Raw genomic sequence first — 60,914 nt, forward strand, 5'->3', positions numbered from 1 at the left:
TACCCCTCGGTACCCACCCCTCCAACCAGAAATTGTGCTTGTGCAAGACTCTCTTGTTGCTGGGAGGCAGCAGTGCGATCACTGTCAGAAGAAGGGCTTGCATGGCATGGCATCTAAAGGGACTGAAATGCCCTTTCCCTGCCATGGGCAGACCAACCATTCTGAAGAGGCAGGACTGTGCTTGGCACGCTGCCTTGCAGGTGGTGGCCAATGGCTGCCTCCCTAGAGACGACATGACGCCTTGCCCACAGTCTGGCCACGTGAGCACGAGGCAGCTTGCTGGGAGGCGCCAGCAAACTCAGTGGACCAGGAAGAGGGGGGGCGCCCCTGCCCTGAAACTGGAGGTTGCCAGGCTGTGATGTGATTCACGGTCAGAAAATTGAACTGCGGGCTCAGCAACCTCCAGTTTCACATTGTGTGAATTCTTGATATCTAGCCGAAATCTGTTTTTTCCACCCATTGGTTCTAATTCTGCCCTCAAGAACACCAGTCCTCCTCTCCTTCGATGTGACGGCCCTCTATCTGAAGAGCACTATTGACATTGCCCCTTAGTCTTCCCTTCTCCAGGCTAAAGATGCCCAGGATCTTTCACCATTCCTTATAGGGTCTGGTTTCCGGTGGGCCATACTATATTCCAGTTTATCGGCATCCTTCTTAAAATGTGATTTTCAGTAACAACACTTAGCAGTCAAAAAGAGGAGTCAGGTGTTCAAAGCACTCTTTTCTTCTTGTTATTTCCACAGTCTTAAGAGACGTCCCATCATGTTGCCATCCAGGGAGGCTCTTCTCCAGAGCAGCCTAACCTAGGCTAAGGCAGCCCAGCCTGTGTCAGGTTGATCACGTGGAGCACCTAACCCTATTTCTAACCCTGGCCTTTAGCCAGATAATACGTAAGTTAAGAAACTATGATGAATAACTTCAGAGGCACTCAGACCTTGATACCGTTTTCCAAAATAGGGCCTGTTGTGGATATTTTGCAGATTTTGTAAGAACTAGGAGAGCCCTGCTGGATAAGGCACAAGGAAGCCCATCTAGTCCAGCATCCTGTTTCACACAGTGGCCCACCAGATGTTGCTGGAAGCCACAGGCAGGAGTTGAGGGCATGCCCTCTCTTCTGCTGTGACTCCCCTACAACTTGTACTTCTCCTCCATGAAGTTATCCAAACCCTTCTTAAAGCCATCCAGGTTTTTGGCCATCACCACATCTTGCAGCAGAGAATTCCACAAGTTGATTATGTGCTGAGTGAAAAAGTACCTCCGTTTGCTGGTCCTAAAACTAATATATCATATTCAAACAATATATGGTTCCATAGTATTATTATGCCATAGGCCCTTGGGGAATGATGTCAGCCATCATCAGGTCAGGATTCAGAATCACCAAACCTTTGTCCACACTGGCATTCCTGGGATGCAGGAGTCCAACTCCTGGATGGCCTTCCCATTGGGGGTGTTCTCAGGGGCGTAGCAAGGGTGGAGTGGGCCCAGAGACAAGATTTTAAAATGCCCCTCCCTCACTGAATCTCAGCTCATGAAGTAAAGAAATCTTAAATGAGGCTGAATAGTGGTAACAAAAAGCATAGTTATATAACACACCTATGTGCCACAATATAACATCATCCTAAATTATTTTTAAAAGGTTTTGTAAATTGTGGATGACGCAAGTCATTTAATGATACTAGAGAAAGAAATGCTGTTCTGGTAGCTCCAGGTCTTCACACTCACATCAGTTCTGGAGGATGAATACAACTGAAGGAAGCCCAGGTGGGTGCGCAGCTGGGGGAGTCAGTCATGTGACTTGCCTCTGGGGGCCACCCCCAAGGCAGTTGGGCCCCAGACAAGTGTCTCCCCTTGCCCTATTATAGTTACACCCCTGGGTGTTCTGCTTCCTGACTCTCCTTGGAAACCTCACTATCCTGTTCATCATCAAGACATACAAAAGCCTCCACGATGTATTTCTTCCGTTCCATCCTTACATGTTCAGATCGAGGCCTTTCCCTTTCTACTGTTAATCCAGTAGGAGTAAACCAGGACATTTGTGGGAAATGCCGTATGTTTTATATGATCTACAATATCACATCTCACACCATCTTTATGGTTCCTTTGTATCGTCATACCAGAAGTCCTTGGTGGATGATGTCAGCTATCAGCAGGTTCAATGACAGCATTGTGAAGACCCACCACTCCTTTATCCTAACCGGCATTCCTGGGATGGAGGAGCACAACTCTTGGATGGCCTTTCCGCTGGGGCTGCTCTATGTCCTGACTCTCCTAGGAAACGTCACAATCCTCCTTGTCATCAAGACTGAGCAAAGCCTCCATGAGCCCATGTACATCTTCCTCTTCATGCTGGCCTGCTCAGATCTAGGGCTTGCTATGACCACCATGCCAACCATGTTGAGTGTTTATTGGTTTGACTCCAGAGAAATCACATTCAATGCCTGCATCATCCAGATGTTCTTCATCCATATATTTCAGTGGATAGAATCAGGGATACTTGTGGCAATGGCTCTTGATCGCTTCATTGCCATAAGTTATCCCCTGAGATATACCACACTTCTCCCTAATTCTGCTATTGGAAAAATAGGAATAACTGTCTTCTTCAGAGGTTTCTGTGTGTGCTTCCCAGGGCCATTCCTTATTAAACGGCTACCCTTCTGCAAATCCAATGTGCTCTCTCATTCCTACTGTCTCCATCAGGATGCAATGAATTTGGCCTGTGCAGACTTCAAAGTCAATATGCTGTTTGGTTTGATTGTGGTCATTTGCACCTTGGGCTTGGATGTTGTGATCATTCTTGTGTCATACGTCCTGATCCTGAAGACTGTGCTGAGCATCGCCTCTCATGAGGAGCGTCTCAAGACTTTGAACACTTGTGTCTCCCACGTCTGCGCCATTTTGATCTTCTATGTTCCAATGATTGGTGTCACTGTGGTACATCGATTTGGAAGAAGCCTTTCTCCTATTGTTCATATGCTGATGGCCAACATCTATATTATTGTCCCACCTCTTCTTAATCCCATTGTGTACAGTGTGAAAACCCAGCAGATTTGGCAAAGGATAAGAAAATTCTTCCATCAAAAAATCCCTAGGAGTTGATTCCCCCCGCAAAGGAGAAAAATCCATTAAAGGGATAGCAGGCAACAAGTTTTAAAAACCAAAAGATTTAGGATCTCTCCCTGCTAGAACAATGGGCCCTATCCATCCCCAGCACAGCATCCCTCCAGCAGCCATTGCTGGTGTCTATCTTATATTTCATTTTTAGATTGTGAGCCCCTTGGGGACAGGAATTCATTTTTATATATTCATTTTCATTTCTCTATGTAAAATACAAGGTGCTGGTTATAAAGCCTTAAACAGCTTAGGCCCTGGGTATTGAAGAGAATGTCTTCTTCCTCATGAGCCCCACCGCCTGTTAAGATCATCTAGAGAGGTTCATCTGCAGTTGCCGCCAACTCATTTGGGGTCTACTTGGGAACGTGCCTTCTCCGTTGCTGTCCCTGGACTTTGGAATGAGCTCCCTGTTGAAATAAGAGCCTCCCCATCTCTGGCAACTTTTTAAAAGGCACTGAAGACACATTTATTCACCTAGGTTTTTAATTAGATTTATGATTTTAATATTTATAATATTGAGTTTTAAATGTTTTCAATGTTTTAAATGATCTTACTTGTTAATTGATTTGATTTTTAAATTATTTTAATTGTAAACTGCCCAGAGACACAAGTTTTGGATGGTATAGAAATATTTCAAATAAATAAATAAACCGCTTTGGGAACTTTTGTTGAAACATGGTCTATAAATATCCCTAGTAGTCATCATAGTAGTAGGATTTTTTGGAAGGGAATTAAAACATAATACTTATTCTGCTTAATGTTTAGATTACTAAAGACAAGATTCTGCATACACATACAATATGTCACACACACACACACACACACACACACACACACACACACACACAGAGTGTATCATAGTACTATGCCTTAATTGCATTATTTGGGTTATGTTGTTATAAGAACATAAGAACAACCCTGCTGGATCAGGCCCAAGGAGGCCCATCTAGTCCAGCATCCTGTTTCGCACAGTGGCCCACCAGTTGCCACTGGAAGCCACAGGCAGGAGTTGAGGGCATGCCCTCTCTCCTGCTGTTACTCTTTATTGTAACTTGTTTTCTGTGACTGTACAAAAATCAGTACAAAAATGTCTAACTAAACAATACAAACAGTGGAAACAGAGAAACCCCCATGTTAGCTGCTTTTGCTGGAAGCAGATGCCACCAATATGGACAGCACTTCCCAGATGGCTGCTCCATTGCCACGCACAGAAGCGGCAGCCTTTTGGGGTTCAAGGACAGGAAAAAAGAGCAATCTTCCTGATGCCAGCGGTAAGACTCTTCCACCAAAACAATTCAACAGCTTTCATGACCATACCAAGGATCTTGGCCATGGGAAAAGGCATTGCCAGTTAATATAAAACTAGATTAAATACTGTGTGGAGCCTTCATTTTGATCCTACTTCCTACTAACTGTCTCAGCAGTGCAAAAGGACTGTCTTCTGAAAACAACCTAACATTGATTGATTGATTGATTGATTGATTGATTGATTGCCATCAAGTCGGTGTTGACTCTTTGCCACCACATAGATAGATTCTCTCCAGGATGATCTGTCTTCAACTTGGCCTTTAAGGTCTCTCAGTGGTGCTTTCATGGCTGTCATGATCGAGTCCATCCATCTTGCTGCTGGTCATCCTCTTCTTTCCTTTCCTTCAACTTTCCCCAGCATTATGAACTTCTTGAGGGAGCTGGATCTTCGCATAATGTGTCTGAAGTATGATAATTTGAGTCTGGTCATTTGTGCCTTGAGTGAAAATTCTGGATTGATTTGTTCTAGGATCCATTTGTTTGTTTTCCTGGGTGTCCATGGTATCCTCAAAAGTCTTCTTCAACACCAAAGTTCAAGAGCATCAATGCTTTTTCTATCTTGCGTCTTCAAAGTCCAGCTTTTGCATCCATAGAGTGTCACGGGGAAAACCATTGTCCGAATGATTCTAATCTTTGTAGGTGTAGACATGTCACGGCATCTAAATATTCTTTTCAAGGCCTTCATTGCTACCCTACCAAATGCTAGTCTGCGGCGTATTTCTTGACTGCTAGATCCTTTACTGTTGATGGTTGATCCTAAAAGGCAGACACTATCCACCACTTCAATGTCTTCATTATTAATTACAATGTCTTCATTGTCAATTACAACCTAACATAGGAAGCTGATTATGAGCCCTTTGGGGACAGGGAGCCATCTTATTTATTTGTTATTTCTCTGTGTAAACTGCTCTGAGCCATTTTTGGAAGGGTGGTATAAAAATCAAATAAATGAATGAAATAAATGAAAATGAATTATACCATGTCAGAACGTTGGACTATCCAGCTCAGAATTGTTTACACAGATTGGCAACAGCTTTTTCCAAGGTTACAGGCAGGAATCTTTCCTAGCCCTGTCTGGAGATGCCAGGGGGGAAATTGGAACCTTCTGCATGCAAGCATTCAGATGCCTTTCCCAGAGCAGCCCCATCCCATAAGAACAGCCCTTCTGGATCAGGCCCAAGGCCTATCAGGTCAAGCAACCTACTTCACCAGAGGCCCACCAGATGCCTCTGGAAAGCCCACAAGTAAATGGGCACGATCTCTCTGCTGCTGCTCTCTCCCCTGCAACTGGTATTTAGAGACATCTTGCCTCTTAGGTGGGAGGCAGCCTATAGTCCCCAGACTAGTAGCCATTGATAGACCTGTCCTCCATGAATTTGTCTAAGTCCCTTTTAAAGCCATCCAAGCTAGTGGCCATCACAACATTCCATGGCAGAGAATTCCATAGATTAATTATGTGCTGCATGAAAAAGTACATTCTTTTGTTGGTCCTAAATTTCCCATCCTTCAGTTTCATGGGATGGCCCCTGATTCTAGGGTTGTGAGCGAGGGAGAAAAATTTCTCTCTGTCCACTCTCTCTACATCATGCATAATTTTATAGACCTTGATCATATCTCCTTGTAGTCACCTCTTTTCCAAACTAAAAACCCCCAGATGCTGTAGCCTTGCCTCATAATGAAGGTGCTCCAGACCCCTGATCAGCCTGGTTGCCCTCTTCTGCACCTTTTCCAGTGCTTCAATATCCTCCTTAGGATACAGTGACCAAAACTGTACATGATGCTCCAAACCTGGCTGCACCATAGATGTGTATGAGGGCATAATAATATTAGCATTCTTATTTTCTATTATTATTATTACATTTTATATCCCACTCTTCCTCCAAGGAGCCCAGAGCGGTGTACTACATACTTAAGTTTCTCTTCATAAAAACCCTGTGAATTAGGTTAGGCTGAGAGAGAAGTGACTGGCCCAGAGTCACCCAGCAAGTCTCATGGCTGAATGGGAATTTGAACTCGGGTCCCCCCGGTCCTAGTCCAGCACTCTAACCACTACACCACACTGGCTCTCCTCCCTAATCCCCTTCCTAATGACCCCTAGAATGGAATTGGTCTTTTTTCATTGCTGCCATGTACTGAGTTGACACTTTCAACAAGCTGTCCACCATGACCCCTAGGTCTCTCTTCCGGTCAGTCACCAATAGCTCAGATCCCATCAGTGTATATGTGAAAAAGAATATGGGTTGGGTTTTTTGCCTCAATATGCATCACTTTATACTTGCTTACACTGAATCACATTTGCCATTTTTTCATTTACTCCCCCAGTTTGGAGAGATCCTTTTGGAGCTACTCACAATCTGTTTTGGATTTCACTACCTGAAAGAGATTAGTGTCTTCTGCAAATTTGGCCACCTCACTGCTTACCCCAACTTCTAGATCATTTATGAACGAGTTAAAGAGCACTGATCCCAGTACCGACTTCTGGGGACCCCACTTCGGATTTCCCTCCCTGAGGGAATCTCTTACAGTGCCCACACATGTGGAGCCGAGTCTCACGATCAGTGAGACCCGGTTTGTGAAGCTAAGCTGGGAGAGCGGGCTAAGCCCACTCTCCCCGCAGACGATCAGGGCAGGAGCCCTGGGCAGCCAGATAGGCCACCCACATGATTGCCGGCTCTGTGACGGAGCCGGCGGGGGCTGGGGAGTTTGGGGGCCACGCGACCCCCGGAAGCTCCAGTATGCCCTGCACAAGTGCGCAGGGCATACTGGAGAGACCCCCGGAGCCGGGAGCCGGCTTTTCACCTCCCCTCCGGGGGTCTACACGTGAGTAGCCACAGCATAGAGCTGCGCCGCGGCTACTCATGATCAGAAAGCCCAGGTTAGCGGAGCACTCGCTCGGCTAACCCGGGCTTAGGGGAGGGCTACAAAAGCGGGTGACCCGCTTTGACTCGACCGGGATTGGCCGCGAGCCCGGTGAGTCTCACGATCGGTGGAAAGCGGGCTAAGCACCCTTTGCCCGCTTTCCACTGATCGTCAGAATAGCTCCGTAGTCTCCCATTCAAATTCAGAGCAGGGCAGACCCATCTTAGCAAAGGGGGAAATTCATGCTTGCTACCCTAAGGCCAGCTCTCCTTCACTAAGAGCAGCAAAAGCTACAGAAGGCTGCAGCCAGGCTGGCATCACGATCCTGCCCCTGCCTGTGTGTGCGGCTGGCCTGATCTCCTGGCTATTGCCCAGCCAGCAGCCCCCACGTCTAGTCTCACCCTTTTGGATGATGGATGGTTTCTTGGAAGATGTCTATGATATCCTGAAAAGAAAGCTTTTCCCCAATTCCCATTCAGAAGTCCCTTTCTGTTCTCCTTTCCGGATTCCAATTTGCTGTACTAATCTGCCCATTTGTAACATATTCTGACCTTTATTGGACCTAGTCCTCCTCTTTAGTGCATTTCCACTTGTATGCCATGACCCCAAGGGCAGCTTTTAAGGGATTTTAGAACATTTTTTAAAATATAAACTTCCATTGAGATGTCCTCACAGCATTGTTTGGGGAGGAAATGCAGCTCACATTAAGTAGCTTTTTAAAAATAGACATTTACTGTTGTTTACAATCTCCCAAAGCCTTAACCCTTTGGGACGGGATCATAAAAGGTGCATATGTGGGGTATTCTCCCAGAGGAGTCCACCCCCCCCCCCATCCCTTATGTGTCATGGGTCTGGGATTGGAGTTAGTATTAGAAAGTTAGCACCTGGCATTTCCGTGACCTTCTTCACACACCATGAACTGTGTATGATCTGTCAATCCCTATGAGCTTCCAATTTTCTCCCACTACTTCCAGTTCTAGTACTTTTTCAGAGTGGAATTCAAAACAGGACTTTGGCATTACTACAAGGAATTCCTACATACAGGTGAAACTCGGAAAATTAGAATATCGTGCAAAAGTCCATTAATTTCAGTAATGCAAATTAAAAGGTGAAACTGATATATGAGACAGACGCATTACATGCAAAGCGAGATAAGTCAAGCCTTAATTTGTTATAATTGTGATGATCATGGCGTACAGCACATGAAAACCCCAAATCCACAATCCCAGAAAATCAGAATATTACATGGAACCAAGAAGACAAGGATTGTAGAATAGAACAATATCGGACCTCTGAAAAGTATAGTGTACTGTGCTTGATTGGCCAGCAAACTCGCCTGACCTGACCCCATAGAGAATCTATGGGGCATTGCCAAGAGAAGGATGAGAGACATGAGACCAAACAATGCAGAAGAGCTGAAGGCCGCTAATGAAGCATCCTGGTCTTCCATAACACCTTATCAGTGCCACAGGCTGATAGCATCCATGCCACGCCGCATTGAGGCAGTAATTGCTGCAAAAGGGGCCCAAACCAAGTACTGAATACATATGCATGCTTATACTTTTCAGAGGTCCGATATTGTTCTATTCTACAATCCTTGTCTTCTTGGTTCCATGTAATATTCTAATTTTCTGGGATTGTGGATTTGGGATTTTCATGAGCTGTACGCCATGATCATCACAATTATAACAAATTAAGGCTTGACTTATCTCACTTTGCATGTAATGCGTCTGTCTCATATATCAGTTTCACCTTTTAATTTGCATTACTGAAATTAATGGACTTTTGCACGATATTCTAATTTTCCAAGTTTCACCTGTATTTCCTCGGTGCCAGTCACAGAGGAAACACAGGGGACGAGAGTTCACAGTGGATCTCTGCCGGCAGGCAAAAGGAGCCTTCACAGAATGCTGCAACAACTTGGCAAGAAAACATGGCACTCTTTGTGTGTGTGTGTGTGTGTGCACGCACACGCGCACCCTTGATTTCCCTGAACTCATAGCTTATCACCTGACATCCAAAACAGACTCCTGAAGCATGCCCCCACCCCCACCAAGAGGGAGATAAGGGCAGCAAAAAGAGAGTTTGGGGGAAATTTAGCTAAAAGCGTCAAGGGGAATAACAAACAGTTCTTTAAATACATCAGAAGCAGGAAACCAGCCAGGGAGGCAGTTGGACCATTAGATGATGAGGGAGTGAAAGGGATTATTAAGGAGGATATGGGGACTGCAGAGAAGCTACGTGAGTTCTTTGCATCTGTCTTCATGGCAGAGGATTCTGAGCATATACCTGTTCCTGAACCAGGCTTCTCACAGACAGAGGCTAAAGAACTGAATCAGATAGAGGTGACAAGAGATGGAAAGAGTCAGAGAGAGGTGATAACTGTCTGGAAAAAGTGGAAATTAACAAATCGCCAGTGCCAGATGGCATCCATCCAAGAGTCCTTAAAGAACTCAAATGTGAAATTGCTGACATCCTAGCAAAAATATATACTGTAACTTATCCCTACAATCAGGCTCTGTACCGGAGGATTGGAAAGTAGCCACTGTAACACAGATTTTCAAAAAGGGGCAATTCCGGAAATTACAGGTGGGTTAGCTTAATGTCTGTTTCAAGCAAATTGATGGAAAGCATTCTCAAGGATAAATTGCTAACTATGTAGAACAGACCCTGCTCAAGGAGAACCAGCATGGCTTCTACAAAGGTAAAGCTTGCCTCACAACCTTTTGGTGTTATTTGAGAGTATCAACAGACATGTGGATAAAGGTGATCCAGTTGACATAGTATACCTGGGCTTTCAAAAAGCTTTCGACAAATATCCTCATCAAAGGATGCTGAGAAAAACTAGCAGTCATGGGATATAAGGGGACAGGTTCATGTGTGGATTGGTAACTGGTTGAAGGCCAGAAAATGGAGGGTAAGTATAAATATATAGTTGTCTAAATGTAGGGAAATAAGAAGTGAGGTCCCTCAAGGATCTGTATTGAGACAAGTGCTTGCTTGCTTGCTTGCTTATTTATTTATTTATCAAATTTATACCCTGCCCAAACTTATGTCTCTGGGCGGCCAACAACAATTAAAACACATATAAAAGTCAAAACAGTTCAACACATAAAATGAATGATCTAGAAGTTGGGGTAAGCAGCAAAGTGGCCAAATCTGTAGATGAGACTGCTGGAGCTAGGACCCTGGCAGCATCAGTTCTCAGCATGACTGAGAACTGTCATGCTGAGAACTGTCTCATAGTGACCACGGGGGTGGGGGTTATGGATAAAAGTGCTGGACTCTTCCCCTCTTTCGTTCTTCCAACGTTAGTCTCCATTTTGTCTCTCTAGAGATGGCTGTTTGTTTAGTCTCTCTCCCCTTTCAGCCTTCAGCTCAGCTTTCCTATCCTATTGTAACTTCTAAATAAATCCATGTTGTTCTTCAAACTTGAAGAACTATCTCCAGAGTCCAGACCTCTTTCTTGGCTGAATTCTCCCCCAACTGGCTTTGCTCTGCTAATGGGAACTGAACTGCCATTCTTCTCCTACAGACACTAAACTATTCAGGGTAGTGAAATCCAAAACATTGTGAGGCGCTCCAAAAAGATCTCTCCAAACTGGATGAGTGGGTAGCAAAATGGCAAATGTGGTTCAGTATAAGCAAGTGTAAACTGATGCATATTGGGGCAAAAAATGCCAACTTCACATATACACTGTGAAGCTGTTAGTGATCTTGGTGTCATGGTCAGTGTTTGCTCTAATGTGTGTGCATGTGTGTGCACTCACAATTTTTTTTATTTCTGCTCAGTTAATTTTAGATCCCACTCAGGTTGAAATCAGGAAGGCCCCATTTTGAATGCACATGCTCAAACATTGCCTTCATATTGCTGCCCAGAACACAATTCATTCTGCACGCAGATGAAAAAACTTAGAGAAAACACACTGGTTGTAGTGGACAGCTCATTGAAAGTGTCAAAAGCATGAAAAAGGCCAATTCCATGCATGGGATCATTAGGAAGGGGACTGAAAATAAACCTGCAAATATCAAAATGCCCTTATACAAATCTATGGTGCAGCTACATTTGGACAAACTGCATACAGTTCTGGTCACCATATCTGAAGAAGGATATAATAGAACTGGAAAAGATACAGAAGAGGGCAACCCAGATGATCAGGGGCCTAGAACACCTTATTTATGAGGTAAGGCTACAACACCTGGGGCTTTTTGGTTTAGAAAAAAGACTGTGGGGGAGACATGATAGTGGTCTATAAAATCATGCATGGTGTGGAGCTAGTGGAGAGAGAGTGATTTTTCTCCCTCTTTCATAACACTAGAATCAGCAGTTATTCCATGAAACTGATTGCCAAGAAATTTAGGACCAACAAAAGGAAGTTCTTTTTCACACAATGCATAATTATTATTATTTATTATTTATTATTATTAAAACTTTTATACCGCCCTTCCAAAAGGCTCAGGGTTTACATTAAAACACCATTAAAATCAGTTAATAATTAAAACAAAAATTATAAAGCATAAAAACAATGACTGACAATTAAAAACATCATAAAACAACAATTAAATAATCAGAACAATTTAAATTTAAAAACAAGTTTTAAAGAGCTGAGAAATTAACCTATGGAATTCTCTGCCACAAGGTTTGGTGATGTCCACTAACTTGGATGGCTTTAAAAGGGGCTTGGACAGATTCATGGAGAGGAAGTCTATCAATGGCTATTAGTTTGGCCACCTCCAGCCTCAGAGGCAGGATGCCTCTAAATACCAGTTGCCAGGAAGCAACAGCAGGAGAGAGGGCATGTCCTCAGCTCCTGCCTGTGGCTTCCAGCAGCATCTGGTGGGCCACTGTGGGAAACAGGATGCTGAACGGGAGGGGCTTCCTTCGGTCTGAACCAGCTGGGCTGTTCTTAACACTGATTCTGCAATGCACTGAGAGCATGCAGATAGAGGCCTAGATGCAGAGGCGTATCTATCTAGGGAAAATAGCACCTAGGGCAAGCACTGAAATTGCACCCCCTGTCCAAACATCTGACACCCATCTTTCAGATAACTTTACCATAATATCAGCTGAAAAGTACAAGTCAAGCTCCTTAATCTTTTAATATTTCAAAAACTATTTAGCAGTGGACGTAGCCAGACCAAAAAATGCTGGAAAATTACAAATTTCAATATGCTGGGGCACATGAAATACCCAAATACTATGTGAAGGTGTACTTGGAAAACTAAACAGAAGTGCCTGTCTAATTCTCTACTGTGCATTGTAGCATCACTATTACATAAGTTTTAAAAATAAATGGAGAAGTTGACTTTTCCCAGATACTCTGAAAATAATTAAAGGATATGCAGAGTAAACTGTGTCACTGCTTGGAATATATTCTAGTATTTCAGAAAGACAGTTAAAATGAGAGAAAGAGAGCAAAAAAACTCCCAGTGAGCCTTAATACTAAGGATTTCACACTGATTCAAAGACAAACTCGCCATTAATAGCCACATTATTAAGACATCACATTTAACTCACTTACGGTATCACAAGAAGCAAAATAAGAGCAAATGAATACAATCCTAGCTCATAAGCTTCAGCTCAGTATTCACAAGCCCTGATTCTCTGTACATAGTGCCAATCTGAATATGTGTACAGTGACTTATATTATATTAAAAAAAATTATTTTTTTTAACCTGTAGCCCCTTGGGGGGGCTTCCTAAAGGCTGGGGGGGGGTCTGCAAAGGTTCCCTCCCACTCGTCTCTGGGGCCTCACAGGGACCATTTGAGCATGTGCGGTGGCCATTTTAAAATAATATATATTTTTTTAAAGAAATGGCTGCTGAAAACAAAATGGCCACCGCGCATGCTCAAATGGCCTCTGCGAGGGCTAGCATAGCCTAGGGCCTCACAGAGGCCATTTGAGCATGCACGGTGGCCATTTTGTTTTCGGTGGCCATTTTTTAATTTTTTTTAAAAAAAAATAAGAAATGGCGCCCCCTTCAAGTGGCACCCGGAGCACATGCCCTGCCTGCCCTACCCTCGATATGCCCCTGCCTAGATGGCCTAAGCCATCCTGGGTATCTCCAAGGGCCTCCCAGCTCCCATCCAGGAAGGTTCTGTGTTTATTTGACCTCCTTCTTGCTTTGATTTGAAGACAGCAGTCCACCAACACCTACCATCCAATGTGACCGAACTTGAACAGTTCTGTATGGAGGAGTGGGCAAATATTGCTCCGTCTAGATGTGCAAGGTTGATAGAGAAGTATCCCAACAGACTCAAGGCTGTTATTAAAGCAAAAGGTGGTTCAACAAAATATTGACATGGGGTGGGGGGTGATCCTTTTTCAATCTCAGTAATTCTTGTTTTTTATTTCTGACACTTTTTCTGGACTGTAATTGTGATTTTTTTAGTTGGATGTTATAGGTTGCATTGGATAAGTACAGCTGGTGAAGGGAATTTTCTTTGTGTCTTCATTTCAGGATGTAAGGGAGCCAGAATTTAAGGTCTATCAAAGGGGGTGATTCTTTCCTATACCCACTGTAGATACAAACTGCAAAGGAATCAAAGAATGAAACTGGTGGGTGGGGGCAGAGGATGAAATGTGTCTCAACCCCATCACCCTGTGGGATTGCCATGGCATATAGCAGTGGGCCATCTCAACAGTACTGCGGGTTCAGAGTGCATTTAGAGTAGAGAGGTGTGTTATTAGTGTATTAGTCTGACTGTGAGTCTAAGTAACAAGTGCTAAAGCCCCTTAGTCTGTGGCACAGAATTAGGCAGAAGCATCTGCTCAAGCAAGCAGAAGTCGACTAACTGAGCCTGCCTAGCAATCAATGTAGGCAGAGTCGTTTGGAAATGCCTTGCTCCTACAGGCAGCCAATCACATGTAAGCATCCTGGGCTTTGGGTTGGTGTGATTCCTGGCACGTTTTTTGGTGGGCGACATGTTGGCTTCTCGAGCAAAGCCTTTGCTTGAGTTCAGCCACAGCTTTCTCACTTGGCAAATTATCCTCGAGTCTCCACAATCTCCAGAGGGATGAATCTCCAGTCATTTGGACTTCAAATGCATATATAAACTCACCCTGAAGCTGTGCCTCTGAACACGGAAGTTTCTACACTGCTTGGAAGAAATACAACTAGTTAAAAATCTTGCTGGGGTGATCTTCTGAGCTGGCACTGCCTGTCTGAGACCGACCTGCTCAGAATATCCTGTGCTCCAAGTTGGTTGTCATTGCACACAACTCGTAGTGCCAGAAGCAGGGCGGGGGCAGCAGCATTTTCCCCAGGCACCCTGGGCTCTCTGCCCCGCTGTGCAGGATCTGTTCATCTCTTGAGGCGCCTTCCTGTTGGAAACTAGAGCGACGCTCCTCGCACGTTAGAACTGAGGAGCCTGAAAGCGTGGCAGAAGGGCCCAAGCTCAGCCTGACTCCGACCCTGGCATCTCCCAGGGGAAAGGCTCTGGGGTCTCAGGGCTGACCTCCCTCGGGCACTGCCTGGCTGGAGAAATCATCCTGAGATAGATAGACAGCCTGGGGGTCCGCGGAGCCAGCGCAAGGCAGTGTGGCCTGGCATATTTTGTGTGGGCAGTGCCCTCTCTAGTCTTCTAGCAAGTAATGGTTGGCCGACACGACAGCACAGAGAGAGAGAGAGACCCGTCTCCTAGTATGGGGCGCCAGCAGGATGCCCACACAGAGGTTGTGGGGCTTTATCCTGTGGAGCGACTGCTGCATATCAGAAAAGCTGTTGCCCTCTCACAGTCAGTAGTGCTAGGCCCATCAAATCCCCGAGGCCACGAGGGGTTCCGTTTCCAGGCTGCATCCAAGTGCTGCTGGCTAACTCCAAAGCCGGCCGCCACCTCCTCCTGCCAAGCCTGCTGAGGACAGCTTGAGCCAAGTCTGAGGTGCCGGCGAGCTTCTTTGCCTCCTCCTCCTCAAGGCGGGCCATAAGGTCGATGAGGAAGACGCCTCTCATTGGTTACAATGTGTGAGGCCAAAGACGTGTGTCTCGGCAGGGGTCTTTTCACCCAAGGGAGATTCAACTTGAGTGTGGGGAGATGACTGTAAAACAATACATGCAGGCAATACCATTGGGATGAACAGGAAAACCATTGAGTTCTGGGAGGTGAAGCTGGGAGGTCCAACTGGTGGTTCGAGTTGGGACTAAGGATGTTGCTCATCCCCCAGCTGAATGGACACAGAGCCTGGTGCGGCTTAGAACAGCTATGGGGAGGCTCGGGGCTGTGTGGGAGTGGGAGCAGCTGCCTAGCACTGGATTCAGATCCTTCCCTGCTGCTTCCAGTTCTGACCCCCATGGGGCCACAAGGTCTTAAGTAGAAAGCTAGTTCCCTCTGGGCTTCTCTGTGGTCTGAATGCCAGAGATGAAGAGACGGGAGATGGGTGCTGGTTGGGGCTGGCGTCAGGCGTCAGTACTGCAGGGTGGCTGCCGATGGCCCAGGACCCTCAGGAGGTGGGTCCCACCCCTGACTGTCCCTGAGTGTTCTGCACCACCCACTACTACCGGACACAAGCTGGACACTAGGGACACCCCTGAGTGTCTCTATGTTCTGCACAACCCGCTACTGTTTATACTTTATCCTCCTCTTCCTTCAAGATGTTTCTGTGCCCTTCCCTCTTTTAAGCCATCAGCTGGAGTGGTCAGTACCATGGTGGGGAGAGTGTCCGTGGCGATTCTTGGCGAGGTCAGCACCACTGGAGCTGGAGGGTGGGTCATAGCGGTGCAAGACTTCCAGATTTCTGTGTGTTCTCAGGCTTTGATTGTCCTGACTGCTGGGAGTTCTCTCTGATAAGAGACACCCTTCTATTACAGCAGAGTGCATAGAGGCAAAACACAGCAGAGTCTTCCCAGGCATGCATGTATGCTGAGAGCAAAAGAAACTTGGAGCCAGTTCATAGTTTCCAATCAATATGAGGAGTTTTTATTGGAGAACTCCATTCTAGACAGGAAAGTGGAGAAACAGAATCTCTAATCTAGCTAGCTAGCTGAATGCAGAGAGATGTTGTCTGCATCTCTGTGCACACATAGTGCAGAGAGAGAGGCGAGCGTGTGTGTGAGAAAAAGGGAGGCAGTAAGTAAGTAAGTCCCTGAGAGTAGCAATCTACATATCAAAGGGATAGTGTCAGAGCAGCAGAGTGGAGGAATGAGCTATGTCTTGACCCCTCTAGCCCTCTGACTCACTAGTCTCTCTCCTTCTGTCATTGAGGCATGAGCCTGCACAGAGTCCTTCACTTCCAACACTGACCATCGGGCCTGCAGACCTTGGAGAAGCTGCTGCCAGTCTGTGTAGACAATACTGAGCTAGATGGACCAATGATCTGACTCAGTATATGGCCACTTCCTATATTTCAAATTTGCAATGGTGTTTTAAAAGCTTTCCCTAGATTTAAAAAACATAAGCACTGCTAGAAAACCTGATGAAGAGAACACTCCTGGCCCCGGAGCTTTCATGCGATTCATGGCAGAGCGATTCTCAGAGTAGGAGGAGACCCACGGAGGAGGGTAGTTTGCTGAGAGCCTCTTCCTGCCTGGAGCTGGTCCTAAGCTTCCAAGCCCCGAAGGAACAGACCTGAGGAGGAGGGCAGCTTTGTGTAGGGTGAGCTGGTCTATTTCTGTCCCTGAAAATGAGTGGAACCAGAGAAAGCACTCCAAGTGAATGAACCAAACAGCCTTTATTATACATACCACATGGCCATGCAACAGCACACGAAAAGGCTGCATTCTTCCAAACATGCTGGGAACCTTTTATCATTTCCACTTAGAAAAAAGTAAAACAGTGACCGTGAGAAGGCATGACAGAGGTTTATAAAATGGAGCAGAGAACATGGACAGAAGTATGTCCCACCCCGCCCCCATAACCCTGATGAAACCAGGAGAGGCCAGAGAAAGTGCTTCATCCCACAAGGCATGCTTTGTGTTATGGAATCCCCTCCCATGGGATCTGTGGTGAGGGCCTCTAGTGCAGATGGCTCAAAAGGCAGGGCGGGGGTGGTGGTGGGACTAATTCATGGAGGATGAGAAGCATTCCCTGCCAGCTCCACAGCTTCTCTGCACAGGGTGACGGCTTAAACTGGTGGAACACCAGAACATTTACTGTGGTGTGGCCCAAAAACCACACCAGTTTTCAGATATGCCACACACTTACACCGTTGAACCTGGACTGGAGGGAAGCATTTACTGGTTCACTTTCTGCTCTGTTTCAAAGAGCATCTGTCTTTCTGAGCAATATCCTCAGGATAGCTTTCCGAATCTGCTTAGATTTGATACTGTAGATGATAGGGTTCAAAACAGGGGGCACTATCAGGTAGACAAAGGCAACCACGGTGTGGATAATTGGAGGGACGTTGTTGCCAAATCGGTGAATCATGGACAGTCCGATCATAGGGATGAAAAATATGAGAACAGCACAGATGTGAGAGACACACGTATTCAAAGCCTTCCAGCAATTCCCCCGGGAACCCAGCTTGAAGACAGTCCTGATGATCAGGAAATAAGAGAAGACAATTAAGACGGAATCTACACCAGCGGTCGAGAGAACGACTACTAAACCATAATGAATGTTGACGCGGATGTCCCCACAGGCCAGCTTCATGATGTCAGGGTGGAAGCAAAAGGAGTGGGAGAGAGTGCTGTTGTTACTGCAGTACGTCAGCCGCTTCAGCAGAAACGGAATGGGCAAAAGAGAGACGGCTGATCTGACCAGCATGACCAGGCCTATCTTGATGATGGTCGGCTTGGTCAGGATGGCTTTATACCTCAGAGGGTATGAAATGGCCAAAAAGCGATCCACGGCCATAACCAGAAGCACCGAGGACTCCAGCACAGAGACAATGTGGATGAAATACATCTGGGCGAGGCAGACATCAAATCCAATGGTCATGACGTCGAACCAAAAAATGCCCAGTGTGGTGGGGAGAGTGCACACCACCAGGCCCAGATCCGTAACCGCCAGCATGGAAAAGAAGAAGTACATTGGCTCGTGAAGACCTGGAGTTCTCTTAATGATGAACAGGATGGTGCAGTTCCCCAAGAGGGCCACAAGGTAGAAGGCGCAGAAGAGGATGGAGACCAGCCTGTGCTGACTCCTGTCCATGCCAGGGATGCCGTCCAGGAGGAGCACTGGAGGCTGGTAGAAGGAGTCGTTGGCACACACGCATCGTGCCGGGCTGGTTCCATCCTGCCTCAGGTGCTGCATGATGACCTAGAATGCAAAGAAAACCAACTCTCTATTATTGTGTGGTCTCCGGTTAGCCCCAGAGTGGCTTACAAGCCACATGAGCAGGGCTGGAAGTCAGCTGTGCAGAATGTTGCTGAAACCTGAGCAACCTAGCCCAGAACCCTGAGAATCTCAGCATCTCTTATGAAAGGGTGATTTCATAAGCCTCCCTCCCTTTGGAAAGTGGGCTAAAAATCTATGTCTTTATCTCTCATGGGGGTGCTGAGGGGTGGGCTCAAGCCGCCGCCTTTGCTCTTGCTCTTCCATAGCCCTGCTCAACGGTAAATATGGGTGAAACCTTGAGGAACCCTCAAACTGCACCCATCTGATCATGAGAAGTGTTCTCAATACTAAGTCTGTCATTGATACCATTGATGTGATCATCATAGCCTTCCTACCATAGCATTAGCCACCAGTGCTCCATCATCATGAAGGGGTGGAGATTTATAAGCATCCTTCTTTGGGTGTGAGGAAGACATCTCTGAGTCTACAGGGCACACATTTCCCAGATGCCTTTGCAAAAACACCCTCCTTTCAGATAACTTTACCATAATATCAGCTCAAAAATAAAAGTCAAGCTTGTTAATCTTTTAATATTTCAAAAACTATTTAGCAGTGGACGTAGCCCGACCAAAAAATGCTGGAAAACTACGCATTTCATGAAATACCCAAATACTATGTGGAGGTGTACTTGGAAAACTCAACAGAAGTGTCTGTCTAATTCTCTACTATGCATTGCAGCATCACCATTACATAAGTTTTAAAAATAAATGGAGAAGTTGACTTTCCCCAGATACTCTGAAAATAATTAAAGGATATGCAAAGTAAACTGTGTCACTACTTGGAATATATTCTAGTATTTCAGAAAGACAGTTAAAATGAGAGACAGAGAGCAAGCAACTCCCAGTGGGCCTTAATACTAAGGATTTCACACTGATTCAAAGACAAACTCACCATTAATAGCCACATTATTAAGACATCACATTTAACTCACTTATCACAAGAAGCAAAGTAAGAGCAAAATGAATACAATCCTAGCTCATAAACTTCAGCTCAGTATTCACAAACCCTGATTCTCTGTACACGGTGCCAATCTGAATATGTATACAGTGACTTATATTAGATTAAATTTTTTTTTTTTACCTGTAGCCCCTTCAGGGGCTTCTTAAAGGCCATGAGGGGGTCTGCAAAGGTCCCCCCTCCCCTACTGGCTTCTAGGGCCTCGCAGGGACCATTTGAGCATGTGTGGTGGCCATTTAAAAAAAAAATTTTTTTTAAAGGCCACTGAAAACAAAATGGCCACAGCGCATGCTCAAATGGCCTCTGTGAGGCCTGGCATGGCCTAGGGCCTCACAGAACCATTTGAGCATGTGCAGTGGCCATTTTGTTTTCAGTGGCCATTTTTAATTTTTTTTATTTTAAAAAATGGCACCCCCCTTCAAGTGGCGCCCGGGGCACGTGCCCTGCCTGCCCCACCCTAGATATGCCCCTGGGTTCAGTTGCAGGCATCTCCAGTGTGTGTGTGGGGGAGAAGGTCTCAGATAATAGAGGGTGGGAAAGACCCCTCTCTGCCTGCGACTCTGGGGAGTGGCTGCTATTCAAGGGAGATGATATACTGGGCTAGATGGACCCATCAGGCAGATGCCAGAGGCTTCCCCCACCCAGACCGAGTCTTGCTGCTCCTTTCTGCTCTTCCCACCCCCTCCCCTCCCCTGCCCAGGGCCCAGCGCAGCCTTGTAAGCAATGGAGTGACAGGCTCCAGCTCTTCAGCCTTCACACAAGCAGGGCTCCTGCTTCTGCCTTGCCTTATTCATTCGCTCCACCATGGAGCTCTGCAAAATCGACAAAGGCTTTTATCTGAAAAGGTGGCTGATGCTCTTTCCCCAGCAAACGGGGATTTCTGGCTTTGTAGCCCCCAGTCGCATTCCATGGCTACAGCAGCAGGAGCAACAGAGACGCTGGGTGGCTACCACGGACCACTTCCCAGGCTTCCGGCCTCCAGTGGCTTCGCAAGGCTGCCCCCCTGGCCTTGCCTGGAAGAAGGGGCCTCCTCATTGCCATGAGCCTGTTGGGTGCCTGTTAAGAGGGCATTTAGAGCAGGCTCTGAGAGGAGGGGTGGGGAGAGGAGGGAGAGGCAGCTCTGCTCATCTTGGCCAGGCAGCCCAGGGTGGTTTGCAATGCAGCGGAGGCAGAAAGAAGTGGGCAGCCAGCTTCGTTGTTCAGCCATAAGGACTAGCACTGGGGGGCAAAGGTAGAAGTGGAGATGGAAGCCAAGAGCCAACTTAGAACATGGGCGGGGTGGGGTGCAATAAGAATTATTGACATGCCATTGGAAGGGCAGTATAGAAATTGAAAGAAGAAGAAGAAGAAGAAGAAGAAGAAGAAGAAGAAGAAGAAGAAGAAGAAGAAGAAGAAGAAGTGAGGCACTACCTTGGTGTGGTTGTGGGGCTTGCGTGCTCTGAGGAAGGTGAGAGCTATGCCAGAGGTCCAACCATACTGGACAGGTCTCACCAGAGGAGCCAGATAAAGAGTGCCTCTCCCATCAACAATATGGTGAGACGTAACTTTAATAAATCTATACCGGATCGGTCGTCGCCCAGGTCAACAAGGACCGCGCCAGGTGCTGGAGTCCCTAGACATCTGGTGGCAAGTGGGCAACAGGACTCAGGATCTTCAGTTGAGCAACCAGGGCTGAAGACAGCAAAGCTACTGGAAGAAACGTTGCTTAACCGAAAAAAATATACGAAAAATGCCAACAATGAAATAATGATTTGCTATTACAAGTCTAGTCCAACTAGAAGAGGTTATTTAAAAAGAATGTACCAAATTTGGAAAGAGAAGCATCCAGACACAGAAATAACAGAACAAAGGCTAGCAGACCAGAGAAGATTCATAATAAGAAATAAAGTATTCACAGAAGTTGAGCTGGAAGAACTGCAAAGAGCAATACAGGTTCAAGATATGAAAGAAGAATTACCACCAACTGAAGCAGTTGCTCAGGAGCAGGTGGAGGAGGTGTTGGAAATAGAGGATGCCACTGTTGCTGAACTGTTTCAAAATCAAAACCAGGCAATCTCCCCTTTGCCTTCACCTCAAAAACCCGAATGCTGTTTAACAGAAAAGCAACAAGAACTAAAGCAAAAAATAACTGAGCACATGAACCAAACAACCACCAGGGTTCGACTTCCAGCTCTAAAAACAGTTGCCAAAAAACAACTTGTTCAAGCATTAAAAGATGTCAATGCTGCACTTGCAGAAATAACAACCAATAATTTGCAAGAAAAAACCAACTAATGTATAGTGCAGCAACAATAACAACACAAGAGCTCGGATATAAGATCAATGGACCTTTCAAAAAAGAAAGTAGTACATCACCTAAATGGAAGATTAGATTAGAAAATAAAATCTCCAGGCTTAGATCAGATGCTAGTAAATTGAACGATATGAAAGACAAGAAGCTGAAGAATGAAAACACCAAACAGTATCTGATCCAAAAATACCACCTAGATTCAAGGAGAATTAGAGAAGTCCTGGAAATAATAAAGCAGCAAATAACAGCAGTGTTAAAGAAGATTAGCAGATACGAAGCCAGAATTACACAACACAGGCAGAATCTCCAATTCCAGTCGAATCAGAGACGTTTCTACCAAAGCATAGAAGGAGAAACTGCAAGAAACCGAGAAACACCAAATAAAGAAGACACAGTGCAATTCTGGGGGAAATTATGGGACAATCCAATAGATTATAATAAAAAAGCAGGCTGGCTGAAAGAGGTCGAAAAATGTAACCAACAAGTGCAAGATCTAATAATAACACCAGAATTAATAAGTGAAAGAGCAAAGAAAATTAAAAATTGGACTGCTCCAGGTGACGATGAACTGGATGGCTTTTGGCTTAAACACCTAACAAGCCTTCATAAACAACTATCAAAACAGTTCAATCACATTTTGTAAGGAGGTGATATTGAACAATGAATTGGGAAAACTCATCTCATCATGAAAGACCCAGCAAAAGGTCAACAAGGACCGCGTAATTATAGACCGATAACCTGTCTGCCAACCATGTTCAAATTATTAACTGGAATAATGGCAGATGAAGTGATGCAACACGTATTAACTAACAAAGAGCTCCCAGTTGAACAGAAAGGAAATTGCCCAAACACCAGAGGCACAAAAGACCAGCTGCTGATTGCCAAAATGATTTTAGAAAACTGCAAGAGAAGAAAAACAAATCTAAGTGTTGCATGGATTGACTACAAGAAAGCCTTTGATTCATTGCCTCACACATGGATACTAAAATGTTTAGAAACAACTGGTGTCAGCAAAAACATTCAGATATTTATTTTAAAAAGCAATGAGCATGTGGAATACACAGTTAACAATCAATGGTGAGACACTTGGACAGGTTAGCATTAGAAGAGGCATTTTCCAAGGGGACCCACTATCCCTTCTATTGTTTGTAATCGCCATGACCCCACTTTCACAAATACTAAACAAAACAGGCCTCGGATACCAAACATCTAAAACATCAAGTTAAATCAACCATCTGCTGTACATGGACAATCTGAAGTTGTATGGAAAGTCCCAGTCAGAAATTGAATCACTGCTAAACACTGTCCGTATATTCAGTAGCGATATAGCAATGGAGTTTGGACTAGACAAGTGTGCTGCATTAAGAACGAACAGAGGGAAAATAAGAAAAACAGAAGGAATAGAACTGCCCAATGGAAGCAAGATCAAGAACCTGGAAGAGAAAGAACATTACAAATACTTGGGCATTCTCCAGGCTGATAACATCGCACACACTGAAGTTAAAAGAAAAATTGGAAGTGAATACATCAGGAGAGTTAGAAAAATCCTCAAGTCCAAACTCAATGGCAGGAACACCATACAAGCCATAAACACCTGGGCTATACCTGTTATCAGATACACTGCATGAATAATAGACTGGACCCAGGCAGAGCTAGAGATGCTAGATCGTAAGACCAGGAAAATCATGACCATCAATCATGCTCTGCACCCCCACAGTGATGTCGATAGGCTATACCTCCCTCGCAGCTCAGGTGAAAAAGGAATGCTGCAAGTCCATCAAACAGTAGAGGAGTAGAAAAGAGGCCTTGAAGAATATATCAAGGACAGTGAAGAAGTTGCACTTAAAATGGTCAATAACGCAAAACTATTCAACACCAATGAAACAAAGCAGGCCTACAAGAAAGAGCAAGTCAAGAACTGAGCAGAAAAATGGAAAAATAAGCCCCTGCATGGTAAATATTTGCACAATATAACTGGAAAATCAGACATCACCAAGACCCGGCAATGGCTTAAGAAAGGCAACTTGAAGAAAGAAACAGAGGGTTTAATACTGGCTGCGCAAGAACAGGCACTAAGAACAAATGCAATAAGAGCAAAAGTAGAAAAATCCACAACAAACAGCAAGTGCCGCCTTTGTAAAGAAGCAGATGAAACCGTGGACCACCTGATCAGCTGTTGTAAGAAGATCGCACAGACTGACTACAAACAAAGGCATGACAAGGTAGCAGGGATGATACACTGGAACATCTGCAAAAAATACAAGCTACCGGTAGCCAAAGATTGGTGGGACCATAAAATTGAAAAAGTTGAAGAAAATGAAGATGTAAAAATATTATGGGACTTCCGACTACAAACAGACAAACATCTGCCACACAATACACCAGATATCACTGTAGTTGAGAAGAAAGAAAAACAAGTCAAAATAATCGACATAGCAATACCACGGGATAGCAGAATAGAAGAAAAAGAAATAGAAAAAATCACCAAATAAAAGATCTACAAATTGAAATTGAAAGGCTGTGGCAGAAAAAGACCCAAATAATCCCAGTGGTAATTGGCGCCCTGGGTGCAGTTCCAAAAGACCTTGAAGAGCACCTCAACACCATATGGGCCACAGAAATCACCATCAGCCAATCACAAAAAGCAGCTTTTCTGGGAACAGCCTATATTCTGTGACGATATCTATAGCAATTGACAATAAAAATCTGGCATCCCAGGTCCTTGGGAAGGACTCGATGTCTGGATAAAACAAACCAGTCAATAACACCTGTTTGACTGTGTAAACAAGAAATAATAATAATAATACTCCAGCCAGATCACCCCCTCCCCAAGAAGAGCTCAGGGGAGCAGTCCAAGGCTATGACGGCCCTCGAGTCTGCCTGCTTGCTGGAGAGCCTACCAGTGAAGGGCCCGACAATCCTCCAGAGACCGCCCAGGAGAACTGCATCCCAACCCGGGAGCTCCCAAAGAGTCTGAAGAGGTTATGGAGGCCAAACCTCAGGAGCAAGAGCCCCAGTTAAGCATAAGTCTAAATATACTCTTCTTGAGTTAAGCATCACCTCCCCTGCACCATGGCTGCAAAGAGCTTCAAAAGGGTCTTGAAATGGGGTGAGGGGGGAACAAAATGGCAACTGAGGTTCAGAGGAACTTAATGTAAAATGGTGAACATCTGGCCAAAAGGTCCCGACTGCATATTCATGCTGAAGAAGTATGACTTGGAACTGGTCTTAGCCTTTCCAGGCAACAGTCCCATCGTGGACAGTGAATGCACATCGGAGGAAGAGTGGGAGCCCAGCAGCAGCAGCAGGCTCTGGCCCAACTGCGATGGGTTCATGCGATGCATGGATGATGGCTGTCCACCACTCTAGACTCTCTGCTCTCGTAGAGCACACACTCAATGCGCAGGGGATCGTGCCTGAAAATCCTTGGTGCAGAGTCCTGTCTGTTTGGACAGTCTACAGCACTCATGTCAGTCAGGGGCAGTTTGCCCCTCCAATCCTGTTCCCTCAGCCCTTATTAACATTTCACCTCTGTTCTTTTTTATGTACCACTTTTCAAAGAAAATGTTCTCAACATGATTTACATGGGGAAAGGGCGGGGAGAGAGATGGTCCCCTCTCCCTAAAGGCCCACAGTCTAAGAAGAAGTGCAAGGGAGGCACCCAACAACAGCCACGGGAGGGACGCTGTACTGCGGGGACTGAATAGCAACACTTGCTCTCTCTCCTTGCTAAAGTTCATGCATCCACCATCATGCAATGGGGCGGATGATGTCATCACAAACAGCACCATTGAGTTGTCCCTGTTGCCCCTACAGCTGTGCCAAATTTGGTTCAAATCGGTCCGGACATTGCAAAGTTGACAGGGACACGCACAATTTTAATACTCATTATTATTTTACATTTATATCCCACTCTTATTTTTATCCTCAAAACAACCCTGTGAGGTAGGTTAGGCTGAGAGATACATGACTGGCCCAGAGTCACCCAGTGAGTTGCATGGCTGAACGGGGATTCAGACTCGGGTCTTCCCAGTCCTAGTCCAACACTCTAACCACTATGCTATGCTGGCACAAACAAAGCAAAAAATATAAGGGATTGCATGACAAAACAGCAGCCAAATGGATAAGACCGTGCAAGAATAATGATAATAGTAACAATTGGAATTGATAACACTTCCAGAACATACACCACTTTCAAAGCTCTTGTTCATGAGAAGAACGCAACATGTACATTGTTACAGCACAATCAAAACACTTTCAATGTTGTGAAATTTATCCATTATTATTATTTTTTGAATATATACAAAAAAAACAACCTCAAAGGTTTTTGATATACAGATCACTTAAACTTCAACTGCATAAATGCAATAAGTGTGAATAGTACATGGTAAACGTGGGTCCTGAACATCCAAATAATCAATTGGTACAGGAGAGTCTTGTTATTCGTGGAAAAAAACTGCAAAAGTTCCAATTGCAAAAGCTGGGTGATCTCCTAAACTTACTTTCCTTAAGAAAAGTAGGCCAGAAAGGCACACTGCTCAGAGGGCCCTGAGGCAGAAGCTTTTCCTCAGGAGTTCCAGAGAACAATCATTAAGGATTATTATTCAATAATAATGTATTGTGAAGCAATTTTAAGAAAATTCTGAGGCAGAAAGTTTACTTCAGGAGCTCCAGGAAACGGCTGGGTTCTAGGCCAAGCAGTTCTCTACTGATAACAAGCCTACACGTGAATAACTACGGGAGACTCCGCAACATCCCAAGGAATTTGAATCAGGCAAGACAAGACCTGTGAGAGACTGTGGGACCTCCCTGGGAAACAAAGACTCTAGTTTTGCACCCTGCGTCTGAGGCAGTTGCTGCCGTTGTTTCTTTTTCACTGACCACTGTTATATTTGTGTTAAGCAGGAAATGAAGTACAAACGTGAAGTCAACAGCACATATTGCCAGCTTATTGTTGCTCCCTCACGCATTACTGTACTAATTGCTGAGAATCACAAGATGGGAATCGCACTGCCATTTAGACTGAATCCACTAATTTCATTTATGTCTGCAAAAATGTAAGTTACCCCATTTTAGCCGAAGGGGTTACATATGCAAGATCCAAACCAACTGGCCAGTTGTGACTTTAGATATTATTTTGCCCAAGAAACTGGGCTGAAAGGGAGATTTGCAAACATTGCAAACAGACAGATTTGCAAACATTGGCTGTATGACAGATCTGCAGCCCTAGAGAAGTCTAGTTGGTGCCATTTCTGCCTCTCCTTCTGGTGACTGGGCTTAGGGCCAAAGGAAAGGGACGCTCGCTCTGACCTCTGGAAGAACACGTTGACCTTGGGAATAAAAGAGGCACTGGTCCTTAACACACTCTAGGCCCCTTCACATGTTATGATCAACAGTGATACTACAAGTGTACAGTGTACTCAGGTACAGATCTGTACACAGGTCCATCTGTACACATGTTGCTGAACACAGGTACAGAAGTCCACTTCCTATCTGTATCTAGGTTCATTTTTAAAATGAACATTGGCACAGTCATTCACTCAAACATGTGTCCGAGTGTACAAACACCTGTACACTCATACATCATAATTGCTGAATCAGGCTTCTGTCTTGGTCCAAACGGCAGAGCTCCTTTCTTATGGAGAAGCCCTTAATCTGCCTAGCAGCAAATTATTATGGCCACCAAAGAGAAGAAGACTCTGTGTTCAGCGGTGAGAAAACCAAACTCCTCATTGTGGACTGGGAAGGAAAAGGCCAGTCTCTTGATGCTCTTATGAAAATCTGTGGTGCGGCTGCATTGGGAAAACTGTCTACAATTCTTATTTCCCCCTCTCCAAAAGGACATTGTGGAGCTGGTAAAGGTGCAGGTAAAAGGCCACCAAAATGATCACAGGGTTGGAGCACCTTCCCTATGAGTACTTGGGGCTCTTTGGTTTCACAAAAAAATCAACTAAGGGGGAAATCCGGGGGGGGGGGTTGGGGGGGTTATATATGGAGAGTGTGAGGAGAGAGATGTTTTGAAGATGAGAAGTCAGGCTCACCCAATATAAATAATTTTCAAAAGGTAAAAATGAAAAGAAGCAGCACAGTTAACTTTCATAAATTAGAATCCCCATTCCAACTATCAGCATGTACCAAAAGCCCGGAAGGATTTGCCCTCACTGTGAGTCTGACACGGGAGTTACAAAGCTTTATCTGTGGACAAGGCATCCATGCTTCATGATCTTGACACTGAGAGCCAAAGGATCTCAGGGCAACAAGAGGTGGCACAGAAGATCGGTGGTCAAGATCTCCCATGCTTTTTAAAAAAGTGAATAGCACCCACAGAAGGGGAGTTCCTGACTGGGACCACAGTGCTGGGAGGGTGAGTTAACCCTTCCCCCCCCATGCCATTTTCCCTATTAAAATGCCCCCTAAGGCTGATATTATTTTCCCCACGAGGGAAAACATACAGGTCCCTTATAGCAGCTTCATGGCAGATTTCAATTGGGAAATGGAAGCGGGAGAAAGGGTTCACCACCCTGTGGTTCTCATCCAATCTGAGGGGCCCCTGAGTTGCTATTCACCTTTTTAAAAAGGAGATGCTGATCATCTCTGATGTCACCTCTAACCTGGCCCTCCGTATCCTGGCCCAGCAGCTGCCTTGATGCAAGAGATCCAGCGGCCATCACAGCTATGACTGCAGCCACTATACTTTTCCCTGAGAAGAAAAGCATCAGCACACATTGCAGAAAACCACCAAGTAGTATCATCCCCGCCAGGTCCAATGAACTTGTGGCTATGCTAGCCCAAGAAGACATTTGACTGCTGTGCAGTTGCTGCACAGCCCCGTGGACAGGCGGTGGGCCTCAGCAGCGGCCTTTGCTACATCACAGAAGATCCTGGCGTGCATCTCTTGGGCCTCACACTGCTCCATCAGCCCCCTTAGGAACCTGCCGCCCTACACGGCCGCTGGCATTTGGGCTGCTTGTGCAGCCAAGTCAGCCCTTTGACTTCCCATCCATCTACTTACTGAGCTCCCATTGCCATAGGGTTAGAGGGCCTCTCCTTGCAGGGTGAATCCAGCTTGTGGTCCAGAATGGTTGGTTTCCCCGGGTGGGCAGCAGGGGGAGGGCTTTTATCTGGCATCCTGAGAAGAGAACAGCTGGTGCTGCTGAACCAATCCAGGGGCTCTACTCATAACGCAGAACAGAACTTTAGCCCTGAGATGCTCGGCAGAGGGTTTTTCCTCCCATTTATGAAGCTGTTTTGGCAGGTCTGCTGTTCCACTCATGGTTTATTGTGCGAACTCTTTATCACCCCCGCCACACGCGCGCACACACACACACACACACACTTTGCCATTTATGAGCAGCTAAGCAGCCGTGCTCCAGGGATGCAATAACTTTATTGTGAGACTGGGCTGCGAAGTCAAACAATACACGGGAAGGAAAGCACTCCTTGATGTTTGCCAAGAACACATGTGGCACAGAAATGTTCCTGCTGCCCCCAGAAACTAGGTAATCAAAAGCCACCTTTACAACAGTGTACTCGACGCTGCTTAATTAGAATGGAGCCAAGCTCTCCCAGCTTGAAGGCTCACCTAATAACCCCTCTCCACATCCTCAGCGGCTTGTGGGCCATCATGTGATCTCCTCCCAATGTGCCTGGCCCACAGCCTCCTCCTTCGAGGGGCAGGAAGGCATTATCTAGAGGACTGCCCTTGCGAATGTCATGCCACTAGGACAAACACAATCCATGCATACACAGGGAAGTGTGCTGGGATGAATTCTGCCCCGGAACAAGTTTGGGTCCAGTCCATGGCGGCCTTCATTTTTGCACACAGAAGCCCAGCGGGGTGCCTCTCCTCTGCCTGTGCAGCAGTCAGACTAGCAAGTCCACACAGGGACCTGCTTGCTAACAGAGGCCAGATGGTCGTGGAGGAGGAGCATCGGGGCAGTTTCCTCCAGCCTCTCTTGGCTAGGGCGACTTGATGGGCAGCTAGACTTTGGGGGAGGCGGAAACACCAATGGAGACCTTGACACCTCTATTGTCACTTGGGCAGTGGGGACCGGAGGACCCCATACGGCTACCGGGAGTGCAGGCTTTCATCTCTGTTGCTTTGCACTAACCTGGCATTGCTAAGTAGGAATAGATCAGTCCTGGAAGGAGGCAGCGGCTGACATAGACAGTGGAGAGAGAAATAAAAGCACTTTCCTGTAAGGAGGACATTGGTGCAAGGAAGCAGCCTTATACCAAGCTGGGCCCTTGGCCCGTCCCTATGATGGTCTCCACTGACAGGCAGCGGCTCGCAGACAACGGTCTTCCTCAGACCAGGGACTGAACCCGGGACGTGCTGCATGCACTCTAGCATTGAGCTCTTGCCCATAAATCTTATGCTTCTTCTTGCCACGCAGCAAACCTTTGCCACTAGTCTGATAACTATCAGCCACCTCAAGTTGCAGGGGAGCAGCAGCAGGAGAGAGGGCATCATCCTGCCCTCCCCTCTTGCCTGTGGGCTCCCCAGAGGCACCATCTGGTGGGCCACCGTGGGAAACAGGAGGCTGGACTAGAGGGGCCTCCTTGGGCCTGATCCTGCAGCAGAAGGGCTCTTCTTATGGCTCCGAATGTATGAAGCTGCCTTCTCCAGAACAAGACCATTGGTCCATCCAGCTCAGGAATGTCTGCACTGGCTGCTGGCCATGGCTTCTCCTGCCTGGGCTATTTCTGGATGGCAGCAGGGAAACTGGAATGGAAACTGGGAATGGGCATGGAAAGTGGAGACAGCGGGAGGGGGCTAGGATGTGGGAAGGGGGTGATGGGGGCGGGAAGGACAGTTGAGATGGGCCAGTTGAGTCTGTGGGGCTGCCTTGGGGCGGTGAGGGAGAAGAGGGGTGGGTTCGTTAGGCTACAGATGGGCTCTTAGTCAATGTGTAATTTAGATTTGGGATGAATGTGCCATAAAATCTTCTCAAAAGTTTCTCATGGAGCTTTCCCAGACAGCCGGCTGGCTTGCCCTCCTGTGTTAACCCTGCAGGGGCAGGATGTGGGCAATCCGGCACTTCCTTCTGGTTTCCCCTTGAATCAGTTGTTTCTGGTTTCTCACATCTGATGCTGACTGCCAGAAGAGAAGCAGCCCAGCAGTTAAGCACACTTCCCATCTCTGTTTATAGCAGGGACCCTAAGCCCTGTTTATATTTTTAGAAAACCTATGTGCTTCAAGCAGGCCAGGGTCACAGTGTGAGGGGCGGGGGAGTTGGCCCCTGCCAATGTGTGCGTGTGCGTGAGAGAGAGAGAGAGAGAGCGCACATTTTTGCTTGTGTTAGGGACTCCTCCCAGCGCCTCAAACGGAACAGTGCTGGTGCCAGGCAAACCACTCTTGAACTTGTTTTTATTGGGGATTTGTTTTTAACAGGAGGCATGGATTTAATTACACAGAAACAGAACCAATTTGCCTGCCAGCAGCAAAATAAGAACAAGAACTGAAGCAAGCCTGCTTCCTAGCATATCGCTAGGAGGGGTTCGAACCTAGGCTGTTCTTGTCTCTTTCCTCAGTGCTTCAGTAGGAATCTAGCAAACCAGAGGGGGGTCCAGAGAGGAGTCTACACTCCCTGCCCCCCCCCCCCAGCAGTGGCGCCCAGAGTCGGGCGCCACTTCGGGCCCAGAGTCCAGGGCCCAGAGTCCAGGGCCACCTCCACACCCCCTGGGGGCCCCCAAATCCTCTTTCGTCCCTCCTTGGTGTTGTGGTTGCCGCTGGATTGCACTGCGCCGGGCAGCCGTGTGTGATTATGACCTATGCCAGGTGCTTTGGAGACAGAGGGGGAGGGGGGAAAGAAATACATGGGGTGGGAATATGTTAAGTTGTGTGTTTCTGCTAATGCATATCTGTGTGAATACACCTGTTTTATGCTCTTACTTTCTTGTGAGTTCAGTTGCTGTTTGTGCCTTCAGTAACCCACATATTAAAAAGTGTGTGTGTGTGTGTGTGTGTGTGTGTGTGTGTAGAGAGAGATGATGCTTAACTTGCAGTGGTGGGGGGCCCTCTAGCAAGTGGGGGCCCCCAAAGGACTTTAGGTCCAGGCTCCAAAATTACCTAGATGCACTCCTGCCCCTCCCCCCCCCATCTCACAGGGCTCCTGTGCCTTTTAGAGCTATATGACAGCAGACAACACTTCCAATTAGCTTTCCCTGCCTGACAGATTTTTTAAAAAATACCTAGATACCTGAAGGGCTGAGCGTCCTGGGACCTGAGAGGGCAGAGCGTGAGATTCCCAACTGAGAGGTCAGTGACAGTGGTGAATCTTCTAAGATCATCTTCATATCTGCCAGCTTTGGATCAGAAAGAGGATAATTGTGCTCTAAACCCCATCCTACTTTGGTCCCTGTGAGTGAAAGAGGTTTGCTTGAAAAGCATACTTGGGGAATGGGGAGATTTTTCTCATGTGAGGTTTACATTAGTGTGTGTATAAAAGGCAATCTGTGGCCCAGTCACAAAGTGTCCCACCCCTCCTGGTGCACACTCCGTGAAGACAAGTCAGTTTGCACAAACTTTCTCCATGCAGTTTTTGTTGGGAATTCTCTGTGGTGAGAGAATCCCTTTCTCATTATAGCAGAGTGCACAGAGGCACAACACAGCGGAATTTGGTTAGGCATGCGTGTGTGCTGAGAGTAAAGTAACTTGGAGCCAGTTCATAGTTTCAAATCAATATATAAGGCATTTATTAGAGAACTCCATTCTGGCTGGGAAAGTGAGGAGTTAGGATTTCTAATCTAGCTAGCTAGCTGGATGCCGATGGATTCTGCATCTTCTCTGCACACATGGTGCAGGGAGAGGAGCTTGCTTGCATGTTGCAAGGTAGAAGGAACACGAAGAGAAGGGAGAGAGGAAGTGCAAAGCAGGAAGGAAGTTAATCCCTAAGGAGTAGCAATCTACATTCCAAAGGGATAGTGTCAGAGCAGTAGAGAAGGGATGACCAATGTCTTGACCCTCTAGCCCTCTGACTCACTAGTCTGTCCTAACTGTCTTTTGAGACAAGAGACAGTGCAAAGTCCTTCACTTCCAACAGTTTTGACCATGTTGCAGCAGAACTAATTGCAGTCCTGTGTTCTCGCACAAAAAGATTACCTACAACTTTTCTAGGCAAGATCAATATATCTGCAGTTTTGGCAGTTTTTCAGCTGCAGTTGTTAGAAAGGAATACATCTGGAAAGAGATATGGCACAGCCCAGTTTAATATTCGAGTATTGCAAGTGAATATTGAAGCCCTTCCTGGAGTTGGAGGTGTCCATAGAGGCCATCTAGATCAACCCGTACTCAGTGCAGGAAATCCAGAGCTGTGCAATCCCAGTAGGGGCTGTCCAGCCTCTGCCTGAAGACCTCCAGCCAAGGAGAACCCACCCTTTCCCAAGTTAATTGATTCCGTTGCTGGACTGCTCTGACCATTAAGAAGCTTCTCCTAATGTTCATCCAAAATCTGCCCTCCTGTAACTTAAGCCCATAAGATCTTTTCTGGCCCTCTGGGGCAGCAGAGAGCACCCATACTCTGCCTTAAAAATTTGTGCTTTTTAACCCAAAATAAAAAGTATATAAAGGGGGGTGGGGGCGTCAAAGCAAAATTGGCCAAGGGTGCCACAATCTCTTGAGCTGGCACTGGTAGTCTGGAAGCTGCAATTGGTGCAGAATGCTGCTGCCAGATTGGTCTCTAGGATGAGACCGTATTACTCAAATTCTAAAAGACCTACACTGGCTGCCAATAGGTTTCCGGGCAAAATACAAAGTGCTAGTTACTACCTATAAAGCCCTTAACGGCTTGGGCCCACAGTATTTAAGAGAATGCTTTCTTCATTATGAACCCCGTCACCTATTAAGATCTTCAATTTCCCAGTTCGCCCCTGGATCCCTTTTTGAAAATCAGTGTTACATTTGCTACTCTCCAGTCATCTGGTACAGAGCCTGATTTCAGGGATAAGTTAAATATTTTAGCAAGGAGGTTGGCAATTTCACATTTGAGTTCTTTGAGGACTCTTGGATGGATGCCATCCGGCCCTGGTGATTTGTTAGCTTTCAGTTTTTCCAGACAGTTTAGAACATCATCCCTTGTCACTTCTATCTGACTAAGCTCTCTAGCCTCCATCCCTAAAGAGCCTGGTTCAGGAACAGGTATATGCTCAGTATCCTCTGCCGTGAAGACAGACGCAAAGAACTCATTCAGCTTCTCTGCAACCTCCATATCCTCCTTAATAATCCCTTTCACTCCCTCATTGTCTAATGGCCCAATGGCCTCCCTGGCAGGTTTCCTGCTTCTGATGTACTTAAAGAAGTTTTTGTTATTCCCCTTGATACTTTTGGCTAAATGTTCCTCAAACTCTCTTTTTGCCTCCCTTATTGTCACTTTGCATTTCTTTTGCCAGAGTTTGTGTTCCTTTCTGTTCTTTTCATTTGGACAGGCCTTCCAATTTCGGAAGGAAGTCTTCTTCCCTTTTATGGCTTCCTTGATGGTACCTGTTAGCCATGCTGGCATCCTCCTGGACTTAGTGGTACCTTTCCTCCTTTTGGGTATACAATCTAACTGGGCTTCTAGTATTGTGGTTTTGAGTAAACGCCATGCACTCTGGAGCGAAGTGACTCTCCTGATTTCCCCCCTCAGCTTTCTTTTCGCCATACTCCTCATTTTGGAGAAGTTTCCTCTTTTGAAATTTAAAATGTCTGTGTTTGACATCCTTGGTGATTCTCTCCCCGCATGTATGCTGAATTTGATGGCACTGTGGTCACTGTTCCCTAAAGGGTCGATGACACTGACATCACACACCAGGTCCTGGGTGTCACTCAGAATTAGATTCAAGGTCGCCTTCTCTCTGTTTGGTTCCATTACAAACTGTTCTAGGGCACAGTCATTTAGCGTATCTAGAAATTTGACCTCTTTGTCCTGACTTGAATGTGAATTTACCCAGTCTATGTGTGGGTAGTTGAAATCACCCATAATTACAGCCCTGCCTCTCCTTGATGCCTCCCTGATTTCCTCTTGCAACTCCCAGTCACTGTCGGCATTTTGATCCAGAGGGCGATAGCATGTCCCCAGTAGCACGATTCCTTTCCGGCCTTGTATAGTCACCCACAGGGTTTCTGTGGAGGACTCCAGTCCACCTAGGTTTTCTAGCTTGTTAGATTCTATCCCTTCTTTAACATACAGTGCTACCCCTCCTCCAAGGCGCCCCTCCCTGTCCTTCCTATAGAGTTTATACCCAGGGATAACAGTATCCCACCGGTTCTCACTGTTCCACCATGTTTCTGTTATGCCCACTATGTCTATTTCTGCATTAGCAACCAAGCACTCCAGCTCACCCATCCTGGCTCGGAGGCTTCTGGCATTAGCATACAAGCACCTATACACTGAATCTTTCCCCTGATGTATGCTATTCCTTTGACTCTTTGACCTGCTGGCACAGCCTCCCGTCTGCTCTTTATGCAGTTCTGCTCCTTCCCCATCTGTTTTATTTGAATTCTTTGCAGCCTCACACTTTAAAGGATGGCTTTTGCCAAACGGGATACTGCCCAGCTCCCATCGGCTGTTCCCCAGGTGTCATTTTAAAAGCTGCTCTGCAACCTTTTTGATTTTAAGCGCCAGCAGTCTGGTTCCATCTTGGTTCAAGTGCAGCCCATCCCTTTTGTACAGGCCTTGCTTGCCCCAAAATGTGTCCCAGTGCCTAACTAATCTAAACCCCTCCTCCCGGCACCAATGTCTCATCCACGCATTGAAACCCCTCAGCTCTGCCTGTCTCACTGTACTTGCGCGTGGAACAGGTATCATTTCTGAGAATGCTACCTTGGGGGTCCTGGATTTCAAAATGCTACCTATCAGCCTAAATTTGGCTTCCAGGACCTCATGACTGCATTTCCCCACATCGTTGGTGCCGACGTGCACCACGACACCTGTCTCCTCCCCAGCACTGCCTAGGAGCCTGTCTAGATGCCGCGTAATGTCCGCAACCTTCGCACCAGGCAGGCAAGTCACCATGCGGTCAACACGCGGGTCACAAACCCATCTCTCTATCCCTCTAATGATCGAATCGCCCACTACAAGGAGGCCCCCACCCCCCAGAGGAGTATCCCCTGTGCGAGAGGATATGGGCTCATCATCCATGGAAGGGGTCCCTTCTAAAGGAGCATTTCCCTCTTCCTCAGACCAATGTCCTCCTCGCCCAAGACCTTCATTCTCCCTGACAGCAGAGGAGCTTCCAGCCCTGGAGTGGGATGCCTCTATCATGTCCCTGAAGGTCTCGTCCACATGCCTCTCTATCTCTCTGAGCTTCTCCAGATCCGCCACCTTGGTCTCGAGGGAACGGATTTGTTCCCTGAGAGCCAGGAGCTCCTTGCACCGAGCACACACCCACGACTTCTGCCCATGGGGCAAATAGTCGTACATGTGGCACTCTGTGCAATACACTGGGAAGTGCCCCTTCCCCTGCTGACCTTCTATCTTCATACTGTTTTGGTTGGCTGTTTACAGTATTTAGGGAGCTTATTGTCCGTTTATTAGATAGTTTATTAGGATAGGTCTCAGCTGTAATGGTCAGCTATTTAACTGTCCAAACAGCCTTTCCCAAGAATATGAGGGATATAAGGGAGGGATATGTACTTACGTTCTCTTCTCCACCAGGCTCCTTGTGATCCTTGTGATCGCAGGGGCTTGTTCCAGGCTCCCCCGCACACTTCCCGCTAAACTCCTGCAAAACTCCTATGTCCTGTTTGCTATCCCTGTTCGCTATGCTCTGTTCGCTATGCTCTCGGGCCTACACCTCATATGTAGAGTAGGCTTCCAACTGTCACACAGGATGTGAGTCAAAGGAAGGAATGTGGGGCCCCTCCCAGCCCTAGCTGACTCCACCCCCACTACTTAGTAAACAGTGCCTTTAGGTAACCCTACGAACTCCTAGCCCTGTGATATCTTAACCCTAACAAGTAACCCTAACAAGTAACACACACAGAGATAGAGAGACTAAGACCTACCCCTTACAGAGAAACAGCCCCTGCAAAACTCCCCTCTTGGTTTGTTTGAAGTGGAAAAGGCTAGATGTTCAGAAGGGCTTGCTCAGCTTCTCAGCTTCTCAGCTGTGTCTGCTCTTCCCAGAGTAGGGAAGAGGGAAGTTTTATGCTGTAAACCACCTATAGACTTTGGTGGGTGGTATACAGATAGATAGATAGATAGATAGATAGATAGATAGATAGATAGATAGATGCTAGTAGCCACTGATAGCCCTAACCTCCACAAAATTTGTCTAACCGCTTTTAAACCCATCTATGCATGGACCGATGTCTAGATTGATGTCTCCACCCATTTCCCCCTGTGAAGCTGACACTTTGCCTTATGCCTTCATAGGGTGCCTTGGTGTGTCTACCGAGAGCAGCAGGGCTGGCACCTGACTGGAAGAAAAGATCTGCTTGGGGTCCCAGCAGCAACCATGGACTCCCATGTGGAGGACTAGAAGCCAATAGCCAAGGGGGAGGAGGGGGAGGAGAATGCAGGGAAGGGAAATAGTCCCCAGTGCGCACTCACTCACTCAGAACGCACTCACTCTTGTGAACTCACCCACCAGTGCTACCAACCCACATGCCTGGCCTCGGGAAGAGCAGAGAGTTTCTGGCACCCCTTTCCTTTCCAGCATTTCCCTCCCACCCTGGCTTCCAATCCTCAGCTCAGAAGTGCACACTCATTCATGTGGGAAGGGAGTGGGTGGGCAAACTGGACTGTGCCTGTCTGTTCCAGGACAACCTGAAGCCCAAGGAGGCAACCCTAATGAGAGGAGGAGGAGGAGCAAAGGTTCCTTGCCAGATATCAGGAAGGTTGCCTCTGGCTGCCTCTCACCACGCTCCTCTCAAGGAAGTCATGTGAGGATATGCTCTTCAATCTAAAATAAAGTCTCTAAACAAGCTTGTGGGGATTAACTGGGCTGTTGGGCTAGAAGAAAGTTTTCCCACGGGAAGGGGCAGGATATCTTTGCTGACAGCAGCAGGGTACTCCAGAGTCCAGAGCCGAGATGGAATTTTCCTCCAACCCCCCAACCCACCCACCCCCACCGCTGCTCTTCACTGCCTTCATCATCCTGCACCAGAGAAAAAAACACGAGCTCCCATCTGGGGACAGAGCGCAACAATTCACTGCACTTATGCTTGCCTCTGGGAGCAAAACTGGTCTCTGGCAAAGGCCAAAGAAACTAATGGCATAAACAGACAGCATCCTTTCTCTGAGACGTTTCCTCCCAGGCAGAAAAACACAACCGATTGTGAGGGGAAACTCGCCTTGTCTTAGGGCATTGAAAACATTATCAGACAAGACAAAGCCATGCCATTGTTTGAGACAGGTACAATTTTAGTAGGTTTTTCAGTCTGTTTGGAAATGACACTCCCTGTTTTTCTGTCTGGTTCCCTTTCAGGGATTCTCGGGATGGAGAAGTAGAAAGCAGGCGACATGAGTGGTGCCCCCCCCGCCCCGCCCCACTTCTTGCCTTGGCTGCTGGCAGCTGCCGTTTCCTCTTACCCAGAAGTCTGCTCAGTGGGAGATGACGACTTCATCCTGGACCATGATGGTGAGGGGCCTTCTGAGTGTACAGAACGGCAGCAACCACGGGGAGGAGTGCCAAGACGCACGCACACACACACACACACCCGGCAGAGGTGCAAAGCGTTTTGGTTCCTCCTTGGCATCAGTTTCAATTCAAGCTTATCTTGTGAGCATCTTTGGCCTGGCCCTAAAATGCACACAGTGGGCTTGGCAGGGCAGACACACACCCAGACCGGCAGCCAGCCATGTGCATAGGAGGAGACTAGGAGGAAGCTGCCTCATAGCAAGTCAGAGCGTCGGTCCGTCCAGCTGAGTAGGGTGACCGGCACCGGCTCTCCAAGGTCTCAGGCTCGGGAGTCTCTCCCAGCCCTACCTGGAGATGTTGCTGCTGCTGCTGCCACCAGGGAGTGAACCTGGAACCTTCTGCATGCAGGCAGATGCTTTTTCACTGAGCTGCAGCCCCATCCCCCGAGGGAAATAGCTTACCACTCTCACATGTAGTCACCCATCCAAATGCAAACCAAGGTGGTGGACTCTGCAGTCTGCTTTACTCTGTAAAGCATCGCCAATATTCTCCCTACCCCGCAAAAAACAAAAACAAAATAAAAGCTCCAAGCAGGATTGCCTTGGAGCAAAACTCACAGGCTGCAAAACTCAACTCACCCTTATTCTGTCTAGCTGGCCAATTTGCATTTCCATTCACCATCCTCCTAAGTAACCATCATCTGTTTGGAAAGATCGCCTAACTATTAGCATACAATCGCCTTGAACACAAGATGGCAGCTCTTAAGAATATAAGAACAGCCCTGCAGGATCATCAGCCCAAAGTCCATCCAGTCCAGCCTCCTGTGTTTCACTGTGTTTCACACAGTAGCCCACCAGATGCCGCTGGGAAGCCCACAGGCAAGAGGTCTGTGCATGCCCTCTCTCCTGCTGCTGCTGCTGCTGCTCCCCTGCAACTGGTACTCAGAGGCATCGTGCCTCTGAGGCTGGAGGTGGCCCACAGCCACCAGACTAGTAGCCCTTAACAGACCTGTCCTCCATGAATTTGTCGATTAGAACAGACCTGCTGCTGGCATCTCCAGGGCATTTTTCACACAGGGCTTTTAGCTCACATCTCTTCTGGAACGGCAGCTGTGCTGTGCATTCACTTATTTGTCAGATTTACCCCGAAACCCCTGTGAGGTTCCAGAGGACTGGAAATAACATAAGAACAGCCCTGCTGGATCAGGCCCAAGGCCAGGGGCGTAGCAAGGTTGGAGTGGGCCCAGAGACAAGATTTTAAAATGCCCCCCCTCACTGAAGCTCAGCTCATGAAGTAAAGAAATCTTAAATGAGGCTGAATAGTGGTAACAAAAAGCATAGTAAAAATATATATATCTCACACCTATGTGCCACAATAGAACATCATCCTAAATTATTTTCAAAAAGGTTTTGTGAATTGTAGACAATGCAAGTCATTTAATGGTATTAGAGGAAGACGTGCTGTTCTGGTAGCTCCAGGTCTTAACACCCACATAAATTTTGGAGGATGAATACAACTGAAGGAAGCCTGGGCGGGTGTGCAACTGGGGGAGTCAGTCATGTGACTTGTCTCTGGGGGGCCCCACAAGGCAGTGGGCCCCCAGACAACTGTCTCCCCTTGCCCTATTATAGTTACGCCCCTGCCCAAGGAGGCCCATCCAGTCCAGCATCCTGTTTCACACAGTGGCCCACCAGATGCCTCTGGGGAGCCCACAGGCAAGAGGTATGCCCTCTCTCCTGCTGTTGCTCCCCTGCAACTGGGATTCAGAGGCATTGTGCCTCTGAGGCTGGAGATGATGAACAGCCACCAGACTAGTAGCCATTGCTAGACCTGTCCACCATGGATCTGTCTCAATTGCTGCCCTGAGACTGTGGAATGTGCTCCCTACTGAAATATGAGCCTTCCCATCTCTGACAATTTTTTAAAAGCACTTGAAAACCCACCTCTTCACTCAAGCTTTTTCAGCTTTTTAAATTTTAAAATTTTCATCTGTTTTTGATTTTTAGATTGCCTATATTGTTTTGAGATTTTTGTGTATGTTTTAACTTATTTTAAGTTATTGTTAAGCACCCAGAGATGAAAGTTTGGGGCAGTGTACAAATTTGACAAAAATAAATAAGTAAATAAATAAAAATAAGCCCCTTTTAAAGCTATACAGGTTGGTGGCCATCACCACATCCCATGGCAAAGAATTCCATAGTTTAATTGTGCGCTTTGTGAAAAAGTACTTCCTCTTGTTGGTCCTAAATTTCCCAACTTTCCGTTTCATGGGGTGACCCCTGATTCTAGTATTGTGTGAGAGAGGGAGAAAAATTTCTCTCTATCCACCCTCTCCACTCCATGCATAATTTTATACACCTCAATCATGTCTCCCCTTAGTCGCCTCTTTTCCAAGGTAAAGAACCCCAGATGCTGCAGCCTAGCCTCATAAGGAAGGTGCTCCAGGCCCCTGATCATCTGGGTTGCCCTCTTCTGCACCTTCTCCAGTTCAACAATGTCCTTTTTAAGATGTGGTGACCAGAATTGTACGCAGTACTCCAAGTGTGGTCGCACCATCGTTTTGTACAAGGGCATTATAATGTTAGCCGTTTTATTTTCAATCCCCTTTCTAATGATCCCTAGCATGGAATTTGCCTTTTTCACAGTGTCGACTCAATGTGTGGCAGCTGTGAAAAAGGCCAATTGCATGCTAGGGATCATAATAACAACACTAAGCCATACAGAGCCAGGCCCATTACTTGGCCAGAAGGGTCTTTGCTGCTGCAAGGAGAGCCCATCTTCCTGGAGTTTCTGTTCAGAAACCACAGTCCCTACTGGCAGTGGCAACTGCCAAAAAGACAACTTTGTAAGTGGTTGCTTTAGCTCTTCTGGGGCTTGAGAAGAGGATGTAGGATCTCACCCTATGTTGGAAGTGAAGTACTCTGTGCTGCCTCATGCCTCAGTGACAGAGGGGGACAGACTAGTGAGTCAGAGGGCTAGAGGGGTCAAGACATTGGTCATCCCTTCTCTCTACTGCTCTCACACTATCTCTTTGATATGTAGATTGGGGACTTCCTTCCTTCCTCCCTTCCTTCCTCCCTTCCTTCCTCTTTTCTCTCTCACACACACGCTTGTCTCTCTCTGCACCATGTGTGCACAGAGATGCAGACAGCATCCCTCTGCATCCAGCTAGCTAGATAGATTAGATACTATCTCTCCACTTTCCTGTCTAGAATGGAGTTCTCCAATAAAGACTCCTCATATTGATTGGAAACTATGAACTGGCTCCAAGTTTCTTTTGGCTCTTAGCAGACATGCATGCCTAGGCAGACTCCGCAGTGTTTTGCCTCTGTGCACTCTGCTGTAATAGAAGGGTATCTCTCACCAGAGAGAAATTTCCAACACCCTGGGCATCAGGGGAACATCAGAAACAGCAGAAGTATACAGGTAAGGGAGCACTGCTAATTGATATTGACTGGAGACAATTAGGCCCAGCCCGGTTTTGCACGCTCGTATGGACTGCTGGGATCAGGCCCAATTCCAATGGCTAAACGGCAGAATTCCCACCAAAATAGCCTCCCTCTAAAATGAGGTTAAGGGAGCTGCTCCCTTAACATCATTTTTTGATTGTGTGTCAGCCACGGATGCTTGCACACTCTTGGGGGGGGTGTCCCAATAATGCACTGTGCGCTCATGAGTTGCACAATTGGAGTTCTGGGGAGTGGGGCAACGTGCAGCAGCGTGTCCCAGCACCCCGACCCCCGGAGCTGCCGGGCGAGCCACCAGTCATCTGGCCAGGCGATCCAGGGAAGGCACGGAGATCGTCTGCGAGGAAGGTAAGTTAAACCCACCTTCCCCACAGACCACCCCAGAGCTCTTCTCACCAATTGTGAGAAGAGCTCCATGGAGTTGAAGTTCCAAATAAAATAGTTTATTTAGGAAACCAATCAGGAAGACAGATAAGCTTAGCCTACATGCCTAACTGGTTGCACCATACAGGAAGTGGGGGAAATGAGAAGAAGGAAGTCTCTCTCTCCAGGTGAGTATAAAAGGGGGGGGATCAGAGTAGAGAAAGCGTGGCCAGAGGCGGGTGCCTTTACTGGCTGTCTCTACCCCTAATGCCCCTAGAGGTCAAGAGGGTTGCTGGTGCTCAGAGTTGAGACTACAACCCCTGGTCTACCATGACTGACAGTGGCTGTATCATTTTCAGGCAGGAGCCTTTTCCAGCCCTGCCTGGTGGAGATGCTGCCAGGATGTTGAACCGAAGGACCACTGAGCTACAGACCCATCCGCCATCCAACAGCAGACAGGGCTCACATGTAGTCACCCATCCAAATGCAAACTATGGTCAGCCCTGCTTAGCAAAGGGGACAATTCATGCTTGCTGCTGTAAGTCCAGCTCTCCACCCTTAGAGAGAAGCTGAAGGGGAGAGACTGAACTGCAGTCAAAGCAATGATACCTCTAGCATGAAATTCTGCCTCTGTTCACTTGTGTCCTTCCTATGGCCAAGGCAAAGGGGTCCCCAAGCTCCCCCATTGCCAAGCTGGCCCCTGGCTTTCTGCAAGCAAAGGCTTATGTCTGTCCAGGCCTGAGAACCTTAGGATAGGTTTTTACAAAACCAGACAAAATCCAGCTGCTACATTTTCACTGTTGATTCTACCAGCCATTAAAAGAAAAGAAAAATCTGCCATCCCAATTTTGGAAAGGAATTCAGACTTGGGGTGGGGTTTCAACCAAAGGACTGAGAAATGGAGTGGGTCTCTTTCTCCCCCCACTGCCTGCAGCCTGTTGTACACTTTCACATGGAAATGAAAGGTTTCATAGGGGTATGTTTTATGATTAATTTGCACTCTCTCTAGGAAATTTTTATTATCCAAATTGCTTTACAGTTTGTCTTCATGTTATTCTTCTTTGGTTGACCGAAGGTTCCAGTGTGAATATTGCTATGTTACTAAGGCTGCAGTTCTGTGTGTGCTTACATGGGAGTAAGCCCTTCCCCATACAGCGGGACTTGCTTCTGAATAAGAATGCATAAGAATGGGCTGCATCCAGGGGGGCTTAATCCTAGGAAGCCAGTCCCACAGAAAGTGTCCCACAGAAAGTGCTCCCTAGTAAACTGGCAGAAGATTAGGTAGCATGCCTCCTTCTTTTTGCAGTGCATCATGAAGTTGTGGGATTAGGGACAAAAAGATGTGGTGGCTGCTTCCTTAGACGGGTGTATCAAATTCATGGCAAAGGAGTGAAGTTCTTTCAAGAATAGCTAGACAAGAAAGTTGAATGTCAAAGGCTTGGTACCGCTGGATACCAGATGCTGGGAACTTGCAAGAACAGCCTGTGTGTCCTGCTTGTGAGCTTTCCCATGCCAGCTGGTGGGCCACTCTGGGTGGAAACAGGATGCTGGGCTGGATGGGCCTTTGCTTTGGTCCTGCAGGGCTGATCTAGTGTTCTTAAGCCCTTTGACTGAATTGTATGAGACTGAATGAAATGTTACTTTTAAAATTATCGTTACTTGAAGGCACAAAAGCTTTGCAGTGGGTTGGACTACGCACTCATGATTTAAAAAAATAGTTGCAGAAGCAAACCAGATTCCCAGCTTCTCAATCCCCACCTTTTGGCCTTGGGGAAGGACCTTCGCTCAGTGGGAAAGCCCCTGCTCCTTTGCATGCAGAAGGTCCCAGGTTCAGTCCTGGGATTAGCATCTCCAGGTAGGGCTGGGAGAGACTCCTGCCTGAAACCCCGGAGGGCCACTGCCCGTGTAGACAGTGCTGAGCTAGATGGAGCAAGGGTCTGTTTGGCTTGGGTTAAGGTGCCTTCCTTTGTCACCTCTCTAATCCCAGGTTGCTCTGCTCTTTTTCAGATTCATCCCTCTCTCCGACCTAAGTTGACTTCTCAGCTGGTGATGCATGATCACCACCCGGAGACCTGCCCTCAGCAAAGAAGGACAGAAGCAGACCTGTAGCTCTTTGTCTATGTTTGGAAGTGGCTCAGCCCCTGCTTGGCATGCAGGAGGTCCCAGGACAGGATCCATCCCTGGCCGCTTCTCCAGTTTGTAAAGGGTCAGGCGGCAGCAGGCCTGGGAGAAAAGGCTCTATCTGTGTGAGACTTTGTGGGGTCACTGCCAGTCAGAGCAGAACTGCAGGGCCAGAGGAAGCTCCCTGCATGTTTGTTTTAGAAGTTTGTTTTAGATTCTCCTTCCTGAGAATCTGCAGTTGCCTACAGTTCATAGAGTGGTGACAAATTGGCCCCCTGAGGTTGTGCCTGGATGAGTTCTATAAATGCTCCTTTTGCATGCTCAGCTGAACTAGCTGTTTGCATTGCAAGGAGATCCTCATGATCCCTCCATGACAAAAGTCAAAGGCAGAGTTGAGTGGGGGCTTGATTCTTGGAACTAAAGGGGGACCAAGTAACCTTGCACTGAGGGTTTCTGGAAGACGTTTGCATTGCCTGAGATCCTGCCCTCTGGCTCATGGAGGCTGTACTGGAGCGAAAGACACCAGAGCAGTCAGACGCGCAGATTGCTCAGAAGGAGTGCCATGACCCGCCTGGAAACATCCCCCCCTTGTGATGTAGCCAGAGCTCTTACCAAGCTGCTGTCCAAGGAAGAAAGAAGTGGTTGGCAGGTGAAATGAACTCTCTGGGTGAGTCTATGGGGTTCTTTTAAGAAGAGGTTTTCTTAGGCGAAGGGCCAACCTATGCATTGGGCAGAATTCCCTGTTTCTTTCCTCTGTGGGTTTGTTTGTTTGTTTGTTTGTTTGTTAACATATCATTTTTTAATTCTAACCGCCAGCAGTCCAGAGTGGGTTTTGTGTGAACAGAGAAGGAGGGAGGGTGGGGAGAGGCTGTGTTTCAGCTTGGTTAAAAAACGCTTTTAAAATGTTTGCACTCCAGGTCACTCCCTGCTTGACAAGCTGAATCTGGGCAGCCTAACTGCACCTCATCCTGAAGTGCCCAAGACAAAGCTGGGCCAGTGGGGTGTGTTTGGTTGTTTATTGTTCAGTTTTCATACCGCCTTTCTTAATGCATCTCAAGGGGGGTTACAAAAGTTAAAATACAATAAAATTCCATGAAAGTTACTTCAAAAACCTTAAAATCAGCGAAACAGTAAAAAATCCCACAATATCAAAACAAAAAACAAACAAAAAATCCCACCATTAAAAAGACAAACAAACAAGAAGGCCGAGAGACCCGGCAGCCTCTAAGGGGTAAAAGCCTGAACAAATAAAAGGGTCTTTAGTTGTTGTTTAAAAAAAAAAACAGCTACAGACGTCAAGGAGTGGACATTCACTGGGAGAGCATTCCAGAGCCCAGGAACAACAAGATCTCAACACCATCTGGGGAGGTCCGGTTGAGGTTGCCACCAGCTCAGTTGGTGGTGACTCGGAACCAGGCCTTTTCTGGAGTTCCCCCGGGACTCTGGAATGTGCTTCCCAATAAAATTAGAGTTTCTCCTTCATTTTTAAGAAGGAACTAAAAACATACCTGTTTAGTCAGGCTTTTAGTATATAGTTTCAAAGTTTCAGTTTTTAGAGTTTTTATTGTATTTTAAATTGTTTTAATTATGTTAATGTTTTGATGGTTTTTATATTGTGAACTGCCCAGAAACTTTTTTGTATAGGGCGGTATATGAATGCACTGAATGAATGAATGAATGAATGAGTGATAAACAACAGAGAAGGCCCTGTCCCGTGTGCACGACAATCTAGCCTCTCTCACTGTTGGCACATGGAGCAAAGACCCCTCTGACTAACTTGTTGGACAGGCAGAAACCATTGGGAGCAGGTGGTCCTTCAGGCATCCAAGGCCCAAACCATTAAGGGCTTTAAAGGTAATTGCCAGCATCTTGAATTTGGTCCAGAAATAAATTGGCAACCAGTGAAGCTCTTTCCAAATAGCTGTAATATGCTCTGAGCGAGCACATCCAGAGAGAACCCTGGTGCATTCTGCACTAACTGAAGTTTCTGAATATTATTCAAGGGCAGCCCCGCATAGAGCATATGGCAGTAATCCAGCCATGACATGACTAAGGCATGGGTAGCCATGGCCAGATCTTCCTGCTTCTGTTGCTGATTAGGTTCCTGGTCCACGCGAAGACTCAAAGGCTGCAGTCAGGGAAAGGTCTGGCCTGGCTGTTTTCGAAGGCACCCTGCTTCGCCATGGCCTTTCACAGTGCAGCCAACCATACACCTTGTCCTCTGCTGCTCAACATCCATTTGTCAGGGACCCATGTCATAGTGCATGTATCTGACTCTTTCTTAAACCCGTTCATGCAAGTGGCCACCTCATCATCCCCTGGCAATTGAGTTCCGCTGGTGAATTATGACTATTGTCATCATCATCGTTGTTGTTGTTGTTGTTGTTGTTATTGCTATTTTCCAATTGCTATAGTAGGTTTGTCCACATGGCCAACCGCAGGGTAAGAGAAGAGAAGAGCCCGGGCTGGCATGCTTCTGGCTTCTGGCTGTGGGTTCACACAGACACTGAGGCAGGGAAGATGGGTCATGTGTGAGTTGGCAGCTGGGCCAGACAGTGTTTCCTCTGACCTGGGTAAAAAGCTAGGGACAGGATCTGGATAGGGCCCACTCATCCCGCCCAGCTGCTGCCTTACATGTGATACTTCTCTTCTGCCTTGAGGTTTGCAAGTCCCGGGAGCGCCCTTAGCTCTCCCATCCATCCAGGCTGGGTGCTTCTCTTACCCTGCTGGGGGCCATGTGAAGAAGCGAGTACAGGAGCAGGGCCAGGCTCTCTTCTGCATGGTAGTCAAGGAATGTGGAGGAGGGCAGCTGGAACTCTCTTCCATGGGGTCTGCAAGGGGCTTCTCCTCAGGAGGCCTGCCTGACTCATGCACACTGAGGATGTTTCCTCTCCTTCCCTTTCAACAGGACAGAGGAGTATCCGCTGCAGTGCGTCGTCATGTCAGTCATGAATGGGACTCACAACACCACCCCCTCGTTCATCCTGGTGGGCCTGCCTGGCCTCGAGGTGGCCCACTTCTGGCTGGCCTTCCCCCTGTGTGCCATGTACCTCGTGGCTGTGGTGGGCAACTGCGCTGTGGTGCTGGTTGTGAAGGCTGAGCCCGCCCTCCATTTGCCCATGTACTTCTTCCTCTGCATGCTGGCGGCCCTGGACCTGGCGCTCTCCACCTGCACCATGCCCCAGCTCCTTTCCCTCTTCTGGTTTGATGCCAAGGAGATCAGCTACAGGGCCTGCCTCTTCCAAATGTTCTTCATCCACACCCTTTCTGGCATTGAGTCCACCATCCTCCTGGCCATGGCGGTGGATCGATACGTGGCCATATGCCGCCCCCTGCAGCACTCGGCCATCTTCACCAACTCGGTGACAGCAAAGATTGGCGTAGCGGCTGTGGTGAGAGGGGTCGTCTTCTTCCTTCCTCTGCCTTTACTCACCATCCGCCTGACTTTCTGTGGCTCCAAGGTGCTCACGCATTCCTACTGCGTACACCAAGACGTGATGCACCTTGCTTGTGGCCACACGATGCCCAACGTTGTCTATGGGTTGACCGCCATCCTCCTGGTGATGGGCCTGGACTCCCTGCTCATCTTTGTGTCCTACGTGATGATCATCAGGACAGTCCTGCAGTTGGCATCAAGGCAAGAGCGCCTCAAGGCCTCTGGGACCTGTGTGGCTCACGTGTGTGTGGTCCTGGCCTTCTACATGCCCCTGATTGGGCTCTCCGTAGTGCACAGGTTTGGGCAAGGCCTGCCTCGCCTGGTGCACATCACGATGGGCAACGTTTACCTCCTCGTGCCCCCCGTGCTGAACCCCATTGTCTACGGGGCCAGGACCAAAGAGATACGGCAAAGGGCCCTGAATATACTGAGGACAATTAAGGATTGAGATTCTCATTGACTTAGAGTTTAAAACAATGGCTGACTTCCTGAGTAATGGTGCAGAGGGATGTTGAACTGGTAAGTGCCACTTTGTCAAGTGCTGGCATTCCAAAACAGTCCTGTTCTTGTGCAATGGTATTGTACTAGCTTAGGGACACGCACACGGGCCACACACAGAGAAAGGCAGTCTTGCTCTAGCAGAAGATGTTGACAAGTGACAGGACACACTCACTGCACTTCACTGAGCAACAACTGTTCACCCACACCTTGTGCCATGACTGCCACACAATAGCCGTTGCACAACCTTGCAGTGCAGCCTGGTAAATGTGCTGGAGAAGGTCTTCCACTAGCAGTTGCCCAACACCATGGAGCACCAAACCTGGTGCAGCTCCACAAACTCCATGCACAAGGATGCCAGCCAATGACAACAAGGCCAATGACTGTCTGGCGGGTATGGTGAGGGGTTCTGTCTACCTCCTTGCTATGAGCCAGACTGGTTCCTTCAAAACCATCTCAGGCTCCATAGTCCTCTCCAACCAGACTCTGTACCTTCCCTTGTAGACCCCACTAGACAGCCCTTAGCAGTTGCTGATTCCCCCAATCCTGGCAACCTGGATCCTGTGTACTTGCCACCATGCCTTGCAGAGACTGAAGCCCCGCCCCTTCCACCTCCAGCCCTGGCTTGCCATTGGCTGTAGCCTCTCGCTGACTTTGCTGCCATTGCACCCCAGTGCTGTCATTACAAACACCCACTTCCATGGTGCTGGGAGTAAATCCCCCCCCCATGCCCACAGACCCCAAGGCTCCTGCCTGTCCCCTTTTGGCTGCAGGAGGCTGCCCCTTCTTGAGAAGGGATCTCCAGCAGGCCCACTGGGTGGCTACAGGCAACAGACCTTGTTGCTTCATTCCCGGCATGGCCTGCTTCAAACACCGTTGCAAGGATGTTGTGAAGAGGGCCAAGAAAAGGACTGTACAGCACTCCGTACATGATCAATGCTAGAGAAGTCATTAGGGAAAACAGCAAGTCCATCTGTAACCCTTGAGCTCCAGTCTTGTAACGGTTAGTGCAGAGCTTCAGCCAGTCAGACCACAGGGAGGCCCCAGTTCAAACCCCCACTCAGCCATAAAGCTCACTGGGGAGGGGGACCCCTAATGGGCCAGGGGTTCAAATCCTAATGGGCCAGGGGGGCACTAAGCCACACACAGTTGCCTTTGGTTCCCGGCAACCTGATTACTCCTCTTTCTCCCATCCAGCCCTGCCTGTGCTAACAAGAGCCACACTGCCTGCAGGCTGGCCGTTCCTCAGGGAGATCTGTGCTGGCTGTCCGCACAGCTCTACCTGATGGATGGCCAGTCTGCAGGCAGTGCGGCTCTTGCTAACATGGGATGGGATGGGAAAAAGAAGAGCACTTGGGCTGCCTGCCAGGAACCAGCGGCAGCTGCATCCTGTTTGGCACACCCTTGGCTGCTGATGGGGTCTACAAAGCACCAACCTCTCAGGCTCCTTTGGCAGTTTCAACCGAATAACCAGATGAGTGGAAATGCTCTCTGTTCCCTCGGTGCTGCCTTTTTCGCACCCTGACTCTCACTACAAATCACGGCCTTGCAGCTTTTATCCGTCCTTGCCACCTTTCCACTGGGTGGGGCCTCCTGGGAGAAGGAGCCCCCCCCGCCAGTTCTAGGAGGCCCCCACCCCCTGGAGGAGTCTCCTCTGTGTGAGAGGACATGGGCGCATTGCCCAAGGAAGGGTGCCCTGCTAAGGGAGCGTTTCCCTCTTCCTCAGCCTGATGTCTTTCTTCCCTGAGACCTTCATTTTCCATGAAAGCAGAGCAGCTGTCAGCCTGGGAGTGGGATGCCTCTATCACATCCCCGAGGGTCTCACCCACACACCTTTCTGCCTCCCTGAGCTTCTCCAGGTCGGCCACTTTTCCTTCAAAGGAACAGACCTCATCGCTAGGTCTTCGCTGAAATTGTCAGCCAAGTAAAAGTTTTAAGCTCTGTCCTCCAAGAAAATTACATAACTAGCCATTATAACTATTGCTGGTTATCGGACTGATTTATTGCTGTGTTTGTACAGTGTCTGAGTTTAATTTATTTTATTATCCTTTGTGGCTCGGAATCATTTGGTAAAATATGGTGTAAAATGTCTTAAATATACACATCCAGCCATTGAAATAAAAAGATAGGCCTTACTCTTAAGCTCACCGTCTGAAAGACACACTGGATGAGGGAGGGGAGGGGAGGGGGGGCATGGTCCAGGTGGAGGTGGAAGAGCCGTCAGACCACGCCAGGACAGAGGATGGAGCCTACACAATGGACAACTGCAACCCAGCGGGAGCCAGGCTCTGACCCCCACCTGCTCCTGCCCCTGCCCTGGTGATATTCCCAGTGCTGCAGCCTTTCTGAGTTCTTTTGCCTGAGCCCAGGAGACAGAAGACAACTTTATAGGAGGAAATGGGAGGGAGGAAGTGGAAGGGAGACCATCAGCCCACCTTCACTGAAAATGTAGCAAGCATGACTTGTCCCTTTAGCTAAGCAGGGTCTGCCCTGGTTGCACATGAATTCCTGGCAGCCTGGTTGGGTAGGCAACAAGAGCAGCAACAAGAGCGCAAGTGGAGGAGAACTCGGTTCGAATCTGACAGGATACAGCATGTGACCCATTTGAGGATTTATGCAATGGTGGTGCGTGCGACAAAAAAGAGCTTTTGGTCTGCGCGCATTGCGGCTGCAGGTTCGCACTCAGCAGAGCTATCCCGGTTTGTGAGGAGTTTGATTTCTGCTCCTTCTACTTCCAATCAGTCCCCGGGGTCGTTCTACTGTGATGCCTTTAACTTGGATTTGGACTCCACTGTTTTTGCAGGGTCTATGGAGGAGGTGTCCAGCAATCCCTCTTGCAGTATTAGATTGGCTCAGTTTCAATATGTGACTCCTGAGGACGTGGACAAGCTGCTTGGGGCAGTGAGGCCTACCACCTGTTCTCTGGATCCTTGCCCGACTTGGCTGCGCCTATCTAGCAGGGAGACTGTTGGAGATGGCCTAGTTAATATCATAAATGCATCACTGAGGGAGGGTAGGGTGCCCCTTTGTTTGAAGGAGGGATTGATTAGACCACTCCTAAAGAAGCCTTCTTTGGATCCCTTTGTGATGTACAGTTACAGGCCAATCTCCAATCTCCCTTGGTTGGGCAAGGTGATTGAGAGGGTGGTGGCCGACCAGCTCCAGGCAGTCTTGGAGGAAACTGATTATCTAGACCCATTTCAAACTGGCTTTAGGGCTGGCTATGGGGTTGAGACAGCCTTGGTCGGCCTGATGGATGACCTTTACCGGGGAATCGACAGAGGGAGTGTGACTCTGCTGGTTCTTCTGGATCTCTCAGCGGCGTTCGATACCATCGACCATGGTATCCTTCTGGATCGCCTGGGGGAGTTGGGGATAGGGGGCACTGCTTTGCAGTGGTTCCGCTCCTATCTCTCGGGCAGATTCCAGATGTTGGAGCTTGGTGACAGTTGCTTCTCAAAAAAGGAGCTGTTATATGGAGTCCCCCCAGAGCTCTATTCTTTCACCAATGCTTTTCAATATCTACATGAAACCGCTGGGTGAGGTCATCAGGTGATTTGCTACTGGGTGTTATCAGTATGCTGATGACACCAAAATCTACTTCTCTCTTTCATCTGCATCATCAGGAGATGGTGTTCATTCCCTAAATGTCTGCCTACAGGCAGTAATGGGCTGGATGAGGGAGAATAAATTGAAGCTGAATCTAAGCAAGATGGAGGTGCTCATTGTGGGGGCTCAGAATCTGAGGGATGAGTTAGATCTTCATGTGCTGGATGGGGTTACGTTCCCCCAGAAGGAGCAGGTGTGCAGCTTGGGAGTACTCCTGGACCCAGGGCTCACCCTGGTATCTCAGGTGGAGGCCATGGCCTGGAGTGCTTTCTATCGGCTGCGGCTGATTCGACAGCTGTGCTCATTCCTCAAAGAGGATGACCTCAAAACAATGGTGCATCAGCTGGTAACCTCCCGGCTCGACTACTGCATTGCACTCTACGTGGGGCTGCCTTGGTACATAGTTCGGAAATTTCAGTTAGTTCAGAATGCAGCAGCCAGGTTGTTCTCTGGGACAACCCGGAGAGACCATATTATGCCTGTTTTGAAACAGCTACACTGGCTGCTGATATGTTTCCAGGCAAAATACAAAGTGCTGGTTATTACCTTTAAAGCCCTGAACAGTTATCTAAGAGAGCGCCTTCTTTTACATGATCCCCACTGCACGTTAAGGTCACCTGAGGAGGTCCATCTCCAGTTGCCACCAGTTCGTCTGGTGGCGACACAGAGGCGGGACTTCTCTGTAGCTGCTCCTGGGCTGTGCAATGCACTCCTGGCAGAAATTCATAATCTGAGATCATTGCTGTCCTTCAAGAGAGCCCTTAAAGCCTACCTATTTGGCTTGGCCTTCCAGAGTTTTAAATGATTAATTGTTTTCAATTGTTTTAGATTGCTGCCCTGATTTTCAGGGCTTTTAGCTGTTTTATTGGTTTTATTGTGTTTTAATAGTTTGATTTTAATTGTTAATTTGTTTTAATTGTTTTTATCATGCTGTGAACTGCCCTGAGCCATTTTGGAAGGGCGGTATACAAATCTAATAAATAAATACATAAATAAATAATATGAATGGGAAACTTGATGTGTGAGCACTGTAAGATCTTCCCCTTAGGGGATGGAGCCACTCTGGGAAGAGCATCTAGGTCCCAAGTTCCCTCCCTGGCAGCATCTCCAAGATAGGGCTGAGAGAGATTCCTGCCTGCAACCTTGGCGAAGCCACTGCCAGTCTGTGAAGACAATACTGAGCGAGATGGACCAACTGTCTGACTCAGTACATGGCAGCTTCCGATGTTCCAAACTTCACTGAAAGGCACAATGCAAATTGACTTTGTGGGATCAGAGCAAACAATATTGCCTACCTGGCCTATGTTCAACAGAGGCATCGCAGGCCTTGTCACAAGATAGCCGGAGGTCATGCGCCACCTAATTTTAATTGAATTTCCTAACATATTTATTCTCCACTTTCTATTGTACACATAATTTTTTTGTGGGTATGTTTTGGGCTGGGGAAAGTTGAAGGAAAGAGAAGAGGACGACCAGCAGCAAGGACTCGATTACGACAGCCATGAATGCACCACTGAGAGACCTTCAAGGCCAAGTTGAAGACAGATCATCCTGGAGAGAATCTCTCTTTGTGGCCACTAAGAGTTGACACTGACTTGATGGCACTTAATCAATCAATCAATCAATCAATCAATCAATCAGTGTTTTAGGCCCTCTGCTGCTTTGTTTATGGCCTATGGAACAATAAAAGCTATGACACATTGTAATTCACAAAGCAGATTACAATAAAAAATAAAACTATAATAAGGTGGAGGTGGGGAAAGAAACTTCAAGAACAGTCACAACCATCTTAATTTCATTAGCAGCTTAGCAGTCAAGGTAAGACAGAGCATGTGAAATTTCACCGTCTTAAATCTTTTCAGTTTATTCTCAAATAAAAGTAAAATGCACAGAACAGCCTTGGAGAATCTCACCCTTAGAGCCAGGATTAAGCAATATCCAGGAGCCTGAGTGCGGGTATTTTCAGAAAGAGAAATACTCTGTTTGAAACCGTTTGAAGGTTGCTACATTTGTTTGTTTGTTGTTGAATTTATATACTACCTTTCATTAAAATAACCCCTAAGTGGTTTACAATATAATTAAAAACAGTACACAATTAAACAATACACAATTAAAAGTGCAAATATTGTTTAAATACAAAAAGGTTTAAAACATATATAAAATAAAGCAGCAAAACACAAAACACAGAGCAGCAGCAGCAGCAAAGAAAACAGTTCTCTCGTATAGAAGCTTGGGTGAAGAGCCACCTTTTAACTTGTTTTCTAATAGCTGTAATGGAAACTTATCAACTCATAAAAGCTGTAATGGTAATTTATCAACTCGTTCTGCACATATGTGGTCTTCATTGCTTACTCCCACCATGAGCTATTTTTCAGCACCGTCTGCTGGCCATTTGTAGGAAACCCGGGATGAAAATGAAACTATTTTTAAAGTAGATTCAGTCACCTTAAGCGGCGCGGCAGGGAGATGCTTGACTAAAAGCAGAAGGTTGCTGGTTCAGATCCCCACTGCTATTATACAGGGCAGCAGCGATATAGGAAGATGCTGAAAGGCATAACCTCGTACTGCGCAGGAGGAGGCAATGGTCAACCACCCCTGTATTCTACCAAAGACAAACACAGGGCTCTGTGGGTGCCAGGAGTTGACACTGACTTGACGGCACACTTTACTTTAGCAAGCCAGAAGTTGCCAGTTCGAATCCCCGCCTATATGTTTCCCAGCCTATGGGAAACAACTATTTCAGGCAGCAGCGATATAGGAAGATATTGAAAGGCATCACCTCATACTGTGCGGGAGGAGGCCATGGTCAACCCCTCCTGTATTCTACCAAAGACAACCACAGGGCTCTGTGGGTGCCAGGAGTTGAAATCGACTTGATGGCACACTTTACCTTTACCAAAAGACATGTCATAGAGCATGGGGGAAATTAGCAAGGCAGACAATGAGTGACAAACACAAACACAAAGACGTTGGGCGAAAGGGAGGCCCATAATGTGGACACGGAGCTGACAAAGATTTTCTATTTTCAAATGGAATATTTCTCCATCTGGAAATGCCCCCACTCCCCAGTTCCTAATATGCTTTTGCCCAGTTGTTGAATTACAGAATTAGGTCTGGCCTCTCTTTCTATCTTGTGATGACTGATCATCGCTGACTGATCATCGCTGTATCAAGAAAGCCTGAGCTGGAAGTTCACCACGGAGATAGTTCTGGTTGAATTTTTGGGAACCTTGGAAGGGGCAAAATGGGAGACACTCCTCTCAGTCGCTAAGAGCAGACACCTTTCCCTCACACTTCCTTCGAATGAAGCTACCACCACCTAAGGTAGTCAGGTAGGGGCTTGTTGAGGGAGGAGAATGCTGGGAGGAGAGAAGGACAGCCTTCATTTGGGCACCATGTTTAAAGTGCCCATTTTCCCTTTGATTGGCCAATGGGCACCTGAGGTGGTGAAGGGGGATACCTGGCTGATGCTGTTGCTGGAAATGGAATTCAGTGCATCAACCTTTTGCACCAACTATCCTAATGACCACTAGGGGCACTGGGAGTACAGATAGTGAGTAAGGGTCTCCCTACCTGTTCTACCTGTACAAATATAGCACACAAACAAAATATCTTGTGCAGGTAACAGTACAATAAAATCTATTAAAAGTGTTCCATTTAAATTGCGTAAAACAGGGGCAGAGGGAGACCAGCGGCAGCCTGGGTTCAGCCCACCACCACAGCCCTAGCCTCGGCCCCTGTGTCAGACGCATCTGTCGTCAGACGCAAGGAGCGTAGCTTAGCTCACAAACGGGGCCCCGGGGCCCCGTTTGTGAGCAAAGTACATTCAGCACAACGTTCGCAGCACAGCCAGAGAGGCTCTCCCTACCTTTAAGAACCACAGCTTATGGGTCAACTTCTGAGCACCTTGTGCAGCTCAGCTGCAGGTTCTGTCCCATTTCCGCCATGAGCTGAAGACCCCTAACTTCAAGTATGCCAACCAGATGCCCCCATGGGAAGCCCAGAGGCAGGAGAGGCAGGCAAAACCCCCAACTTCAAGTATACACTGATGGGATCTGAGCTGTCGGTGACTGACCAGGAGAGGGATCTTGAGGTGGCAGTGGACAGTAGGGATGTGCGTTTCGTTTCGGATACAAAACGTTTTGTGCACAAAACAGGCCGTTTCGGCTGTTTTGTAGCCAAAACAAAACACCCAATGCTTAAAACAGAAAATTTTGTAGCCAAAACAAAACGTCCCTGTTTCGGATACAAAACGTTTTGTTGTTTCGGCTGTTTTGGAACTCCATTTTGCAATCACAAAAAATCTTTCTCCTTCAGTCTCCATTTTGAGTTTTGAACTCTGTTTGAATTTCCGGCCCTTCCAGCCCACAGATTGGCCAGCAGGGGAGTGCGGGGTCTGGGGTTGGGGAGCGCAGCACGGGGTCTGGGGTGGCAGCAGGGGAGCGCGGGGCTTTGGGGTTGCAGCAGGGGAGCGTGGGGCTTTGGGGTTGCTGCAGTGGAGCATGGGCTTTGGGGTTGCAGCAGTGGAGCATGGACTTTGGGGTTGCAGCAATTGAATTTAAAAATTTATGTGTGGTGTTAGTTGTTAGTTGTTGTTTCACACTCTTGTGTGTGGATAAATTGCATTTCTGGGGGGGGGATGTGAATGTGCGTGACCAAAACTTGTTCTTTGCAAAGCTCTGCGGGTGTTGTAGATGTGTGATGTTGCTGTTATTTTGGCGGGGGAAGAGTGGGTTGGGTGGTAGTGCCCCAATGGGTGCCTGCTACCACCTAGGTTTCAGAGTGATTGGGCAAAGGGCTCAATATTATTTGATTTTTGAAGTGAAGTTTACTCTTTTCCCCCATAGTGAAGAATGGAGGTTTCAGCAGCCCCAGAATTGCACATGTGGGGCACTTGGGTGGCCCAGAGAGAGTGGTGGCATAGTGAACATAGGGTGTCAACCACCCCCATGGCTTGATAACCCATGGTGTACTGGGTTCTGTTGTTTTGGAAGTGTTCCGAGTGTAGATTCTCTGGTTGCATATGAGATTTTCAATGAGAAACCATGAATCCACTCTCATTTGCTACTGCTACTAGCCAAAAAAAAAATCTTAAAGACACATAAACTTCAAAAAAAATTTTAAATCAACCCTTTGCCAATTTTGGGGGGAAATTGGGGTGGTAGCCTCCACCCATTAGGCACTACCACCCCACCCCACTCTTTTGACCCCATGACCCATTTTTCCGATCCAAATTGATTCGGATAAATTTGGATCCAAATCTAATCTGGGCTGATTCGGATGGGTTAGATTCGGACACAAATCGAAATGGGGGTGTTTCGATTTGGGTACAAATAGAATCACAAAAAATCGTTTCGTGCACACCCCTAGTGGACAGCTCATTCAAAGTGTCGACTCAATATGCGGCACCTGTGGAAAAGGCCAATTCCATGCTAGGGATCATTAGGAAGGGGGTTGAAAATAAAAGGGTAATGCCCTTATACAAAATGATGGTGCAGCCACACCTGGAGGCTATTCCCACGGTCACTGGGAAATGGGCTTCCAGTGATCATGGGAACCACTGGGCCTGCAGGCTAAGCCCTCTCTCATCGCAGAACCCTCCCAGGCTCTACACACGGATCATGTGTAGAGCCTCTTGGAGTACTGTGAACAATGTTGATCACTACATCTAAGAAGGACATTGCAGAACTGGAAAAGGTGCAGAAGAGGGCAACCAAGATGATCAGGGGCCTGGAGCAGCTTCCTTATGAGGCAAGACTACAACACCTGGGGCTTTCTAGTTTAGAAAAAAGACGACTGCGGGGAGACATGATAGAGGTCTATGAAATCATGCCTGGTGTGGAGAAAGTGGAGAGAGAGAGATTCTTTTCCCTCTCACACAACACTAGAACCAGGGGTCATCCCATGAAATTGATTGCCAGGAAATTTATTATTATTTTATTTTATTATTATTTTATATTCTGCTCTTCCTCCAAGGAGCCCAGAGAGGTGTACTACATACTTGAGTTTCTCTTTCACAACAACCCTGTGAAGTAGGTTAGGCTGAGAGAGAAGTGACTGGCCCAGAGTCACCCAGCTAGAATTTAGGACCAACAAATTGAAGTAAATTTAGGACCAACGAACTGAAGTACTTTTTCACACAAGACATAATCAACTTGTGGAATTCTCTGCCACAAGATGTGGTGACAGCCAACAACCATGATGGCTTTAAGAGGGGTTTGGAGAACTTCATGGAGGAGCGGTCTATCAACGGCTACTAGTCGGAGGGCTACAGGCCACCTCCAGCCTCAAAGGCAGGATGCCTCTGAGTACCAGTTGCAGGGGAGTAAGAGCAAGAGAGAGGGCCTGCCCCTTTCAACTCCTGCCTGTGGGCTTCCAGTGGCATCTGGTGGGCCACTGTGTGAAATGGGATGTTGGACTAGATGGGCTTCCTTGGGCTTGATCCAGCAGCAGAGCTGTTCTTCTGTTCTTATGACCTTTGCATGGGTTGGTAGGGATGTGCTAAACATTTCGGATACAAACAGGGGCGTAGCCAGCCCACCGGCGGTCCGTGTGCAGCCACAGCAGGCGCCCCGATAGCCCCGCCCCGCGTTTGACGTCAGATACAGGGGATAGCCACACCCCCACGTCAGACGCGGGGGGGCGTGGTCTGGCTCACGAACAGAGCCTTGAGGCTCCATTCGGGAGTTGAGAAGCAGCTTAAATGCTGAAGGGGCTGCGCGGCACCTCCGGCAGTTAGACGAAGGCTGGTCCTGCGTTCGCAGTGCAGTCCAGGAGCAGCTCTTCCCTGCAGGGAAGAGCCGCTCCTGGGCTGCATTGCGAACGCAGCGCTAGTCTTAGCTCCTGAAGGGGCCACATGGCCCTTTCAGGAGCTAGTTAGGCTGGCGCTGCAGGAAAGAGCTGCTCCTGGGCTGTGCTGCGAACGCAGCGCCAGCCTTTGTCTAACTGCCGAAGGGGCCGCGCGGGCCTCACTCAGGAGCTAAACTACCACCCCCACGTCTGACGTCAGACGCGGGGGGCATGTCATGGACGCTCTCATGGCCCCTGATTGGCCTCCGGCCCGGGTTCTTTGAACCCGTTGGCCCAATGGTGGCTCCGCCCCTGGATACAAAACGTTTTGTACCCAAAACAGCCCATTTCAGGTGTTTTGTAGACAAGACAAAACACCCATTTTCCAGATACAAAAGTTTTGTATACAAAACAAAATGTCCCTGTTTCGGCTACAAAATGTTTTGTTGTTTCAGACCTCCATTTTGTGGTGATCTGAGTCAGTCTCCATTTTGTGTTTGACATCTCTTTGAATTTCCTGCCCTTCCAGTCTTCCAATCAGTGGCCTAAAGCATGGGCTGACCTGCTGATGATTCCCTCCTTGTTCCCCATTGGCTCTTTTGCCTCTTGCCACTGTTTACTGACCCCACATTGACCAGGGGAAGGGTTGAAGAAGGGGCAAGGAGTGGGGGAGAGTTCAAGGAGAGGTTTTCAATTCATTCAGCAAGTTAGTAGTCACCATTCTGCCTTTCTGCCTCATTGGAGAGAGAGAGAGAGAGAACAAGAACTAGTTTGCAGCATTGCATGCCTCAAGTTGCCATGATGCCATGTGATTGCCTATGCCTGCCTTGTTGCCAGCCTGAGCCCAGCCTGCCAGCCTGCTATGGCTACTGCATGCCAGCCTGGGAATGGATTTAGGGGCAGAAGTGTGGGTTGGGCGGTAGTGCCCCAATGGGTGCTTGTCAGGCTGCCACAACCCAGATTCCAAAGGAATTGGGCAGATTATTTGTGATTTGTTGAAGTTTATGCATCTTTAAGATTTTTCCCCCATAGGAAATAATGGAGGTTTCAGCAGCCCCGTAACTCCACTTGGAGGGCACCGGGGTGGCCCAGAGTAAGTGGTGGTGTAGTGCACATAGGGTGCCAACCACTCCCATGGGTTGCTAACCCATGGCGTGCTGGGTTCTGTTGTTTCTGAGGTGTTCTGGGTGTAGATTCTCTGGTAGCATGTGAGATTTTCAATGACAAACCATGGGAAAAATCTTAAACTTCAAAAATTCACCCAAAATCAGCCCTTTGCACACATCCTCTGAAATTTGGGTGGTAGCTTCCAGCCATTGGGCACTACCACCCCCACCCACTAGTTTTGCCCCAGGACTGTTTTTTAAAATCCAAAACGTTTCGGATTCAGATTTTGCAATTTCACACAAAGAACAAAATTGGGGTGTTTCAGATTGGATGGTTTCAAACAAAGAACAAAATGGGTGTCTTTCGGATTCGGGCCAAAAGCAAAGCAGGAAAAAAAAAACGCACAACCCTACAGGTTGATCAGCAGTTCATCATCATCACCCTTGTTAACAACAACAGAGAGGACCGGCTGCCCTGCTCGGGAGGATGGCAGGCAGGCAGGACATCTTGGCCTGCTGTGTAGGATTTGGAAGCCTCCTCCTGCAGGGTGAGCATCTGCAGTTGCCTGCAACTCCCTCATCAGTGACCAAATGGCCCGGAGGGGCTGCAGTGCGTCTATAAAGGTAGAATCCCCACTGCTCAGCTGAACTAGCTACTTGCGTGGCCAGCAGGATTTGCTGCAGAGAGAAAAAATGGAGGAGTAAACTGCAGGGAGTTATTCACACATGGCTTCATGCTGCGGGGTAAATGTCAAGCAAAGCCATTTCGAATTACACTCGTGGCATGAGGGAAGCAGCACCTCTCCTCAGTTTGTCTTTTGGTGCCGGTTCGCATTGCATGCCTCCATGTTTTCCTTCTAGCCAATGGGCGGGCGGGGGGGGGGAGAGGGAGAGAGAGAGAGTGCTTCTTGGGTAGAAACACAATGTTGCCTTCAAAACCTCCTGTCCTAGACTGGGAGCATTTGTATACACTAACCAATTTCTTCCCTTTTTTCCAAAACATGCATGGTGTTTTAACCAGCAAAAACCTTAAGCAAGCAGACTAATATTGTTCAAAAAAAGGTCAGCTTGAGCAAACACAGAGGTTTTACTTTTGTAACAAGAACTTAAAGTGTTTGTTTCTTGCAGCTAGGCAAGCCAGCTCGATTTGCATTTCTAAAGA

The 60,914-nt window shown here is 47.5% G+C and overlaps 3 protein-coding genes across 5 annotated transcripts; 2 read left to right on the forward strand and 1 right to left on the reverse strand.

Moving 5' to 3' along the window:
- Positions 1-1,947: 1,947 nt before the first annotated feature.
- LOC128349532 (olfactory receptor 51H1-like) lies at positions 1,948-3,364 on the forward strand (the record flags this gene model as incomplete). The annotated part of the gene is made up of 2 exons (XM_053305966.1): positions 1,948-3,040; positions 3,321-3,364. Coding segments are annotated over exons 1-2 (1,137 nt in total), but the record flags the coding sequence as incomplete, so codon positions are not given.
- Positions 3,365-17,018: 13,654 nt separating this feature from the next.
- On the reverse strand, positions 17,019-36,531 carry LOC128351147 (olfactory receptor 51G2-like). 2 transcript variants are annotated; one of them, XM_053310352.1, is made up of 2 exons: positions 36,420-36,531; positions 17,019-18,475 (listed from the first exon to the last, which is right to left on the reverse strand). In XM_053310352.1, the coding sequence occupies exon 2, from the start codon at positions 18,467-18,469 to the stop codon at positions 17,474-17,476; it is 996 nt and encodes a 331-aa protein (XP_053166327.1). In that variant the 5' UTR covers positions 18,470-18,475; positions 36,420-36,531; the 3' UTR covers positions 17,019-17,473. The 2 variants fall into 2 exon arrangements, with proteins under 2 accessions (XP_053166327.1, XP_053166329.1); XM_053310354.1 differs by lacking the exon at positions 36,420-36,531 and adding an exon at positions 28,813-28,917.
- Positions 36,532-41,698: 5,167 nt separating this feature from the next.
- LOC128349016 (olfactory receptor 51E2-like) lies at positions 41,699-49,345 on the forward strand. Of its 2 annotated transcripts, none has more exons than XM_053304868.1 (2): positions 41,699-41,789; positions 47,223-49,345. In XM_053304868.1, the coding sequence occupies exon 2, from the start codon at positions 47,254-47,256 to the stop codon at positions 48,196-48,198; it is 945 nt and encodes a 314-aa protein (XP_053160843.1). In that variant the 5' UTR covers positions 41,699-41,789; positions 47,223-47,253; the 3' UTR covers positions 48,199-49,345. The 2 variants fall into 2 exon arrangements, with proteins under 2 accessions (XP_053160843.1, XP_053160842.1); XM_053304867.1 differs by lacking the exon at positions 41,699-41,789 and adding an exon at positions 44,229-44,981.
- Positions 49,346-60,914: the final 11,569 nt, after the last annotated feature.

This window comes from Hemicordylus capensis, chromosome 3, assembly GCF_027244095.1.
Source record: "Hemicordylus capensis ecotype Gifberg chromosome 3, rHemCap1.1.pri, whole genome shotgun sequence".
NCBI classification, from domain to species: Eukaryota; Metazoa; Chordata; class Lepidosauria; order Squamata; family Cordylidae; genus Hemicordylus; species Hemicordylus capensis.

Bases quoted from the DNA above. Each gene is read 5' to 3' on its own strand.
- LOC128351147 (XM_053310352.1), bottom strand. From the start codon at position 18,469: ATGCAGCACCTGAGGCAGGATGGAACCAGCCCGGCACGATGCGTGTGT.
- LOC128349016 (XM_053304868.1), top strand. From the start codon at position 47,254: ATGTCAGTCATGAATGGGACTCACAACACCACCCCCTCGTTCATCCTG.